At 35.7% G+C, this 72089-nt stretch overlaps 3 protein-coding genes and 1 non-coding gene across 4 annotated transcripts; 3 read left to right on the forward strand and 1 right to left on the reverse strand.

Annotated features, from left to right (window-relative positions):
- Positions 1-8418: 8418 nt before the first annotated feature.
- Positions 8419-8790, reverse strand: LOC116120207. Its single transcript, XM_031406157.1, has one exon. It carries the CDS (start codon positions 8788-8790, stop codon positions 8419-8421), a length of 372 nt encoding a protein of 123 aa, XP_031262017.1.
- Positions 8791-30777: 21987 nt separating this feature from the next.
- Positions 30778-30883, forward strand: LOC116120222. Its single transcript, XR_004126514.1, has one exon. It is a non-coding gene; the product is annotated as a small nucleolar RNA R71 (small nucleolar RNA).
- An 11064-nt stretch (positions 30884-41947) lies between these two features.
- On the forward strand, positions 41948-43149 carry LOC116120208. Its single transcript, XM_031406158.1, has 3 exons — positions 41948-42118; positions 42538-42705; positions 42913-43149. The coding sequence occupies exons 1-3, from the start codon at positions 41948-41950 to the stop codon at positions 43147-43149; spliced, it is 576 nt and encodes a 191-aa protein (XP_031262018.1).
- A 14028-nt stretch (positions 43150-57177) lies between these two features.
- LOC116120211 (zinc finger protein 6-like) lies at positions 57178-57837 on the forward strand. Its single transcript, XM_031406159.1, has one exon. The coding sequence runs from the start codon at positions 57178-57180 to the stop codon at positions 57835-57837; it is 660 nt and encodes a 219-aa protein (XP_031262019.1).
- Positions 57838-72089: the final 14252 nt, after the last annotated feature.

A 72089-nucleotide genomic window follows, 5' to 3' on the forward strand; every position in this document is an offset into this window, starting at 1 on the left:
CTGCTGCTTGTCGTCTAATGAGGAAGAGAATCACGGCCTCGAAGAAAAGGAAAACAATACCAACTAAAGAATCTGAATTTGAGTCAGAAGGCTTTGGAATATTTTCGGGTGGACTACAGCCCTACCAACCTCTCTCTTTATAGGTCGCCTCACAAGGCATCCTAGGAACTTCACAAGTGAGGGAAGGAACACTGCAAGAGGGAGAAAGTGTGGCTGCTCAAGGGGAAACTGGTGAAGATCGAGCTAAAGAGTCTTTCCCATAAGGAGGCACGACCAATTCGTATTAGGCCTTTTAGGGCAAATGCAGACCATCTAAGGCTGGTGGTCTTTACCATTTTAGAATGCCAATTGGCATTGACCTTTGAGAGGTATGTGGCCTCCTAACCTACCGACTTGGTGGCCAATGCACTTCAAATGCAAAGTCAGGTAGGACAACTCTTTCTCTTCGAGAACTCTTTTATAGAAGTCGTTTCCTTAGTTTTTTTTTTTTTTTTTTTTTTTTTTTTTTTTTTTTTTTTTTTTTTTTTTTTTTTTTTTTTTTTTTTTTTAAATTAACCCTTTATCCGTTCTTTGTAGTCTTTACTCACTTTGAACATTGCTCACAACAAAATGAAGATTAACTCCTCTAGAAAGCTTCATGAAATGAATGAGAAGGTTGGCAAGTTGAAGCAAGCTCTTTCAACTTCGAACGAAGCTACAAATACCGCTCAGGCTCAAACGAACATATACCTGACAGAAAGAAACTCTGCTCTATGAGCAATATAGTTTCAGAAGAACGAGCTTTAGAAAAAGGATGATAACACCAAAGAGCTTCAAATAAAAATAGCGAAGCTCACTAAAGAGCTAGGCCAAAGAGAAAAAGAACTGCAAGAAAGCATAAAGCGCGAGAAGGTACTAAAAAAGACCCAATCTAAGTTGTGGGAAAACTTAGAAAGAGATAGAAAGGCGAGAGAGACAGATCTCGAGATAGCTCATGGGCAGATCACCTCGCTGACAGAGCAGATGAAGCAATTGCATCTCGTGGTGGAAAGGAAAGCTGCTCATTCAGCGGTGTAAGCCATTCATAGCCTACGGTCAAACAACCAAAACTTAAACATTTCCAACCTCCCCGAGGAGTATCAAGTAACCCTTACTTCAATGCAATCTGCCGCAGAGCAAGAAGATCAAGAATCTACCCAAGAGGAAGATCAACAAGAAACTGAAGTCCTTAAAGATCAAGCAAATGACCCTGAGGTCATAGTGACCGAAATCAGGGATTTTGAGGTTCAAGACAAATGATTGGCCTCTTTTCTGTCTGTTTGCAAAGTCTTTTTTATCTTCGCTTTTCATTGTAGCTCTTGGTCGTTCGTTGTACATATTTTTGCAATACATAAATAAACTTTTGACCAATTGTGATAGCAATTTTATATTTTAAGTATTTCACAAAACAAATACAACTTTTCTGATCGTAAAACTTGTAAAACATTGTAAGCAATAAGACTATTAAAACTTGAGATTGTGACAAGTAATTCTTGAAGAAGAAATGAGATAATCTTATTTACAACATTTACAACTAGAAAAATTAAAAGTAAAACTGAACGTTTAAGCTATACAAGAGTTTGGAATTACTGATAATAAGGGCGTAGATGCTTAGCATTCCAAGCTTGCAGTACTTCAAAACCATTAAGCCTTTTGAGATGATATGTTCCAATTCGTATCACCTTAGCGACGTGATATGAGCATTCCCAGTCAGGTCCCAATACTCCCGCACTTGGTTCTCTTGTACTGAGAATGATTTCTTTTAGAACCAGGTTGCTAACCTGGAAGTCTCTTCTCTTGACTTTAGAGTTGAAGAACTTTTTTGTCCACTATTGGTAGAAACCAATCCTTAACCGAGCTTTATTATGGTGTTCTTCAACTAAATCCAGACTTGCACGCATAAGTGCTTCATTGTCTAATTCATTGTAGAATTCTCTCCGAAGTGAACTAGTTCCTACTTCCACTAAGATCATTGCCTCACAGCCATATGCTAACGAGAAAGGTGTTTCTGAAGTAGAGGTCCTCGGAGTTGTTTAATATGCCCATAGAACTTTAGGGAGGTTGTTGGCCTAATTGCCATTGGCTATGCCAAGCTTGGCCTTCAATGTGTGATTGATAGTCTTGTTGACAGCTTTAACTTGACCATTAGCTTGTAGTCTTGCTATTGAGGCAAATTTATTATGAATCCCTAGCTCTTCACAAAACTTCTTGAAATCCTCATTGTTGAACTGTTTTCGATTATCAAAGATGAGTGTATGAGGAATTCCATAACGGCACACTATATTCTTGAAGACGAAGTCTTTGAGCTTCTTAGTAGTGATCACAGTCAAAGATTTTGCTACGACCCATTTAGTGAAATAGTCTACTACGACCACAATATACTTGATGCCACCCTTATCGGTTGGCATAGGACCGATGAGATCAATTCCTTACATAGCGAATGACTAGGGGTTGGTCATCGTTGGTAACTAGTGAGAAGGAGCTTGCGGGATGTTCGCGAATCTTTGACACTTGTCACACTTCTTCACAAAGTTGTGGTTATCTTTATGAAGTAGAGGCCAATAATATCCCTGGCGAATAACTTTGTTGGCGAGAGATCGTGCAACAGTGTGATTACCACAGATCCTTTCATGTATCTCTCTTATAATGTAATCTGCTTCTTCATGTGTTACACATCGAATGAGGGGAGTGCTAAACCCTCGCTTATACAACTAATCTCTTATGAGGGTGTAACTAGCAACTCTAGTTTGTAGGAGTCTTGCCTCAATCTTGCTATTAGGAAGAACCTTATCTTTGAGATACTGAATAATTAGAGTCATCTAAGACATGGATTCAGTTGTAGCTACTACCTGGTCGGGTGAGTTGATGTTGGGAACTTTGATGTATTTAACTAGGATACTATCTGGTGTGTCAAAGTCCAGCAATGAGGCTACTTTGCCAAAACATCCATGATAGAATTACTATTTCTCATAATTTGCCTGATTGTATAATGCTTGAAAGGCTCGAGTGCAACCTTGCCTTTCTTTAAGTAACTGATCATATTCTCCTCTTTGGCTTGATACTCTCCTAAAATCTGATTGAATACCAGTTGAGAATTGCTATTGATGTTGATCATATCTTTCCCCATCTCTCTTACTTGTCGCAAATCAGCAAATAGCGTTTCACACTTGGCCTCATTATTTGTAACTTTGAATCCAAACCTAAATGCTCTATAAATGCGAGTTCCCTTAGGACTAATGAGCAGAAGACCAGCTCCATCTCTTCTTTGTTAGAAGACCCATCAACATAGAGACTCCAAGTTGACAAGTTTCAAACAGTTTCTTGGATGACTTCATTAGTTGGTCATTCGGCTCCTAATCTAATTGATAAGAGAACTCTGAAATAAAATCAGCAACAACTTGCCTTTTAATAGTTGTTTTCGATCTGTAATGCAAATCGAATTGATTCCATGGCCCACTTGAGCAATTTACCCGAGGCTTCTGGCTTTTGAAGGACCTGCCTGAGTGGATAATTTGTTAAAACATGAATGGGCATAGAAGTAAGGTCGCAGCTTCCTGGAAGCAATAAGCAAAACAAAAGCTAATCGTTCCATCTCTAAATACCTTGACTCAGCGTCCAGTAGTCGTTTGCTTGTGTAATACACTAGCAACTGAATTCTATCATTTTCCCGAATGAGAGCTACGCTGACCGCATACTGAGAGATGGATAGGTAGAGAAATAAAATTTCTTGGGGAAGAGGCTTGGACAGAAGAGGTGGTTTGCCAAGATGCTCTTTTATGCTTTGGAAGGCTTATTCACACTCTGGAGTCCATTCAAATCTCTTATTGGCTCTAAGCATATTGAAGAATGGTAAACAACGATATATTGCTCTTGATATGAAGCAATTGAGAGCTGCTATTCTCCTATTCACACTTTGGACTTGTTTGCAATTAACGAGATTTTCATATCTAAATGAGCTTGGATCTTCTCGAGGTTGACTTAAATTCCACGATGTTAACCATATACCCCATGAAACACTTAAGAGGATTAGGTTTCATTCTATACCCTTGGAGTATATCGAACATTTTCATAAGGTTACCTATGTGATCTAAAGCGACATGCAACTTGACTAGCATGTCATCCACATAGACCTCCATAGATTTTCTGATCTTCATGGAAAACATATGATTAACCAAACACTAGTAGGTTGCCCTAACATTTTTTAGACCAAATGGCATGGCTTTATTATAGTACAGTCCTCGCTCTGTGATAAACGAGGGATGTTTCTCGTCAGGCATGAACATCGAAATCTGATTATATCCCAAATAGGCATCCATGAAGCTTAACAGCTTGTGCCCGAAAGTAGCATCAATGAGCTGATCAATTCTTGGCAAAGGGAAACTATCCTTTGGGCAAGTTTTGCTAAGATCCGTAAAATCAACGCAAATTCGCCACTTACCATTTGATTTTTTCATCAAAATAAGATTGGCGACCCAACTAGGGTAATAAGCTTCCTAAATGAACCCCATTGAGAGGAGCTTATCCACCTTAACCTTAAAAGCATCATAACGCTCTGGGTCCATAGCTATTCTCTTCTAGCAAACAGGCTTGAATTCACTATTGATGTTGAGTGCATGACATATAACATCTGAGCTGATCCTGATCATGTTAGCATGAGTCCGTGCAAAAATATCTATATTCTGTCTGAGGATGCTTATTAAATCAGTTACGAGTTTAGGGTTGAGATTGCTTCCGATTCTCAACATATGAGTTGGCTCATTCTAGTCAACAAAAACCTCAGATAATGTCTCAACTGGTCCACTGTGGGTATACTCCTTCTAAACACTAGGATCAATACTGTCTTCCACTGGACCAAGCTGTGGTTCGATCCTGCTGATCGATATTGCTTACTCAGGAATGCCTATAGGCTTCCCTTTCCCTTTGCATGCTATTTGCAATGGTCTAACATAACAGTCGCAAGATTCACGCTAAGACCCCTTGACATCTCCACACCCTGTCGGAATGGGAAATTTTCATCTTTGGATGATAAATGGAGGTGACAGTGTCAAACCAGTGGTCACGGTCACAAAATCAATCCTAAATATCGTAGTTAATGGTAAGCAGGGTCAATTCGCAGGGAGCAAAGACTGACAACCTAATGTAAATTTGAGTAGCAAAAATGAAATTGGCAAATTGATTAATTAAACCTAACAAACTAAATGCAAATAATAAAAGCTTGAAATTAAAATTAATGAAGACTTTATAATAAAAATGTTTCCACTACAGTTTTGGTTTGACACAAGACCAACTCACACAATTCTCCTCCACACTCTACGATCCCCTAAACATACAAGGCAAGGCAAATCAATAAAATTGCTTTCCAACACTCTATGTATAGTCTATCCTGTCTCATCCAATTGCTTAAGTTCGATTTGGTTAAAGGCTATCTTTGACTACCGAAAAACTCCACAAGTCAACATGACTAGTTGGTACGTCATTAACCAATACAATTCATCAACACGTATCATCAAATCAACCAACTACACAATTAATGTAACATAAGTAGAAATGACATTAAATGAAAATATAACTCGATTCCAATCAATACGAAGTAATTTAGATCAATACTCAACATTTAATTATCTCAAACCAACATTTATCATGCAATAGGTTTTATATCAACAACTAATCTCAATGGACAACATCAATAATCACAAATCGCACATTAAACTACTTTAAAGTATCGTAATCAATCATGAAACGAAAAAAACATAGTCTGATACACAGTACTTAACCAAATGTCCAACAATCGGGCTTATCCAACTAGTCGAGAGCTGTCGAAGAGAGTCATGGGTGTTAATCTCGATCTCACCTACACCGTAACAGAGAACAGGGAGCTCAGCCACTCATAGTGGGGTCGACAAAGGCTGAAGCGGTGGAAACGAAGTTGGTCATGGCAAAGAAGAAGTGACCAACAGTTAGAAGATGCGATGAGGAGCTGAAAAAGACCAACGAAACTTCTGAAACACCAACAGTCGCAACTCGCCAGAATACATTAGTTTTCCGACAGGTTTTCCGAGAAATGGTGGTGGGAATGGGATCCAAAGGTACCGATGGAAAGCTTAGGTGATAGGGAGTTTGAATCATGTCCTGGGGAGATGAAAAGTTGCCAAAAAGTGAGCAAAAACTAGCGTGGAAGCTAAAAAGAGGCGGCGGCAGCGATGGTGGTTTTCAGCGATTTTGGCATTGACGGAGCTTAGAGGAAGGTGGAACTGAGTGTGAGGAAGGTAGATCGGCCACCAGGGAAGAGAAAGAGTCATCAGAGATCGTTGAAAAGTGGCCCAACGACGATTGGAAGATGAAACATCCATAGCAAACGCGAATCACGATGGTCAGTGTGGGATGATGATGATTGGTGCAAGGGGAAGCTGGAACGTCACCGAAAATGGGAGAGGAAGAGTCGCCGATGGTGGAACTATAGTTTGGGGTGAGTGGCACCTCTAGAATGCGACCCTTCACTTCCTTTTTATACAAAAAGTAGAAAATTTTATTTGGTGCCTACATAATTGAAAAGTGACAAAATCAACCCCCTAAAAATATGACAGTTTACCCCCTAAACAACATGAATGAGACAAAATCACCCTTAATCCATAAACGACAACCTAATATCAACTCATACCATTTCCAAAATCATTCCGAACATGTTAAATTCATAAGAAAACATTAGGATGCGATGTTTCGTGAATAAATTCATAAATTTCTTAATTGCCTCAATATGATTTCATTTTAATCGCACATAGGGTCTTTTTATCACCAAAATAGAGTCAATTTCATGACTCTAATACACTCCCTAACTTACTCTTTGCTCGTCCTCGAGTAAAGTAAAAGAAAAATTTTCAACATTTTCACAAGACTATACACAACCATATTAATCAACAACCAAAACATTCATCAAAAGGTAAAGTGAAGAATTTGAACATACCTAGTAAACAACACAATCCTAAATAAAGAACTAAAGTTTCTGTCAAGATTTTCCTATCTCTATCCAAGCTGCTCAAACACACATTTCATGTTCATATCACAATGTCAAAGTGTCATGTAAAACTCCCCAACTTATGTACATGCAACATAATACTCATTTTCCACACAATATTTTAACATATAATTTCTTTTTCATTCATCACTTGATTTTTTTTTTCTTGCCTTAACTTCGTAAGCTTTCTAGAAGGTCCGTGTAGTGGGCTTTAGGTCAATGACTCCCAAACCAAACGGCTATAGGGCACTAAGTGTAGAACACTCCTCGAACTTACTCACTCGAACCAACAAAGCTATAAGTCAAGACTTATACTATTTTATTTTTTTTCTAAAGCTCATGATCTATGTAATGACTTATTAAGCTTTCTAGAGTACCCGTGTAACGAGCTTTAGGCCAATCACTCTCAAGCTAGATAGCTTTAGGGGATTAGGTGTAGAGCACCCCTTGGGCATACTCACTCGAGTCAACTAGGCTACAAATCAAAACCAAATCATCAAGCAACATTTAAGCACTTTTAACATACGCAAGATAATAAATGAAAATTTGCTCCATGGACATGTAAAGTATGTGGGAGACTTACATAAACACTAAAACACATGACATTCACACAAAACGGTGTCTAACCACAATTATGGACTAGCCTAGCACATAACAAAAACAATAGTTCAATGTTTAAAACCATGTTGCAACAAACCATTTTCAAAAACCTCACAAGACCTTTCAACTAGCATCTCAATTGCTTCTAAAATGGTGATTATGCATGAATTCATGAAAAATTTTGAAAATAGCTCACTTTAGTTCCCTTTTTCCACTTTTGGACTTACAAGAGTAAGATTCAACATATTTTCAACAAAAACATAATCATGCCACCAAAAAAAAAAAAAAATAAATAAATTTAATCACAATCCATTTAATACACAATCTCCACAAAAGCACCATCAACAACACTCCACAATAACATACATACTCCACAAAAAAAAAAAAAAAATAAAATAAATAAATAAATAAATCAACACTCCCCAACTTAAAATGCCATTGTCCTCAATGACCCACAGCTACAAATATCCTCCCCAACTTAGCATCAAATGATCTCAAATGGAATAAAATCAATAACCATTAAAATAATGCAACCCATGAGAACATATTAAACAATATCAACATAAAAGTTGGAAAGATACAACCTGGGGGACAATGATAGAGTTGTCACAAGTGAGGTTTGTGGAGCATGCTTAAGCATACCCTTCGACTAGTTAATGAGTTTCCAAACATGACAACTCCTGCAAAGACAAAAACATAAAAGCAATAAAAACATATTTACAAAGGTGGGTTGCCTCCCACAAGTGCTAAGTTTAAAGTCTTTAGCCAGACTTAGTGCACTTGAATGGCTAATTTGGTTCTAACAAAGGACACTCCTCAATCACCTCTCCATCATTGATGCCATCGGCATAAGGTTTAAGTCTTTGGCCATTCAGCTTAAAAACTTGCCCCGCTTTTGGGTTTTGGATTTCAACAGCTCCATGAGGGAAAACATTAAGAACAATAAAAAGGTCATCCCATTGTGACCGAAGCTTGCCCGGAAAGAGACGAAGCTTGGAGTTAAAAAGCCACACTTTTTGATTAAGAGAGAATGACTTCCTAACAATGTGTTTATCATGAAAGGCCTTAGTCCTCTCTTTATAGATGCGAGAGTTCTCATAAGTTTCGTGTCTTAGCTCATCTAACTCCGAAAATTGGAGTTTGCTATGGTTAATGGCCATGGTCATATCAAAATTGAATTTCTTTGTGGCCCAATATGCTCTATGTTCAAGTTCTATAGGTAAGTGACATGCTTTCCCAAAAACTAACCGATAAGGGGACATGCCAATAGGAGTACGATATGCGGTTCGATAGGCCCAAAATGCATCATTCAGATGCATTGACCAATCCTTACGATCGGGCTGTACCATTTTCTCTAAGATAGTCTTAATTTCTCTATTAGCACGTTCCACTTGTCCACTAGTTTGAGGGTGATAAGGTGTGGAAACTCAATAGGTGATTGAGTACTTTTTCAATATTGAGCCAAAGTGCCTATTGGTGAAATGTGAACCACTATCACTAATGATGGCACGCGGGTGACCAAAACGACTAAATATGTGCAATTGAACAAAGTTGACGACCACCCTATGATCATTTAGACACATAATCCACTGCAAGCAAGATATATTCAAAGCCAAAAGATGAGGGAAATTGAACTATGAAATCAATGCCCCACACATCAAACATTTCCACAATCAAAATAGGATTAAGGGGCATCATATATTGTCTACCAATATTCCCTACTTTCTTACATAAAGTACGAGCACGACAATAAAAGAATGCATCACGAAAAAGAATGGGCCAATAAAAACCACTGGAGGACCTTTAAAGCGATCCTCTTGCCACTGTAATGACCATAACAAGCATAAGAATGGAAAAATCAAGTACACTACTAAACTCATGGTCGGGAACACATCTCCTAATAATCTGGTCTGCACAAACCTTGAAAAGGTCCGATCTTCCCAAAAATAATGCTTGATGGTTGCAAAGAAATGATCTTTTTGAGTTTTGGTCCACCCTAATGGTAATTGTCCTATGGCCAGGTAATTGACTATATGGGCATACCAAGGTGCTTTGGATTGCGATATTGCAAATAGTTGCTCATATAGGAAAGAGTCATTCAAACATTGACCAGGGACATACTCTGTAAAGAGTCTAGACGAGTGGTCGGTGACCACATTATCATTACCCATTTTATCTTTGATTTCTAGATCAAACTCTTGCAACAACAAAATCCATCGAATTAGTCTAGGCTTAGTGTCTTTCTTGTCTAACAAATATCTAACTGTAACATGGTCTGTAAAGACAACTATCCTAGACCCAAGAAGATAAGACCGAAACTTATCAAGGGAGAACACTACTGCAAGCAACTCCTTCTCGGTAGTGGTGTAATTGCATTAAGCATCAGAGAGGGTCTTGCTTGCGTAATAGATGACAACGAGCTTTTTATTCACCTGCTGGCCAAGGACTGTACCAATGACGTAGTCCGACGTATCACACATCACTTCAAAAGGTTAATTCCAATCAAGAGGTTGCATGATGGGTGCTATGGTCAATGCTTCTTTCAAAATGGTAAAGGCAATCATACAAGAATCATAAAAAAACAAATGACACATCTTTAGCAAGCAAATCACACAAAGGTTTAGAGATCTTGCTAAAATTCTGGATGAAACGCCTATAAAATCCTGCATGGCCTAGGAAAGATCTAATTTGTTTGACTGACGAAGGCAGTGGTAGTTGAGAAATCAACTCCACCTTTGCCTTATCCACTGCTATCCCCTTGTTGGAAACTACATGAACTAAGACCTTCTTGAACCATGAAATGGCTCATCTCCCAACTAAGAACAAGATTTGTCTCTTTACATCGTTTCAACACCAACTCAAGCTTTTCGAGACAATCATCAAAAGATGTACCAAACACAGAAAAATCATCCATGAAGACCTCAAGGAATTGACCCACCATGTTAGAAAATATCGACAACATGCACCTTTGAAATGTTGTCGGTGCATTGCATAACCCGAAAGGCATGCGACGAAAGGTAAACGTACCAAAAGGAAATGTGAATGTGGTCTTTTCCCGGTCTTCAGGGGCAACTGGTACTTGGTTATATCCGGAATAGCCAGACAGAAAGCATTAGAAAGCCTGCCCTACAAGATTTTTAGGATTTGGTCAATAAATAGGAGAGAGAAATGATCTTTCCTAGTGGCTAGGTTGAGCTTTCCATAATCAATGCAAACTCTCCATCCTGTGGAAGGACGGGTAGGAATTCGCTCACCTCTTTCATTTTCAACAACAGTGAGGCCACTCTTCTTAGGTTCAACATGGGTTAGACTCACCCATTGGCTGTCGGATATAGGGTAGATGATACCCGCATCAAGCCATTTGATCAACTCTTTCTTCACCACCTCCATGTTCGGGTTTAACCTTCTTTGAGATTCATGCACCGATTTAGCATTTTCTTCACAAAATATGCGATGCATGCACAAAGAAGGGCTAATTCCTTGCAAATCGGCTACCGACCAACCGACTGCTTCTTTATGTGCTGCAAGACCGCCACTAATCTCTCCTCTTGCTCACTATCTAAGTTGGTGACAATGATCACGTGTAAGGCCTTGTTGGGTCCTAGAAAAACATACTTGAGAGTATTAGGCAAGGCCATCAACTCTAAGACTAGTGGAGACTCAATTGACGTTGGTTGTGTTGTCTTAGACAAAGGTGGTAAGGGTTCATACTTGATGTTCCAAGGTCAATGCTCTAGAATGGGCGACATATCCATATACGGACCAACCTCCTAAATCTCAGACATGACACTCAAGCTACATATCTCCTCAACAGACAGATTCATAAGAGTGTAAATCACATCATCACATAACATCTGTGGGGCGTGAGCCTCCACTAGACCGTCAATGGCATCAACCATGAAACACTCATTATCGTCCTTACGCATAGGCCCTAAACCAGCATTAAACACATTAAGTCTTAGTTTCCTATTCCCAAAAGACACTTCCATCTCTCCTAATCTACAGTTAATATAAGCGTTTGCAATTGCTAGAAAAGGTCTCCCTAAAATAATGAGTGGCATACTTCCACAACATGTATACTCCATGTCTAAGACAAGAAAATCCATTAAAAAATATAGTTCCTCAACCTTAACTAACACGTTGTCAATTAGGCCCCTAGGTATTTTGATCAATCGATTAGCTAATTGCAGGATGACTTCAGTAAGCTTGAGCTCACCTAATTTAAACTGTTCATACATAGAAGTGGGTAATAAGTTCATGCTCGCCCCTAAGTCTAAGAGTGCTCTATCAATCGTGACATTACGTATCACATACGAAATAATAGGAGCTCCAGGATCCTTTAACTTTGGGGGAAGGCTGTTTAAGACAACCGCACTTACATTTTCTAGTAAATGTATAGTCTTGGGTGTGTGAGATTTCATTCGCCTTTTTTGCATGCACAAGTCTCTGAGGAATTTGGCATAACTAGTTACTTGCTTAATGGCATCTAAGAGTGGAATATTAATTTGTATTTGCTTAAACAACTCAACCATTTCCTCCATCCTAAAGCTTTTCCTAGTAGTGGGAACATTTAGGGGCTCTAAGCACTGAGGAAAGGGTGCTCTCGATATGTACGATGTAAGGGATGGTTCATTCTCCCCAACTTTCTCCTTATCCGATCTTTGAACACTTGACTCTACAAGTGGCTCGCTCTCACTCTCTTTAGCTTGGTCCCTACCTAAACTTTCCTCTTCTCTACCCTGGACTTCTACTTCCCTCTCAAGCCTAATTAGCTCTCAGACGCTCCAAAGAGTCATCATAGACTTAGCTTGTTTGGAAAACCCTCTCTGTTGAGATGAACCACTAGGGTTACCTATGACTTGACTAGGCAATTGGCCTTGTTCCCTCCTATTGACTCCTTTGACTATTTGTTCAATCTGGGTCTCTAGCTTACTAATGGATTGGGAATGAGAATGTAGAAGTTGGGTATTCTGCTCTAAATCTTGGAACCTAACATTCATGTCAGCTTTTTGTTCTTGCATGGTTTGGAGCATTTGAGTCATCATTGATTCCAGTGAACTATGCACTAGAATGGGCTGCTGAATAGGAGGTGGGATCCTAGGTTGGGAGGTTGGTTGGATTGAAGGTTGCTCCCCATAGTTGCCTTGCTGGTTGGAAGGTTGTTCCTGTATGGCATATTGTTAGGGGCATTCTGGGGTGGTTGTGGCTTCCATGAAAAATTAGGGTGGTTACGCTACCCAGGATTATACGTGTTCGAGTATGGATCGTTCCGTCTTTGAAAGCCTTGTGCAACTTACACTTCCTCCTCAAAAGGGTCGGGGGCAGGTTCAAAACTAAAGCTATCAATGCAACCTAATAGAAATTAATACTAAGAACAAAAATTAAATCCTAGGAATAAAACCAAATTATGGAAAATAAGGCAAAAGCTATTACTAATAAACTACCACACAACTATAACTATTAATCAAAAGGACTAAAAATAAAAAATAAAAAAAAGTCAACAGAATTTCACAATCGGGTTGCGCCAAATCTTTATTCCCAATTGCAATCTTCCTGCAAAACGAAAACGAACACAAACACAAATGAAACTATTCCAATGAAAATAAAATGAAAATGAAATAAAACAAAGTAAAATGAAATTATGCAAACAACCTAAAAAGAAAATAATTAACCAAAGATGTAAAGAGACAAACTAAAAGGAACACAAAAATTAAACACTTAACCAAACAAAACAATTCACCCAAACAAATAATCACTACAAAAAAAATAACACAAACAAAAACAACAACTAAGATAAACCTAGAGTAAAAACTAATGACTACCCAAACACACAAAGTCGAAAGCTCGTTGCTCCTCAGCAACAGTGCCAAAATTTTGTCAAACTGGTCGTCACGGTCACAAAATCAATCTTAAATACCGTAGTTAGCGGTAAGCTGGGTTAAATCCATAGGGAGCGAAGACTGACAACTAATGTAAATTTGAGTAGCGAAAATGAAATTACCTAACAAACTAAATGCAAATAATAAAAGCTTGAAATTAAAATTAATGAAGACTTTATAATAAAAATGTTGCTGCTATGGTTTTGGTTCGACACGAGACCAACTCACACAATTCTCCTCCACACTCTATGATCCCCTAAACCTACAAGGCAAGGTAAATAAATAAAATCGCTTTCCGGCACTCTAAGTATAGTCTACCCTATCTCACCTAATTGCTCAAGTTCGATTGGTTAAAGACTATCTTTGACTATCGAAAAACTCCACAAGTCAACACCACTAGTTGGTATGTCATTAACAAATGCAATTCATCAACACGTATCATCTAATCAACCAACTGCAGAATCAGTGTAACATAAGTAGAAATGGCATTAAATGCAAATATAACTAGATTGCAATCGATCGAAGTAATTTAGAGCAATACTTAACATTTAATTATCTCAAACCAACATTTATCATGCAATAGATTTTATATCAACAACTAATCTCAATGGACAACATCAATAATCACAAATCACACATCAAACTACATTAAAGTATCATAATCAATCATGAAACGAAAACAAAAATAGTCTGATACACAATACTTAACAAAATGTTGAAGAATCGAGCTCATCCAACTAGTCGAGAGCTATTGAGGAGAGTCATGGGTGTTAATCTTGATCTCACCTACACTGTAAAAGACAACCGGGAGCTCAGCCGCTCATGGTGGTGTCGACGAAGGCTGGAGTGGTAGAAACGAAGTTGGTCATGGCAAAGAGCAAGTGACCGGTAGCTAGAAGATGCGATGAGGAGGTGAAAAAGACCAACAAACTCTTGGAATACCAACAGTGGCAACTCGCTAGAATATGTTAGTTTTTCGACGGGTCTTTCAGGAAATGGTGGTAGAAATTGGATTCGAAGGTACCAATGGAAAGCTCAAGTGATGGGGAGTTTGAATCAGGTCCTGGGGAGATGAAAGGTCGTCGAAAAGTGAGTGAAAACTGGTATGGAAGCTGAAAAGACATGGCAGCAACGATGGTGGATTCTGACTATTTTGGCATTGACGGAGCTTAGAGGAAGGTGGAACTGAGTGTGGCGAAGGTAGATCGGCCACCAAGAAGTGAAAGAGTCGTCAGATATCTTTGAAAAGTGGCCCAACGATGGTTGGAAAATTAAAGATCGATTACAAACGGGCGAATCGTGGCGGTGAGTGCATGATGATTATGATCAGTGCAAGGGGAGGCTGGAAAGTCATCGAAAATAGGAGAGGAAGAGTTGCTAGTAGTGGAACTATAGTTTAGGGTGAGCGGCACCTTTGGAATGCGATCTTTCACTTCTTTTTTATACAAAAAGTGGAAAATTTTATTTGGTCCGCACACGATTGAAAAGTGACAAAATCAACCCCTTAAAAATATGATAGTTTACCCCCTAAACAACATGAATGAGACAAAATCACCCCTAATCCATAAACCACAACCTAATATCAAATCATACCATTTACAAAATTATGCCGAACATGTTAAATTCATAAGAAAACATTAGGATGCGATGTTTCGTGAATAAATTCATAAATTTCTTAATTGCCTCAATATGATTTCATTTTAATCGCACATAGGGTCTTTTTATCACCAAAATAGAGTCACTTTCATGAGTTTAACATACAACCTTAAAGTTCCACGTAGAGGTCGTCCTAAGGTGCCATTGAAAGCTGACAGATAGTCTACTACAAGAAATTCTGTCATCTTGGTCACTTCGTGGGTCTCACCCAAAGTTACTGGAAGTGCAATTGTTCCTCTGGGAATCAGATGATCCTAGTAAAGCCATAAAGAGGAATAGAGACAAGCTTCAAATCTATCTTTTCTAATTGCATTTCCTTGAATGTGTTAGAGTAGGTGCCCTAGAGCCAATCAACTATTGTAGAATTGACACTAGCCTAATGTAGTTCTATTTAGAGCTATCAATACAGTATTGATTGGTTGCATTGAAGAGTGTGTCAAGACTATAGTGGATTGAAAAAGGATTCATCACTCTCGGGTACAAGAGGAGCTATCTCACTACGCAATTCAGTAAATGACAATGACACTAAAGCTATAGCCATAATGGGATTGAGTTGTTGCCCAATCCAATTTATATTATTCTGGTCATTGGTGCAGTAACTGAATACAAACACATCGAAAGAAACTGAGGTTGACACTATTTATATACCTCAATCTCGATGAGATAATAGATGCTGAAAGGATTTGATTGCACGGTAACCATATCATTGATAGGTAACTGATTTGCTGAATCGAAATCTATCGGGTGGCCATGATGCCTTGCTAGGGGCCAATTTTGGTCTGTGTATAGTGAGATGATTGATTTGTGTCAATCGCGATACTACTCATTGCCGATATGATGAGGAGTCTACGGGTCACACACTTGGGAGACAATTTAAGGATGGTAAATTTTGGAAGGGCATATTTGTCTTTTAGACAAATGAACATATTGGTAATTTTGCTGTGTAATTAAATTTACCGAGGTTGTAGCCTATGTCCAATTTTATTATTGGAATATTTTAGCAAAATTATAAGTTTAATTATTAAGGTTACTATTAATATTTAACTAAATAATTAAATAGGGACCTATATGTGATTCCACCTAAGTTTGGGTTGTTGCTAAATTTTGGTGGTGGAATGGAAATTTGTTTCATTATTTAAAGAACACAAATTTAGGTTTATTCAACCTAAGTCATTTGAGCTGTGGGTGAGATACTTTGAAGAGAAAATTTCTCTCTTCCTTTCTCTTTATTCAATCTTCCAAAATTCATACTCCTTAAAGCCAAGAATTAACTCTAGCAAAGTTAATTATTGGTCTCTGACGTATTGTCTTTGTGTGGACGATGTGAGTTTGATTGTATTCTTGAATCGGTAGCGAAATCGCATTCAGAGATATTGACGGAGCCTTAAACGCTGGTATAATCTAATCCTTGCATAGATCTTTATTATTTCAATTTAAGCATGTAAACTATGTATATATTTGTGTGAACGACGTGAGTTTGATTGTATTCTCGAATCGGTAGCGAAATCGCATTCAGAGATATTGACGGAGCCTTTAACGCTGGTATAATCTAATCCTTGCATGGATCTTTATTATTTCAATTTAAGCATGTAAACTATATATATATATATATCACACCCTGATCTTGGCGAAATTAGAGTAATTGATGGGCAAAATATTTATTTTTCGCTGCCTCTGCTCATTGATTTACTTACAGAATGCTCACTGAAATAGAATATTCACGGCATTCTCATTATCTACCAACATTTTGTGGACTTCGCACCTCTCTATTTCAACTGCGATGACCAATGCATCCTTTTGAGGGTAATGTAATCATACCACATCTTTCTCAGGGAAGGTAATCTCCTATTCTCTACGCACCGTACTAGGTTGTGGTGCCATACTTAGGACACTCACGAGTTCATGCCGAGCCTCTTGAGAGCACTTCCCCTGAGCACCTCAAGAGTTCCCCATGATATGCGGTCCCCCAAAGATAGTCCCTACTAGATGGAGACCCTTGTGACCTCAGTACTCATTTCCATCATCCCCTTGATCCTTCTCCCGAGTGGGAGTTGGACCATTGACATACTCCTTGAACTGCACCTCTTCAATTGCTTCCTTAAGAGCTTGACATTCATAGGTATATTGCCCATTATCCTGATGATAACGGCAATACTTCTTATTGTTTCTTTTAGAAGCGGGCCTTTTCATGGGCTCTGGCTCTTGGACTAGATTAGCTTTTTTTTACTTGTCTAGAATAGTTTAAATCCATGGTTTGAGCGGAGGAAATAAATCCTGGTCAGTATCACAACGAGGAACCTGGGCATAAGATTTCTTGGGCTTAAACCGTTGTTTTTTTTTCGCTTTCTCTGATCGTCATCAGCCCACTTGTAATTAGATCTTCTACTACTCTCTCCCCTTTTTACTCCCTCCGTTTGGGAGCACTGGTTGAAGGCCCAGGGTCATGGCGATTTAAAGCTGCCACTGAATTCTCTATTCTTAGATATTTTTCTGTGAGGCTGTAGAAGCGAGTGAGAGAAATATCGTCCTCAGATTATAGTTTCTTCCACAGGTCGGTTTGTAGGCGAACTCTAACAATAATTAGAGTTCGAACTGAATCTTTGGGTGTATTAGCCACTTTATTCAGCTCCCTGTGAAACCTGTCAATGTAGGACTAGAGAGATTCATTCCTCCCCTGACGTATGTTGTTGCATTGAGAACATCCGATTGGCCTGGAAGTGTTTCAAGAATAACGAACTCATCTATTGCCACAAGTTGATAGACCCTCGTGGAAGCGATCTGAACCAATGTTTAGTGTGGGCAGTCAGAGTCACTACTAAGCAGCGACATTTTGCCAAGTTGGTAACTTGTTGAAGCTCCATGAGGTCGTTAAACTCATAGAGATGATCCTATGGATTAGAATTCCTATCAAATGCTTACATGTCGGGCATTCTAAATCTTGACGGGAGAGGAGCGGTCATAACTATTGGAGAAAAGGGAGACGCCTTTGTGACCTTCCCTTGCTCATTCTGTTGAGCTCTAAGTTGATCCAGAGCTCGCTGTAACTCCTTTCTTTGGGGAAGCGGAGCCATCTGAGGATCACTTTCCACAATTGCGATCAAGGAAAGACCGTAGGTTAGACTCTTCCCTACCTCGGTCGAAGCCTTCAATGTGCCTTGACACATGTTGGCTAGAGCCTTGTGAAGGCACTGAATGGATTGGGGAGTTCTCCGTACCTCTGCGGTGGTCAGAATCAACCCGCAGATGGTGGGTATTTACCTCGCGGTGATGATCGGAACCATCATCCCGGTGATGGTGCGAATCTCTCTACCGAACACTTTTGTGGGGGTGTGCTTGCAATGTGGCATGAGATGGCTCACGATGCAACATACTGCCAAGTTGCAAAGCTATAGGTATTCTCCCTGTCTCACGAACAATATTTGCTAGCCATTTAGAGCCTTTTGGCTCATGCTCAGCCTTTTGCTTTCCCTTATCTTTGCACATTGTAATATGCATGGTATGACCTTTTGCTTGTTTCCATGCTTTAGTGTGACCTACAGGCGTTTTTGGAGGTGGTACCGCCTTACTAGAATGGGGCGGCATAACTTGATCCGAATGATCTAACCTTTGGTTCACTGTTTGGAGAGTGTTGTTGAACCATTCCAGATAATCCATGATAACCAGCACTAGCTGAAAGGTTGAGGGGTTGCCTATTGCAGTACTTTGAGGAACTCGAGTTACTTCGGGAGGAGTAATCTCCTAAACTCGGGGGGTCTCCTCGTTGCTTGTGCTAGTACACTTGGTTTCAAGACCTCAAGCCATGAGTTCGCAAGTAGAATTGACTGATCAGTTGAAAATACAGGATAAAGAGCTGATGTGAAATCTTGCCCTCCTTTTAGCACCAAACTGTTGATGCTTGATTTTGACACCAACGACCTCGCACATGCAAAGTGCTAAGCAAACCTTAGAAATTACAAGTGATTAATTGATTTAAGAGCTAGGATAAAGTTACAACACGATTGAATGCAAAGACTTAATAATAAATGAGACAGTGAGAATTTTATAGTGGTTCGGATGCTTAAAGCGATTCCTACATCCACTGTTTCTTTTATATAATGTGTTGCGAGAGGTCGCATATAGCGAATAGCGAGTCGAGGTACAATGACTAAGTATTTAGAGAGAATATTTAGCCAGTCTTTTTCTTGTAGGTTGTCGTTGCTATTTATTGTTATGAAAATCAGAGATCCCTAATTTGAGAGGGGGAGTCCTTGATTTATAGCTATTGAATTCAAGGTAATGATTACAAGTCTGTAAATGGGTAGGTGTCGTGCAAATCCTTCCTTGCCTCTCATTGGCTGATAACTTAGGAAATATCTTTAAATTATCTAGGGCTTGGATAGGTGTGCAGTCCTCATTCACTTGTAGACAAAACCTGAATTTATTGGGTTGGTGACAACTTTATTTTCTCTGTCTTGGGATGACGTGGTAGATCTTGGATGGTGTAAAGCCTTCCTGAACTCTAATTGTTGCTCGCTGATGTAAGCTTACATCAGCCCTGATTTTTAGGCATAACAAAGTAGAACTGTGAAATTTAGACCACTCAAATTTAAGTTATAGGTTTTTAAAGTATTTATAGTCATCCCTTCAAAAGATATTCTCAAAAATTTATTATTATTATTTTTTTATTTATTTCACTAAGAATTTGCTTCTTGTTGATAAGTGATTAAATGGTTGAGGGTTGAAGAACAAAATGAGTTAAGGGCATTTCGTGGTCCTATAGTAAAGTGATCAATAGAACAAGCAACAATATTCAATAATAGAACAAGCGAAAGGCTTCTTTAAGAGTACAATTATAACTTGCTAGATTTCACACATCACAAGTCTCAAATACAAATTAGCTGCTGCACATTTTAAGAGTACAAACACAAATTAATACAGAAAACCACAGAATGAAAAATGGCAACGACACAAAAGAAAACTTGATTTAGTTAAGTTTCATTTTCCTAATTATTTCTTATTTGTTTACTTTTCTAGTTAGAGATATTTGTTTACTTATGAATTTTATTTACCTTCCTCTAGTAGTATTAGGAATATTTAAACTACGAAAAGAGTTGTTAAGTAATAAGTTATTCATAGTTTATTAATAAAAAAAATTGAGTTCCCTTCGGAGATTCTTTGTTGTGATTCAACATCCTTACAAAAGCTACGTGTTATGCGTTTTTTTTTTTTTTTTTTTGTATTTTCTCTTCATCATACACTATTTTTATGAAAAGATAAAGTAACACAATTTTCATCAAAAATTTCTATTTTTTATGGAATTAATATTTGTTTCAAAGACTTTCTTATAATATATAACCCTATATTATATATAAATAAATATTTGTTTCATATCTTTTAATAAGTCGATCTTTCTATATACTTATTTTTGACATGGTATATTTTTAAAAAAAAAAATTATATATCTCAAGTTTATATCTTTCAATATTATATATTTTAACCTACCTTAGGTTTTGTAAAATTACACCAACTTTTCAAATGTCTTGAAAACTAACAACGACCTACAAAAAACACTAATAATAATATGTAAGAACAAATTAAGAAGAGAAGGTTAAAATAGCCTTACAACATTTATTTATAGGAATGGGATAGTCTTTTAATATTTATTTTATAAATATACATTTTCTTTATGAAAACCCTAATTAGCCTCCCATATAAATCAAAACCTAAACACCCTTTAACTTTTAAAAAGAGAAAAACAAAAAATTAATAAATTGTGGCTAGTCGGTGGCTAGATCACATTGGCTTTGATGTGGCTCAATAAGGCATGATCACAGCAAGTTGTGATCTCCTTGAATATAGCGTAGCAGCCATTCAACCATGCCAAGCTAGATCCCCTATCATATATCAAATCCTATTGGAATGTTGACAAAAGTAAGGTCAATACCCCAGTTGCATTTGAGGGGAAATGTTGACCAAAGTTAAAAGGTCAAAATTGTAAATCTTACCCTTATCTTGTAGCGATGCCATTTTGTTTCTCTCTCATTTCATATAAAAAAGAGCAGACTTCTTCTTGTACATTTGGTTTTTAGTTAATCAAAATACTGAAATTTTTACTCAATTAGCTTTCTTCTTTTTCGTTTCCCTTCAAATCTCACATGATATTAGAGTTGAAGACATGCGTTTACAGCCAAGATTCTTGGTTCTTCGTTCAATCAAAGCACCATGGAGAAGACGACGGTTCTCAACTCAGCTCAATCTTCAATTTTTTTGTCAAGTCTGCAAGTAATTACTCCGAAGCTTACTAGAGACAATTACAAGGATAACTATAGATTCTGGCGATCTCAAGTTCTCTCGGCTGTCAGAGCTCATGAATTGGAGGAGCATCTAACTAGTTCAATTTCATGTCCAGAACCTTTAATTGTCTCTCATAGTGATAGTTCAACTCAATCGAGTGAAAACGTAACTAAGGAAAAAAATCAATCCAGCTTATAAAGCATGGAAGAAGACTGCTAAATTCCTTGTTACCTGGCTTTTAGCCTTTATCTTTGAGTGTATGTTTCGTCACATTTCTAAATAACAATTTGCCACTGAATTTTGGTACAATCTCGAGAATGAGTTCATTACTGACTCCAGAGCAAGACCTTTTCATCTAAAGAATCTACTTCAGACCACTCAAAAAGGAAGCATGAGCATTAGTGAGTTTGTCAAGAAAATGAAAGGTATTGCTAAGAATCTGTTGAGAAGTGGTCAGGTTATAAGTGATAAAGATCTACTTCAATATGTGCTAGATGGCCTAGGGCCATTATTTGATGTCACTGTAGTCAACCTAACATCTATAATTGAGTCTAAATTTGACTCAGTCTTTCTACAAGAAGCTCGATTTCTGCTTCAGAAATATGACATGAGACTTGAGAAATTCAATAGCATTGACTTTGCAAATAGCTTAGTGCATATGGCTTCTCTTAGCAATCCTAATTTACACCATTGCCTTATACTAGTCCAAGGGGATCTCTAAGCTCTAATGATGTTGCTAGAGGCCTCAATACATTTCACCATGTACCTGCTCTGATAAACACTTTGCCCCTCAGCACCAACTCATCCTGCATCAACTCACTCACCTTATCCACAAGCACCAACTTACTCTACCCTAACTTATCCAGCCTATTCTTTTCCTGTCACTCATAGTGACTCATATTTTCCTTCTGCACATGAGAATCACTTTGGAAGACTTGTTGGTGCTTCCTTTTCACCCTACAGAACACCTGGGTCTCATACTTTTGGCAGAGGCCGTGGTAAAGGTGCTGGTAGAGGCAAACCAGTGTGTCAAGTATGTAGCAAGGTTGGCCACACAATGGCACAATGTTATCATAGGTATAATTCAAACTATAACGGGGCTCCACCTACTCAATCTTAGTTTGGTGCTCCAGCAACTCAGTATGGTGTTTCTCATCTTTAGTTCACACATTATGGAGACCCTGGTTCTCGCCCAACTTCTGAACCTGCTGCTGGTACTTCTTTTGGAAACAATTTATCTCATGGAAATCATGGTGTCTCTTTCTCCACTCAAGAACAACCTTCATCATAGTTTAGCTTCCTTGTCCCTAGCCAACAATTAAACTTCCCTAATCCTAATCAAGCTTACTTTGCATCTCATTAAACTCCTTCTCCAGCTCCCAACTCTTTTGTACCTATGCCTATCTCCTCCACTACACCACCCAATCTAGCCTGGTACATGGACTCAAGAGCTACAGAACATGTTACCTCTGACCCTTATCACTTAGTAGCCAGCAAAAACTATGATGGGATTGATCAATTGCAAGTCGATAGTGTTGAGTCTCTAAACATCTCCCATATTGGTTTTTCTTTATTACCTAGTGCATTACATTCTAAATGTTTATATCTAAAAAATGTCCTTTGTGTGCCTAGTGTTATGACTATTTCATACGCTAGCAAGTGCACTAATCGACAAGTAATAAAGTGATGAAAAAAAAGTGTTGAATCCCACGAGGACTAAATGCTAAACAAACAAATAAATTGACTAATCTTAATTGTTATTTGAGATAACGAAATTGATGATGTGAATTTAAAATAAAAACAAGAATTGCTAGAAATTAAAGCAATTAAATAACAAAGACAAATATCACTATATTATAAAAATGCTAAGGGCTTCGATTCTTCTTAAACCAATGTTGGCAGACATGCTATAAAAATCAGATTCAAGAAATCTATTGATCTAAAGATGGCTAAATCCCTCAATTTAACACAATTGTGAAATTCATTAACAGTTAGGTTCTGCTCCCGCTTAAAACCTAAACTGGCCATATAAACCTCATAAGACTCTCCCGAGTATCCTACTCAATCTATGATCTATGCTATTTTAATGACCTAAAGTGATTTCACTGCCCGGTTTATCATCACATCAATAAAACAGTTGAACACAATGAAACCCTAATCAAAAGATTTCTAATCAAACTTCACCGCCTGGTTCATCATTCAATAAGAGCCCTAGATAATTAAAGAAACGTCATATCCAAAAGCATTAAGCAAATCACACAGATTCTGGTAGAACAATAAATTCATGAATGCTTTAATAAAATTGAAAATCAAGTCAACATGGTTTGGTAGAATCTACCCCTTAATAATAACAATCTACTCCATAATCAAAGTGATAACATCAACATCAGTTTTGAACTCATCATCATAACAATTCCAAACTGATGCATAAAAATAGAGTGAGAGAAAACAAAAACTGAAATCTTGAAGAATTCATCTCTAGAAAAGTATTGCGCCAACTTCTCCCGAATGAATGTGCTAGCCTCTTTCCTTTGATCTCCTCCTCCTCTTTGATGTCTTTTCTTTCAAAACCCTAGCCTCCCCTCCTCTTGCTAAGGACCTCTCTTTTTGGTATTAAAGTGGTGAGGGCATTATGGTAAAAAGCCACACTTAAATTAAAAATACATGATAACAAATCTACTTGTCTTTCATGCACTAACGTATCTTTTGGCTCAATTTGTAACCATTTTCTAGGCTGAACTGGATATCGACCAAAAACCAAAAGTTGTAGCTCTATGTCTTATCTTTCTAATCGTTTAAGAATTATCCCAATAGGAGATCTACAGCTCATGTTATGGCAAACATACCGATGCATGTTCAAAGACGTTTTTCTTCAGTTCGCAACGAGTTGTTCACAACTTCAAGCCAAGTTTTCACCGTCTTTCAGTCAGAATAAGGAATAAACCTAATCATGAAAGTTGTATATCTGCTTCTTAGCTTTTCATAGCTTCTAAATTCAGGTCATTCTGAGTTGAAAATCTCAAGCTATGTAATTTATGCTCAACACCATCATTTATCCTCAAAATCATCGTTTAGGCATACAAAGTAAAATTAATAGAGTTATGTAGCAATTATGGCCCAAACTATATGAGAAGTATCCTATATCCTATTGAAATTCAATACAAAATCACTATGAGACATAGGATTATCAAATACTCTTAAACTTAGATTTTGCTCGTCCTCGAGTAAAAGAAAAAATACTAAAGAATTTTAGTCAACACGCTCATACTTATGTTTGTAAAGCTGGAAATATGATAAAATCTAGAGGATGTTCCCAGGATAAATCAAGTCAGAGTCAACATTCAAAAGCTAATAAGATCTCTTCTTGAAATCTCAATGTGTGTGTGTGATTAGCCAATCAAAAATCTCATGCATGTCTCTCAGATTAATCTATGCACACTAAATAACAAAACAACGATTTCCAGAATAAAGAAATTGGAGCTTCATATGCCTGCTTTTCAAATCATCTCTCCACTAATGTAGACAAACACAAAAACTCAGATCGGAAGGTCTTTGAAAGCTTGTAACGTAAGGCTGAGGTATTGGCTATCAAGGAAAGGAAAATAATTTATCAAAAATAAGAGAATCGAATATTTTTCACAATAAGATTTTTCATTCTCTCTTTTTTTTTTTTTTTTTTTCATTCTTTCTCTTCTTTTTCATTTCACCCGCCACCTTTGAATTCTCTTTTTCTTCCAACCCCTAAATACAACAATTTTTTTTTTTTTGTTTTTTTTTTAGAACAATAAATATGAAAAAGATTCTCTTGGAAGGTATTTACTTGTTTTACAGGTTGTATGGGTTATGTCAAGTGACGAACAAAGAAAATTTTCATTCGACCTTAATATCAAATTTTCAGTTATTCATAGGCTCAATCGGGTGACTAAGGAAAATATTATTCGGGGTAGGCTTGAAAGGCTCAACCGATCCAAGAAATACCTAAATCATTTCTAAGCGTTTGTTCTGTCTACGATTTCGCCTCAAGAGATTATCAAACAGGTTTTGGAGCTCCTAGATGTGAAACCTTGTCATGCCAAATAATGCACATAAACTTTCTCTAGGTCACAAAGCAATTGACTAAGTCATGGCTACATGCTCAAAATGGTATTGAGATTCAAGAAAAAGAAAGAATTAACAAAAGAATAAATCATCTAACTAAATCATCACCCTTCCCTTCCTCCAAATCTATCCTATTTCAGTTATAACAGAACACAGTATGAATGCAGGAAACTAACATATTTGGGCTCAAAATTTTCAAATTTTCAGATTTTTCAGAGATTTTTTTTTCTTTTTTTTTTTTTTGGGAAACCATGAGAAATCCACCCCCAAACTTAGAATGAACAGTGTCCTCAATGTTCTAAAGAAAAAGAGAAAAATACAAAGGGTATAGAGACACTCCCCTAAGTTCTAGAAGATGTGACCAAGTTTCCCAAATTGTCACCTCCAAACTTGGATTCGAACTTGGACAGAGAAAGAAAACACAAAGAAAAATAAACAAACGAAAAGAAAAAAAAAAAAAGACTAAAATCAAAAAATACATAAACAAAAATCAAAAAGAAAATAAAGTAAAACATTTGGGTTGACTCCGAAGAAGCTCTTTAAGTTATAGTCTTTAGCTAGACTCTTCAGATCATGGATCGCGTAATGTGATGGTGGTAGTATTTCTATCAATACCACCCTCGAAATACGGCTTCAACCACTGACCATTCACTTTAAATGTCTCCTGAGAATTTTGTTTGCATTTCCACAGCACCAAACGAAGACACACTCACAACCCTGAAGGGTCCTGTCCAACGAGATTTCAATTTTCCTGGGAATAAGCGAAGTCGACTATTATAGAGCAGAACTTGTTGACCAGGATGAAACTCACGCCTTAGGATGTGCTTATCATGCCATTTCTTTGTTCTCTCCTTATAGATTTTTGCATTCTCATATGCTACATGACAAAATTCTTCTAACTCATTCACCTGCAATACTCTTTTCTCACCTACAACTTGCATGTCAAAATTCAAGAATTTAGTAGCCCAATATGCTTTATGCTCTAGTTCCACAGGTAGATGCCATGCTTTTCCAAATACTAGCTTATAAGGTGACATTCCTATTGGAGTCTTAAAAGCTATCTTGTATGCCCATAAAGCGTCATCTAATTTAAGGGACCAATCTTTCCTAGAGGCTTGAACAGTCTTCTCTAAAATTCTCTTTAATTCCCTATTCGAAACCTCTACCTGATCACTTGTCTGTGCGTTATAAGGGGTGCTTACCTTATAGGTAATCCCATATTTTCCTAACAAGGATTCAAATTGACGATTACAAAAATGTGTTCCCCCATCACTAATTATTGCCCTAAGAGTTCCAAAACGAGTGAAGATATTTTTCCTCAAAAATTTTACCACTATCCTAGCATCATTTGTGGGTGTTGCAATTACTTCTACCCATTTAGAGACATAATCTACGACAACTAGGATGTACTTATTAGAACAAGAGGAAGGTAATGGTCCCATAAAATCTATTCCCCAAACATCAAATAATTCACAAACAATAATATTAGTCAAGGGCATTTCATATTTTATTGAGATATTACCACTTCTTTGACACCTATCACAAGCAGCAACATAAGCATGTGGCTCTCTAAAAAGTGTTGGCCAATAAAAACCTGATTGTAGTACTTTAGCTGTCGTTCTATTTGCACCAAAATGTCCTCCTGCCTCTCTATCATGACAATGGTGCAATATGTTATTGAATTCCTCTTTTGGCACACATCTTCAAATAACTTGGTCTGCACAAATTTTGTATAGATGTGGATCTTCCCACAAGTAGTGCTTGACATCCGAGAAAAATTTCTTCTTTTGATGGTATGTGAAGTCATTAGGGATCCAATTTCCTATAAGAAAATTCGCAAAGTCAGCAAACCAAGGAGGTTCTACAGAGGAAGAAATAACAAAAATTTTCTCATTCGGGAATTCCTCATTGATATCCATGTCCTCATCCATAAATTGTTCAAGTCGTGAGAGATGGTCAGCCACTGGATTTTCTATTCCCTTTTTGTCTTTTATCTCCAAATCAAATTCTTGAAGGAGAAGAATACACCGCAACAATCTTGGCTTATCCTCTTTCTTTTCAAGCAAATACTTCAGAGCTACATGATCAGTAAAAACAACCATCTTAGTACCAATGAGATAAGAACAAAATTTATCAAAAGCAAAAACTATAGCTAAAAGTTCTTTCTCCGTTGTGGCATAATTCAATTGAGCTCCCGAAAGTGTGCGGCTAGCATAGTAAATTGTGGGAAAAACTTTGTCCTTTCGTTGGCCAAGCACAACCCCAACAGCGGTATCACTTGCATCGCACATCATCTCAAAAGGAATACTCCAATCTGGTGCTACAACAATAGGTGTAGTAATGAGCATTTCCTTTAAAGTATTAAATGCCTGCAGCCAGTCATTAGAAAAGTCAAATTTCACATCTTTCACAAGGAGATTAAAAAGAGCTTTTGCAATGTTACAGAAATATTTTATAAATCTCCTGTAAAATCCAGCGTGGCCAAGAAAACTCCTAACAGCTTTGACTGAGGTAGGTGGCGGTAAATTTGCAATAACATCCACCTTTGCTTTGTTGACTTCAATCCCTCTTGAGGAAATTTTATGACCTAGAACTATTCCTTCTTGAACCATAAACTGACATTTTTCCCAATTAGGCACAAGGTTCGTCTCCTCGCATCTCTGCAACACTAAAGACAAATGATAAAGGCAATCTTCAAAGGTTAGACCAAACAAAGTAAAGTCATCCATAAAAATTTCTAAAAATTTTTCAGTCATATCTGAAAAAATTGTCATCATGCAACATTGAAATGTGGCTGGTTCATTGCAAAGACCAAAGGGCATCCTTCTATATGCGAAAGTACCATAAGGGCAAGTAAAAGTCGTTTTGTCTTGGTCCTTTGGTGCAATTGGGATCTGGTTATATCCCAAGTATCCATTCAAAAAACAATAAAACCTATGACCTGCCAACCTCTCTAACATTTGGTTAATAAAAGGTAATGGGAAGTGGTCTTTCCTAGTGGCATCATTTAATTTCCTTTAGTCAATACATACATGCCACCCAGTCACAGTTCTAGTGGGAATTAATTCATTTTTTTCATTTTTCACTACTGTTACCCCACCTTTCTTTGGTACTACATGTACTGGACTAACCCAAGCACTATCAGAGATAGGGTAGATAATACCTACATCAAGTAATTTAATTACTTCTTTCTTTACCACTTCCCGCATCACAGGATTTAGACGTCTCTGCGGTTGAACTGTTGGCTTGAAATTCTCCTCCATGAGAATTTTATGCATGCAAATCGATGGACTGATTCCCTTGATGTCTGCTATTGTCCATCCTAACGCTCTCTTATGCTTCTGTAAAACCTCTAAAAGTTGTGTTCCCATCTCACCTGTTAAAGAAGAAGAAATTATAACAGGCAAAGAAGAATTTCCTTCTAGGAAAGCATATTTTAAATGAGAAGGCAGAGTTTTCAATTCAATTTTTGGAGACTTCTCCACAAAAGGTTTTGACTCTGGTTTTGTTTGGTTAAGCTCTTATGGTTGTTCATCTTCTTTACTCACGGCTAAACCTTCCTCCAATTGTTCTACACTCTCTTTTATGCATGGATCCTCATCGTCAATAGTCCTTGCTTGCATGATACATCTCTCTAACAGATCTGTTAATAAATCTTCCTGAAAATTTTCAACAATATCAACCTGAAAACATGTGAAATCATCAGAAGGATGTTGCATTGTTTTGTAAATACCAAAAACCACTTGCTCATCGTTAACTCTCAAAATTAACTTCTTTTGTTGAACGTCAATTAAAGTCTTCCCTGTGGCTAAGAATGGTATTCCTAAGATAAGGGGAACTTCTTGATCTTCTTTCATCCCTAGCACAATAAAATCCACGGAAAAGATGAATTTGTCCACCTTCATTAACACATCTTTAATTATTCCTCATCATCTCTTGATTGAACGATCTGCCAACTGTAAAGAGACAGCAGTTTCCTTTGCTTCTCCTAATCCTAGTTTCCTGAAAATAGAATATGGCATTAAATTCACACTTGCACCAAGGTCACATAACACTTTATCAAAGCAAAAATCATCAATAGTACAAGGTATAGTGAATCTCCCTAGATCTTTTAATTTCGGGGGTAGTTTATTCTGTAAGATTACACTGCACTCTTCAGTTAATCTAACTATCCCATGCTCTTCCATCTTCCTCTTATTCGACAAGATCTCCTTCAAAATTTTTTCATAACTAGGCATTTACGACAAAGCTTCTGCAAATGGAATGTTAATTTGCAATTTTTTAAAAATATCTAAAAATTTTGAAAACTACTTATCAAGCTTTTCTTTTTTCAGCTTTTGAGGATAAGGAAGAGGAGGAACATATTTTCTCTTTACATAAGTTTTACCAACTGAATTGCAAGCTTTATCAGGGCTGGTTGCATCACAAAATTTTGGCTCTTCTTTTTTCTCTGTCTTTTCAGCCTGCTCTTTTTTAAGTTCATTTAACCCTTCAACTCGCTTGGGTTCTTCTAATTGTTTTCCATGTCTCAACATGATAGCCTTTGCATGTTCTTTTGGGTTTTTCTCTGTGTTGCTTGGTAACGCACCTTGTGTCCTTTTTGAGACTAAATTGGCAAGTTGTCCCACTTGAACCTCCAAATTCCTAATGGAAGCTTCTTGGTTTTGAAACCTCGATTCAATAGTGCTCAGAAATTTGTCCATCATATCCTCCAGATTCGATTTTTTCTCTTGAGGTGGTTGGAACCCTAGTAGTGATGGTTTAGCAGCATTTTGGTTCCATGAGAAATTTGGGTGATTCCTCCATCCTGGGTTGTACGTGTTACTGTATGGGTTGTTTTGTTGCCTGTGAAAATTAGAAACAAAATTAGCTTGCTCAGAAGAGGGTGCAAAAGAATCACTTACCTGAAATTCATGATTTGGGTGGCCTCCCTCACAATAGTCACAAACAAGAGTCTGAATCTTCACTATAGAAACATGCATGTTATCTATCTTCTTACTCAAAGCCTCCATTTGCACTACTAGAGACGTAATAGCATCAACATTATGAATTCCTATAGGTCTCCTCACAGCTGATCTATCGGTAGCCCATTCACAACTACTAGAAGCCATTTCTTCAACCAATTCATATGCTTTTTCAGGAGTCTTCTTCATAACTGTGCCCTTTGCTACTGCATCTAACATGTTCCAAGTAGAGTTAGTTAAACCATTAATAAGTGTCTATACCTATAGCCATATTGGCAATCCATGATGTGGGCACTTGCGTAATAAATAATTGAACCGCTCCCACACCTCATATAGTGATTCTGTATCAGCCTGCAAAAACATTGTAATTTCGTTACGTAACTTAGCAGTTTTTACAGGAGGAAAATACTTACCAAGAAATTTTTGTGCCATAACATCCCATGTAGTGATGGATCCTGCAGGCAAAGAAAGTAACCAACTCTTCATCTTGTCCCTTAGAGAGAATGGGAAAAGTCGTAGGTGAATGGCGTCATCTGAAGCTCCATTGTGCTTGAAGGTATCGCAAATTTCCAGGAAATTGGCTATATAAGAGTTCGAATCCTCTCGTGTCAAACCACCAAACTGCACTGAATGCTGAATCATTTGAATTATCGCTGGTTTGATTTCAAAAGTATTGGCTTGAAGGGTTGGCCTTGTAATGCTTGATGTTGCTCCATTTAAAGATGGCATAGCATATTCTCTAAGTGGTCTCGCCACTTCTATGTCGGTTGCTACTACATTATTTCCTCCACCTTCATTGTTAATCTCTTCCATTGCCTTAACTTGTGTTCTTCTCGGTCTCCTCAATTGGTGTAACGTGCGCTCAATCTCAGAATCAAACTTTTCAAGTTCTTCTTTGCTAGAGCAGGTCATGCACCATGGGAGAAAAACTTGAAATACAAGAATAAACAAAAATTAAAATTCTCAAAGTAACAAGACAAGTCAACGTAAATGTATGTCAAATTTTTCAATCCCCGGCAACGGGGCCAAAAACTTGTTGTGACCATTTCGTACGCTAACAAGTGCACTATTCGACAAGTAATAAAGTGATGAACGAAAAGTGTCGAATCCCACGAGGACTAAATGCTAAACAAACAAATAAATTGACTAATCTTAATTGTTATTTGAGATAACAAAATTGATGATGTGAATTTAAAATAAAAACAAGAATTGCTAGAAATTAAAACAATTAAATAACAAAGACAAATATCACTATATGATAAAAATGTTAAGAGTTTAGATTCTGCCTAAACCAATGTTGACAGACATGCTATAAAAATCAGATTCAAGAAATTTATTGATCTAAAGATTGCTAAATCCCTTAATTTAACACAAATGTGAAATTCATTAACGGTTAGGTTCTGCTCCCGCTTAAAACCTAAACTGGCCATATAAACCTCATAAGACTCTCCCGAGTATCCTACTCAATATATGATATATGCTATTTTAATGACCTAAAGTGATTTCACTGCCCGGTTTATCATCACATAAAAAAAAAAAAAAAAAAAAAAAAAAAAAAAGCAGTTGAACACAATGAAACCCTAATCAAAAGATTTCTAATCAAACTTCACCGCCTGGTTCATCATTCAATAAAAGCCCTAAATAATTAAAGAAACATCATATCCAAAAGCATTAACCAAATGACACAGATTCTTGTAGAACAATAAATTCCTGAATGCTTTAATAAAATTGAAAATCAAGTCAACATGGTTTGGTAGAATCTACCCCTTAACAATAACAATCTACTCCATAATCAAAGTGATAACATCAACATCAGTTTTGAACTCATCATCATAACAATTCCAAACTGATGCATAAAAATAGAGTGAGAGAAAACAAAAACTGAAATCTTGAAGAATTCATCTCTAGAAAAGTATCGCGCCAACTTCTCCCGAATGAATGTGCTAGCCTCTTTCCTTTGATCTCCTCCTCCTCTTTGATGTCTTTTCTTTCAAAACCCTAGCCTCCCCTCCTCTTGGTAAGGACCTCTCTTTTTGGTATGAAAGTGGTGAAGGCATTATGGTAAAAAGCCACACTTAAATTCAAAATACATGATAACAAATCTACTTGTCTTTCATGCACTAACGTAACTTTTTGCTCAATTTGTAACCATTTTCTATGCTGAACTGGATCACGACCAAAACACAAAAATTGTAGCTCTATGTCTTATCTTTCTAATCATTTAAGAATTATCCCAATAGGAAGTCTACAGCTCATGTTATGGTACAAATACGGATGCATGTTCAAAGACATTTTTCTTCAGTTCGCAACTAGTTGTTCACAACTTCAAGCCAAGTCACCATCTTTCAATCAGAATAAGGAATAAACCCAAACATGAAAGTTGTTTCTCTACTTCTTAGCATTTCATAGCTTCTGAATTCAGGTCATTCCGAGTTGAAAATCTCAAGTTATGTAATTTATGCTCAGAATCATCGTTTAGGCCTACAAAGTAAAATTAATAGAGTTATGTAGCAATTATGGCCCAAATTATATGAGAAGTATCCTATATCCTATTGAAATTCAATACAAAATCACTATGAAAAATAGGATTGTCACCTAGAATAACTAAGAACCTTATTAGTATCTCAAAATGTACAAAAGACAATAATGTGATAGTAGAATTTAATTCTGATTGTTGTCTTGTTAAGGACAAAGACACCAGAATAGTGCTTCTACAGGGAGGTCTTAAAGCTGGCTTGTATTAGTTGCACATCCCTTCTAATTTGTCATCCTCTCCTACCCTTGTTCATAATTCACCTAGATGCATTGAGCAGATAGTTCCCAATAGTTTACCTCCTCAAGTTTTTCATTCTGTACTGGATAATAAAACTTTAGACTCTAGTATTACTCTTGAATGCAAGTTGCAAATTTCTGCTAATAAGTGTAAATTGGGTACTCTTGATTTCAGTCCACAAACACGTTGTATGGATAACATCTCTAGTTGTAATGATAATATCTCTAGTTGTAATTATGATTCAATGAATAAAAACTTTTTTGATCAGACTCATTGTACTTTAGTTGACAACTCTTATGACATTGTTGTCAATAATCATCATGATTGTCCTGTGTTATTGATGAACAATTTTAATCCTCGCAAGTATACGAATCACAACTGTAATATAGTGTGCACATGCAAGGTTCGATCCCACATAGATTTGTAAGCACTCAATTAATCCTAATAAACCGTGCCTTAATTAAAACAAATAAACTTAAATAAATCTAAAGAATTGATGAGGTAACCAACTTAGAGTAAAAATAACTAATACTAAACAAACTAACAGAGAACAAATACTAAACTAATTTAAGAACCAATGAACTAAAACCTAGGTATCTAATTTCACCATGATAATCTAGTTTTATGTTAACTATCAAACTATTGTTATTTCAATCCAATTTCTAGGGTTTGCACTCACATAATTAAGGTATTATTGTAAGGCGTTCAAGATTAACCTAGTATCTTTAAAACAAGACTAGCTAGCACGTATAGTCTAGCCTAATGATTAAAAACCCATTAAATACAAGAACACTCGAAATCATGAATAAAGGCACATCTGTCAGGGCGTATGCACAAATACTAATCATTCAAGAAATCATAAACCAATTCATATTCTGTCAAGGCGTATGCACAAAATACTAATCATTCATTCACATGAGCTAATTAAGATTAGCTAGGATGTGTAGTCTAACCTTGTCTCACATAATCAATTAATTAATATTAAAGGTGATCAAGCAATAACATCAATTAAAGATTGAATAAAGGATAATGAATAAATCTAGAATTGAAATGGATTGATAAAACAAATATAATTAATAAAGACATAAAACCTTCTTATTAGGCTATGTTGGATCCCTAGTAAAGTATTTAGTTACACGTGATCATGCGGAAATCAAACTCAAACCCTTCAAAAACATGAAGTACAAGAGAAAAAAATGAAACGCTAGGTAGATCTCTTCTCCTTGCCTCCAATTCTCTCCAAGTTGAAGTAAAAGTCCTGCCTAAAAATACCTAAAGACATCCTTTTATAGTGCTAGGGTTGTGGGAAATGATGGGGAAAAATCCTAGACAAAATAGGAGAATAAAATTCAATTCTAGACGAAATAGAATAAGAGAATCCGAATGAAATTAGGATCCTTCAAACAAGCTGCGCAAAGGTCTCCAAACTAGAACATGATAGCTTCTGAATCTGGAAATGTTGTGAACATATTAATTGTAGTTATTAAAATAAACTTTCCAACGCTTCAAGAATCATCCAAATATGAGATTTACAGCTCAAGTTATTGTAGAACCATTGAAGCATGTTCCAGAAACCACGTCTGCTTGTCTAACGTAACTTTTGGATCAATTTTTAAAACTATTCCAGGTCAAAATGGATCACAATAAAAAATCTAAAGTTGTATCTCCATCTCTTATCCTTACAACACCACCAAAATCAGGTCAATCGGAGTTGTATAGCTCAAGTTATGCTTATTTTAGTGTAGCACATTCTGGCAGAAAAACTCCCAAGCATAAAATTCACGAAGTGCTTCCTGGCATGATTTATTGGCGCTACGGCATGAAGTTTCTATCCATTTTTCAATTTTATGCTGCGGCGTGGGAATAGTTCTACTGCGGTGCATGAATAGTTCTACTGCGGTGAACAATATTCAAAAATCCATAACTTCTTCGTTTGAGCTCCAATTCTCAAACCATTTGTTCCTACACACTTATGATTCTTTCATCTTCAATGTCCATACTTGAAATCCTCATTTTTCAACACCTAAACACCTAAAAATTCACAAAACATACTAGTGATTCTAGAAAACAAAAGAGATATAGAAATTAAGTAAAATTAACCAATTAAACCTAATTCCCTCACAAAATACCCTTAAAATCACTAAGTATGAGTGCACTTCCAAGCACTCATTAGTTATCTTTTGATATTGTATTGTGTTATCTTCTGGTTTATTACATGCTCATACTAATGATAATCTTGATCATCTCATGTTGCCTAATGTATTATTTACCCTTCAAGCTAGTAGCACTACTGCTAATACATCCCATTGGCATAATCGATTAGGCCAACCTCATTTTGAGGCTCTTCAAAAAATTGTCTCAAATCCATGTAAAATTCATCGAGCCTGCCTCCTCATTGTCTTTTTGTGATGCTTGCAAGTTAGGTAATTATAAGTTACATAGGAATAGTTTTCCTGTCTCACAATCTAGAGCCACTCAACCCCTTAAACTCATTCATAGTGATGTTTGGGGGCCAGCTCTAATTGCCTTTTTTGAAGGGTTTAGGTATTAAATACATTTCATTGACGATTACAGTCGATTTACTTTGATTTTTTGCTTTACGAACAAAAGCTGAAGTCAATTCCACATTCCTTTGGTTTCATCATTTAGTTGAAAGACAATTTAATAAAAAAACTCAAGTGTTTGCAATCTGATCAAGGGGGAGAATATAGAGGCTTAATTTCATATCTCAGTAAGGCTGGTATTGCATTTAGGCACTCTTGTGCTTATGTACATCAACAAAACGGGAGGAGTGAGAGAAAACATAGACATATTGCTGAAACTGGTCTTACTAAGCATCCATACCATTGCATTTTTGGTGGTTTGCCTTTGAAACTGTTGTCGTTTTAATAAATAGAATGCATTCTTTAGTTTTGCATTTTATCTCACCTTACCAAGTTTTATTTGGGAAAATTCCTTTATATACTTCATTAAAAGTCTTTGGTTATGCATGTTTTCCCTATTTGAGAGACTTCAATAAACACAAATTGAGTTTTCACTCCTCTAAATGCATTTTTGTTGGTTATAGTCTCATCCATAAAGGGTATAAATGCCTTACTACTGAAGAGAAAATCATTATTACTCCTAGTGTTCAATTCCATGAAACACAATCTCCATTTGCCACTGGTTTTCCCATTGGTTTTTAGTCTTCTACACATAGAACCTCTAGCAATACATCTTCTCCTACATCACATACAATTTCCCTTTTGATTCTATAAACTGTGCAATTGATCCAAGCAACAAAGTTCCTTCAACAATGCCTTTCTCTTCACCTTGTTCTTCTGCAGTAGTTGGTGAGCAAATTCCTCACTCCACTACTCTTATTTCTAGGAATCTCCTTCTTCGTTACATACCTCTAACTTTAACCTTAATTCTCAGTCTTGCTCATCCTCTAAGTCACTCACCTCTGCCTCTACCTCACCCTTGTTGCCTACCTCTCAAACACAGTCTTCTAAGTCTATCTCACAATGTCCAACTAGTCCCCTTGTCATGGACCTCACTTGTTTTCCACATATACCTTCCAAACCTAAGACCTCAACCATTTCAACCCACACACAAGTTCCTCTTTGTCTGCAGAACACTGATTGCAGTCTTGTAGTTGATTTGTCCTCATCTCAGTTTCTAGCTTCCCAATCACCTTCCTTTTCAACAACTCATAACCTGCCCTCTACCACATCAATTGCACCAGCTACCTATCCTTCACCAGCCAATGTCCATCTTATGATAACCATAGCCAAATTTGTTGATCAAAACAGAATTGTTCTTGTAGCCTCCATACCTCCTTGTGTCCAACCTAAACCTACTTCAGTAAATGAAGTTCTTGCTTGTAATGAGTGGAGAAAGACTATGCATGATGAATTCACTACCCTTATGAAAAATGAAACCTGGACCCTTGTTCCCAGGACATTTCACATGAATATTGTTGGTAATAAGTAGGTTTTTCGAACCAAGTATCATGCTGATGGTTCATTACACAAGTATAAGGCTCAATTAGTGGCAAAGGGTTTTCAACGAACCCCTGGTTTAGACTATTTTGAGACCTTCAGCCTAGTTGTCAAACCTTTCTCCATTACAATCATCTTTACTCTTACTGTTTTCAATGGATGGGATATCCAACAAGTTGATGTGAATAATGCCTTTCTCAATGGCATCTTGAGTGAAACAGTTTACATGAGTCAGCTTGCTAGTTTTGAGCATCCTCAATTTTCTTCTCATGTATGTAAACTTAATAAGGCCTTGTATGGTCTCAAACAAGCATCAAAAGCTTGGTTTGACAAACTCAAGCAAGCCTTACTGAATAAAGGATTTCAGAATTTAATTTCAGATTCTAGCCTCTTTATTCTTAAGGAAACAACTTAAGTTCTTTACATTCTCATCTATGTAAATGATATACTCATTACTGGATCAGACAATGCCTTTATTTTACAGCTTGTAGCATATCTAAACAATGAATTTTCTTTAAAAACACTTGGATCTGTTAGTTACTTTCTTAGTTTAAAAGCCACTAGAAATGCAGAAGGTATACACTTGAAACAGACTAAGTGTATTGGTGATTTGTTGACTAAAACTAAAATGCAAGATGCTCATGCTTGTCCAACTCCCATGGCCACTGGTACTAAACTTTTCTCCTCTAATAATTAGTTGTTTAAGGATCCTAGTCTATATTGGAATACCATTAGGGCTCTGCAATACTTGACTTTGACAAGACCAGATATAAGCTTCACAGTAAACAAGCTTAGTCAATTTCTTCAAGCTCTAACTGAGCTTCAATGGCAAGCTGCAAAAGGGTATTGCAGTTTATTAAAAAAAACTCAGTTCCATGGGTTACAATTCAAACCAGCAGCTGCCTTCTGTGTTGAATGCTATATTGATGCAGATTGGGGAAGCAAGCTTGATAATAGGAGGTCTACAAGTGGGTATTGTATTTACTTAGGACCCAACCTCATTCAATGGAGTTCTCGCAAGCAAAAATTTGTTGCTTTGTCTTCTACAGACGTTGAGTACAGAGCCCTTGCACAAACAACGACTAAATTAGCTTGGTTAGACAACTTTTTTTCTAAGTTAGGGATTACATTGACTCCCACTCATGTGATTTTGTGTGATAACCTTAGTACAGGAGCTTTGGCAGCTAACCTTGTATTTCATGTTAGAACCAAGCACATTGAAATAGACACGCATTACATGCGAGATTAGGTTCTAGCCAATAAAGTCATAGTGCAATATGTTCCATCAAAATTGCAAATTGTTGATGTCCTAACAAAGTCTATCAGTAGCTCAATTTCAAGAGTTGAAGCAAAAACTTAATCTTTTTGAAGTAAAGATTTCAGATGGCAAAATGTATCATCAGTTTTTGATATGAGAACTGAGATATGTAGATAAAGCTTGTTCAAATTTCTCATTTAAGGTATGTTCAAATTTGTAGTTTAAGTCAATTGTATTACTGAGAAAACCTGAACTGAACTATGTTGCTGAAGTTCTGCAAGTCTGCTCTTTTATAGCCAAAGTATATTTTAAAGTATGAATTTGTGTGTTGCATTTGTGAGAGAACTGCAATATGAATTTGTGGGCAACTATGAGAAGTTTTAGCCTGTAGTATAATTTGAATTACTGCAGTCTGGATTTGTGGGCAATTGTGAGAAGTTTCTGCCTGCAATCTAAATTTGTGTATTGAATTTGTGAGAGAATTTGTGGTGTTTTGAATTTATGTGCAATTGTTAGAAATTTTTGCTTGCATTCTGGATTTGTGTATTGAATTTATGAAAGCATTTGTGGTGTTAGTCTAAAGTTGTGTGTCATGACTGGGGTTATCCTCTATCTTACCACCTTCAGGCTCAAGGGTACTCAAGTTACTTGGCTAAGGTATAAGTCTAAGATTCAAGTCATGAAGGAGGCGTTCGCAAGGTGGAAAGACCATGAAGCGAAACAAGGCTGTGAGGGTCTAAAGGAGGCATGGCCAGAGAGACCCATAGTGGACAATACCTTGGACATGTCTGGTGCGTAGGGAAAGCCCTTAAGCCCAAAGATGGCAAGATAGAGGATAACCTGGTTGTGACATTGTGTGCTAAATTTGTGAAAGAATTTGTGGTGTTCTAAATTTGTGGGCAGTTGTAAAGAAATTTCTACCTGCAGTCTGAATTTTTGTGTTGAATTTGTGAGGGACTTTGTGGTGTGCAAACAAAAATCTGTCTACAAGTTGAATCTATGAAGAAGTTGACTTTTCTGTATGAAGTTTCAGAATGAAGTCTGAGTTGAATTTGTGTAGCTTAGTAGCTGAAGTTTGAATGAGTAAATGAAGTTGAAAACAAAAGAAAGTCTGAAGGAAGTCTAAGACTTAATGCAGCGAGATATGAAGTGAAGCACAACTGTAGTTTGCTACAGTTTGTTGGTTTAGGTTGTTTGAGTATACTGATTTTTTAATACCCCAATTGCATTTAAGGGGAAATGTTGGAATGTTGATAGAAGTAAGGTCAATTCCCTACTTGCATTTGAGGGGAAATGTTGACCAAAGTTGAAAGGTCAAAACTGTAAATCTTACCCTTCTCATGTAACAGTGCCGTTTTGTCTCTCTCTCATTTCATATAAAATTGAGCAAACTTCTTCTTGTACATTTGGTTATCAGTTAATCAAAATACTGAAATTTTTACTCAATTAGCTTTCTTCTTTTTCATTTCTCTTCGAATCTCACAAATCCCAAGTCCAACTAAGTAGAAGTTGTTCACTTTGCTTTTGGGCTTCACGCAAGTGTCATTCACCCAAATTATGTCTACTTAGTTATAGGGACCTAAGCCTTATAAATTGAATCCTAGGTTTGTCTACTAGGGGATATGGGATGTGGCCAACTCCCACCTTATGGACCTCACGTCCTTGTGAGGTCAATGCATCCGCTTCATTAGGTAATGAGCTCACTCTAACACCAATTGTAAAGTCATGGATCAAACCAAGTAGAAATTGTTTGTTGTGGGCCCAAGCATGCACAGGTTTTCTTTTGGGCTTTACGTAAGCGTCATTCACCCAAAATGTGTCTACTTAGTTATAGGGGCCCAAGCCTTATAAATTGAATCACGGGCTCATTTGCCAGGTGATGTGGGATGTGATACCATGACTCGCCCTAAATTGGCCACTTCAGACAAAATCCTAGCTTACCGCTACATCTATTCCAACACTTGCAGTTGCCCATCATTTTGTTGTGAAGGTTAGTTTAGTTGGAGTGGTATGGACTTTGACTTGAGTTATTTGTATTCTATTGTTTTGGATTAGGGTTTGATTAGGATTTTGGATCATGACATTTTTCACTTATTTTGATTTTGACTTATGTTGTTTATACTTATACTTATAGTAGTAGTTGATAACGTTTTTTATATCTTAAAGATTAATATCAAATTATTGTTGGTAATGTTCTTTATATCCTAATGATTGCTAGATCAATTTAGGCTTGGATTTTGGGAATTTTGAGAGGGAGAAGTCAGCTAGGGTTATTAGGCTTGAATTAATTTTTCAAATTAATTTCTTACTCTTCTATCTCAACCCTAAAACATAAGTGTGTTTATATATGCAACACTTATAACCCTATTCCAAGTTGGAATAAGGATAATACTATTCCTATGGAATTGAATTAAATTAGGTATTTTATTATTTTAATATTACCTATTAATAAAGAAATAGGTATAGGCAACAACCTCAAAATTAAATATACTTTTACATTTATTTAATTACACAACAAAATTATTAAAATACCTTTTTGATCAAAATGACCAAAATGCCCTTATCCATGAAAAATTCAAAAACCACTATCTTGACTTGGTTTGTTAAACCAATCAAAGTTATCATTACAAATTCCTAGAATTATGCTACAACACAATTCTAGAATCCTGACAACTCACTTCACAAACCACTAAATACTTACACTTGGTATTCAAGCCTCTTATGTGTGTGATACCATTTGCATCAGCCCAGCCACTGCCAAGAAATTGTCTGCTTTGGAAACACAATCCATCATGGTTTTGCATTCGGGATTTGAAACCCGAAACACATCTTGATAGCTTAGGAACTCACAAGCTATTTGATCAATCTTCTCTTAACATTCTCAAGCGATGTGGGATGTCACAATTCACCCCCTTTGGAAGTAGTGTCCCCACTTGCATCCTAGGCTACTTAAGACCATCCACACACTTCCCTTTATGCCGTACGCTAATACCATCTGTAACAGCTCAAGCCATTGCCAAGAGATTGTTTGCTTTGGACACATAGTCCATCACGGTTTTGCAGTTGGGCTTTGCAACCCAAAGCACATCTTGACAACTTAGGAGTTCACAGGCTATTAAACCAATCTTCTCTTAACATTCTCAAGCGATATGAGATGTCAATTGTTTAATTACATCTTGTGATTCTATTGCACATAAATGTTTTTTCTGTCCAACATAGTTTATACGTGCTATACATGGTTGTTCATCATGGTTTGTATTCTCAAATTGCATTAAATGAGACTTTAAGAAAAAAAATTCTTAAATTTGCCTATATTGTTAAAAAGTGACCATAAGTGATTAAAAAGGCTAATTCACTTGCCTCTCTTAGGCCATTTCAATCCTTCAATTTGTATCAAAGCAATTTTGCTCATTAAATTTGATTTAATCGTACCATGAACCTAGATGGACCAAGAACTAATGGTGATGGACATGCTCTCTCTGGGTTGAAATTCTTTGATGGCTCAAACTACCACTGTTGGAAGAGTCGCATGCCTATCTTCCTCCAAAGTGATCATGATCTTTGGGATGAAATGCTAGATGGACCCTTTGTGCCAATGAAACAAGTAGATAGCAAGAAAGTGCCAAAAACTAGAGAAGTGATGGACTACCTAGAGAAAATAAATATTGTTAAAATGCTAAGTATTAGGCAAAAGAAATGTTAGGAAAAGCTAAGCATAGTAGTTTGGGTTAAAGTGTAAAGAATAGAAGTTGGTTGGGTTTCATTGTAAAAACATCAATATGGTGTGCTTTTGTATTAGCTCAATACGATGGCTTTTTTATATCATCTTCCTGATATAAAAGCATATCCTTCTCTGTTCTTTGCAGAAAATAAAATTTCAGTAGGTTCAATTGTGTTTCTCAAATTCTTTAATTTTTGGTTAATTTTTTTTTCAAATCTGGTCAAGAATCTTTATAGTATCAGAGTTATAGCCAGACGTCCATGGCTAATTTGAGTTCTAGATCCTTGAATTCTAACTCCTAGATAGTGAACGAGCTGCCTAACAATGCAAATGTGTTGAGTTCAGTTGCTCATTCCTCTCTTCCAACTCTATCAATCAAGCTAGGAGAGAGAAACTACAGTCACTGGAGGTCTCAAGTATTCCCTACGTTAACCTCTTATGAACTTGACGGCTTCATCACAGGTGTGCATGTATGTCCTTCCATGTTTTTAACTGAACAAATTCAAGATTCTGAATGAATAATCAAGAAACCTAACCCTAAGTACTTTGATTGGAAAAAGACGAATCAATTTCTGGTTAGCTGGTTAAATTCTTCCATTTCCGAGTCTATGTTTAGACATGTTTCTAAGTGCACTAGTGCATATGAATTTTGGAATACTTTAGAGTTGCATTTTCAGTCTTTCTCAAAGGCGAGAACACTTCATTTGAGAAATCTATTGCAAAACACTAAGAAGGAGTCTATGGGTGTTAATGAGTATATTTTGAGAATGAAAGAGTTAGGGGATGAACTAGTGGCCAATGGAGTTCAAATTAGAGATGAGCAACTATTATTATACATTCTGGATGGCTTAGGTCCGAAGTTTGATGCCATGGAAGCTAATTTGGTGGCTAATAGTAGCACTGCCACTCTCTAAGAAGCATAGATACTACTCTATAAACATGAGATGAGAATTGAGAAGCAGAATAGTGCATTGTCAAATTTTCATGGGATGTCATCTACACTACTAGCTACAAAACAAGTTTCAAATGACGTTGTAGGTGTGTCACAGTTCCAAATCCCTACTGCACCATAATTCCAAAATACCGGGTCTGGAGGAATTGCATCTCAAAGTCTTGGTTCTCCTTCTATTATTCAACCAGCTACATGGTAGAATCCTAACCCTCACCTGTGTTTTCACAAGGGGTGTTGAATTATCAATATCATGGAGGCTATCCTCAACAACCCCCTAATGTAGCCATGTATTCTGCCACCTTTCCTCACCCTGTTCCTACTCAGTATTTTGCTCCTAGTGTTGTTCAGTTTAACAATCTGTCAAGTATGTGGGAAGAATGGTCACTCAGCCTTATAATGCTATTTTTGATTATGTGTATCAGGGGTTTATAAACATAAATCATAGTAACTACAATCCTTCTCCAGCTCAGATAACTGCTCTCCCACCTCCAGTTAGTAATAATCAACCATATTCAGGAAGTTCACATGACTCTAATGCTCAAGCTCAAGCTCAAGCTCAAGCTCTCTTTGTAGCAAATACTCTACCACCCAAGCACTCTTCAAACTCTTATGAAGGGTTTCATGATCTCTCTACTGTTGGAATGTCTATAAGTCCTCAACCAAGTTACAACACTCCACAATTTCAACCATATCCATCTTATAACTACTCACCAGGCCATAATGCAAACATCCCTTCAAACAATACTTCCTCTACACCTGTGTTCACTAATGCCACTGCTCCAGCTACTGCTACACCACAAACACTCACAGATCAGTCCTGGTACATGGACTTTGGAGCCTCAAACCATATGACTGCCAATGCAAATAGCATGCTGATGAAGTCTGGTTATTAGGGAGAGTCCCAAGTACAAGTTAGTAATGGTCAGTCCATTCCTATTACCCATACAGGTACATTACTGTTACCTTCTGCTGATTCTAATAGAATTTTGCAACTCCACAACATTTTGTGTGTTCCAAGTATTGCTAAGATCTACTGTGCATATCTCAAATCACTAAAGATAACCATGTGATAGTTAAGTTTCATGCTGATCACTGTTTGATAAAGGATAAACAAAGCAAGGCTATTCTTCTTCAAGGGACAGTAAAAGATGGCCTCTATCAACTTACCTTGCTAACCATTGCTGCTCTTTCTATTGATTCTCAACTAAGGTCTACACTCTGTGATTCTAGCTCTGTTTCAACCTTCAATACTCATGTAGTTAGTGCATTCAAACCCAATAAAGAGTATTTTTTGGGTATTGATTTAGATCCTGATCTTACTTGTAATTCAGCTAATAAGGTCTTACTTAATGAGCCATCTAGTAGTGTTTTACTATGGAATGCTAGATTAGGCCACCCTAGTAGCAAGATTCTAAATAATGTACTTGCAAAGTTGAATGTAAGGAAATCAAGTACTGAAAATAAAGATTTCTTTTGTAAGGCATGTCAGTTTGGAAAACTACAGCAGTGCACATTTCCTAATTCTGCTTCCAAGGCTAAAAAAACCTTTAGAGATAGTTTACTCTGCCTTGTGGGGTCCTGCCCTTGTTTTGTCTACTGAAGGGTATATATATTATGCTATATTTGTGGATGATTTTAGTAGATACACATGGATCTATCCACTAAAACTAAAGTCTAAAGTCTTTAATGTTTTTACTCAATTCCATTGTTTTGTGGAGAAACAATTAGATGCAAAACTGAAATGCTTACAAACAGATTGGGGAGGGGAATTTCGACCGTTTACTAGTTATTTGGAGAAACATGGCATCTTGTTTAGGCACCCTTGTCCATATCTTCACCAGGAAAATGGTAGAGTAGAAGCAAACATAAGACTATTTCTGAGTTTGGGTTATCCCTTCTAGCTCATGCAACTATGCCCCTGAAATTCTGGTGGTCAGCCTTTAGTACAGCTGTGTATCTACTCAACAGACTTTCCTCAACAGCTATTGACTTTGTATCCCCTGTTGAAACCTTATTCCAACAAGCACCAGATTATATTGACCTGAAAGTGTTTGGTTGTTGCTGTTATCCATTTCTCAGACCTTATCAAAGGCACAAATTGTCTTTTCACACCGAAAAATGTGTGTTCTTGGGTTATAGTCTTGTTCATAAAGGCTATAGATGCATGAACTCTAATAGCAGATGTTATGTGGTTAAACAAGTTCGTTTTAATGAGACTGATTTTCCATTCAAGTTTGGCTTTCAACCTGACCTGTCTTTATCATTTTCACCCGAATTTTGTGAGGTTACTCAGTCTTAGGTCTTGCCATCACTCTCATCATCATCCAAACCTTCAGACTTGGCTTCTAAACCTACTACTCCTACAACGATTAGTCAAGAGAGTGCTTCTGAAAAATCCATTCAAAACTATAGAGTGTTTTCACCACAAGCTGATACCTCTAATACTACTTCGGGCAGTCATAGTTTTCTCTTATCCTCTCCTGAAAATATGTTTGTAGTGTCCACTTCAACACAAACAAATCCTGGAATTTAGCTTGAGGTTGTTCTTCCCATCCCAGCTAATAGCAAAACTGCAAATGTTTATTCGATGGTTACTTGATCCAAGGGTTGTGTTTCAACTAATATACCTTAGGCTCTTCTATCTACACATACAATACTACCTGAACCATCCTCAGTTACTGAAGCTTTACAAACTCTAGAATGGAAAACAGCCATGGAGCTGAATATCAAGTCCTGTTGAACAATCAAACCTGGAAATTAGTTCCCTATGTAGATGGCATGAATATAGTAGGCTGCAAGTGGGTGTTTAGAACCAATTTAAACTCAAATGGCTCTCTTTCTAAGTATAAAGCTCGATTAGTAGCCAATGGGTTTCAACAAACCCTTGGTCTTGACTACTTTGAGACCTTTTCTCCAGTAGTTAAGGTAGCAACTATCAGAATTAACTTGTCCTTAGCTGTGTATAATCAGTGGGAAATGCAACAACTAGATGTGAATAATGCACTTCTCAATGGAGAATTGATTAAACAGGTATTTATGATGCAACCAGAAGGTTTCTCTGATTTTTCTCAAACAAGGCAGGTTTGTCAGTTGCACAAAGCCCTATATGGGCTCAAACAAGCTCCAAGAGCTTGGTTTGAAAAGCGGAAACATGCTCTATTAAGTTGGGGATTCTAGAATTCAATATCTGATGTCAGTCTGTTCTTCTATAAAAAAGAGTCTGTTGTAGTCTATCTACTAGTGTATATAGATGACATTTTAGTTATAGGAAATAACTTTCAATTGGTTGATCAGATAGTGGCAGATTTGAATACCGAATTTGCTTTAAAAATCCTAGGTCCTGTAAGTTACTTTCTTGGATTTGAAGTTAAGAGAAATGTCAAAGAGTTATTGCTCACACAAAGTAAGTATGGTCAAGATCTGCTGTTAAGAGCTGGTATGAATGAATCTAAACCTTGTGTTACCCCTATGGCTACTGGCACTAGGTTGGGGAAAGAAGACAGTGATCAGTTTGATCAACCTTCACTGTATAGAAGCATTGTTGGAGGGTTGCAGTACCTGACATTGTACAAACCTGATCTTGCGTTTGCTGTGAACAAATTAAGCCAATTTCTTCAACAACCCACTGTCAATCATTGGACAGCATGCAAAAGGGTTCTTAGATATGTAAAGGGAACACTGAATCATGGGCTATTATTTACTAAAAATGAGCATTTTCTGCTAGAAGCTTATGCATATGTAGATTGGGCTAGTGATGTTAATGATAGGAGATCTACAAGTGGTTATGCTGTGTTTATTGGAGGAAATTTAGTTCAGTGGAGTTCAAAGAAACAAAAGGTAGTTTCTCTGTCATCTACTGAGGCAGAATACAGATCTTTAAGCCAAGCTTCTATAGAACTTGTATGGATCAGGAATCTATTTGAAGAAATTGGTCTTAGTTTGAATAGCTGCCCTGTACTATGGTGTGACAACATGAGTGCTAGAGCACTATCTTCAAACCCTGTGTTTCATGCTCGAACAAAGCACATCAAAATTGATGTGCATTATGTGAGAGACTTAGTTGCAAATAAAAGCTTAAGTGTGCAATATGTAGCTTCTGAGTACCAAGTGGTAGATATTCTAACCAAAGCTTTACCTGGAAATCAGTTTAATTACTTGAAAGACAAACTCACTGTTACAGATTCTTTATCTGATTAGATTGTCTTTTGTTCTCTTAAAGCAGTTAATTGAGAATGCAGGTGATGTGTTAATGCTTGGAGTCATGAGGATGAGTTGCTGGATTATTTGTTATTGATGTTTGTAAAATGAAACTACTGTGGAATGCTATGATATGTTTCTTTGAAATTGTGTGAGTTTGAGCTGTTGAAAGTATGTGTTGTCGATACCTGTAAAATGAAGTTGTTATGGAATGCTATTATATGCTTCTTTGCAATTGTGTGAGTTTGAGCTGTTGAAAGTATGTGTTACTGATACCTGTAAAATGAAGTTGTTATGGAATGCTATGATATGTTTCTCTGCAGTTGTGTGAGTTTGAGCTGTTGAAAGTATGTGTTGCTGATGCCTGCAGTTGTGCAAGTTTGAGCTGTTGAAAGTATGTGTTGTTGATGCCTATAGTTGTGTGAGTTTGAGCTACTGAAAGTATGTGTTGCTAATACCTGTAAAATGAAGTTGTTGTGGAATGATATGGTATGTTTCTCTGTTGTTGTGTGAGTGTGATCTGTTGAAGCTGCTATGGAATGTTATGTCTATAGCAAATGTAGTTGTGTGAGTATGATCTGTTGAGGATGCTATGGAACGTTATGTCTGTAGCAAAATGCAATGTTGTGCGTTACTATGGAAAGGATTACAATGGTGCTTATTTTTGGTGAAAGCCTACAAGAATGGCATTACTGTGTGTTAGTTATTGTATGTGAAGAAATTGTAGGGATGTTTTGTTTAAGGGGAAATATTAGGCAAAAGAAATGTTAGGAAAAACTAAGCATAGTAGTTTGGGTTAAAGTGTAAAGAATAGAAGTAGGTTGGGTTTCATTGTCAAAACATCAATACCGTGTGCTTTTGTATTAGCTCAATACGGTGGCGTTTTTATATCATCTTCCTGATATAAAAACGCAACCTTCTCTGTTCTTTGCAGAAAATAAAATTTCAGTATACTCATTTCAGTTGGTTCAACTATGTTTCTCAAATTCTTTAATTTTTTGTTAATTTCTTTTCAAATCCGGTCAAGAATCTTTACGAAGGCTATGGCTATTCTACATTATGCCCTTAACTTATCTCAATTCAACAAGGTGAAAGCATGCACCTCGGCCAAAGAGATTTGGGATCTCTTAGTGATATAAAAAGNCCTCCAAAGTGATCATGATCTTTGGGATGAAATGCTAGATGGACCCTTTGCGTCAATGAAACAAGTAGATAGAAAGAAAGTGCCAAAAACTAGAGAAGCAATGGACTACCTAGAGAAAAGAAATATTGTTTCAAATGCTAAGGCTATGAATATTCTACATTATGCCCTTAACTTATCTCAATTCAACAAGGTGAAAGCATGCACCTCGGCCAAAGAGATTTGGGATCTCTTAGTGATATAAAAAGAGGGGACCACTCAAGAAAAGTAGGATAAAGTTAGCATGCTCACACATACATAGGAACTTTCCAATTTATCACTATTGCTAATGAGTTAAAAATCTTGGTAAGGTTTACATGATAAAGATGAAGAAGATCCTTAGATGTTTACCTCCATCTTTGGATCCAAACATGATAAAGATCGAGGGGGCTAAAAATGTGAAGACCCTACCACTTGAAGAAAATTTAGGTCACTTATCACCTACGAGCTTAACTTGAAACAGAGAGAGGTTGATGAGGGGAAAAAAAGAAGAAGAAAAATGCATTCAAGTCCTCCACAAAGAGAAGGAATAAATTGAAAATGAGGGGGATTTGAATGAAGAAGAGTGTGACATTGCAATCTTGAGTAAGAAAATTGGAAAGCTATTTAGAAGTAGAGGATTAAAGAGGAATTACATCTTCAACTAAAAGACAGGTCTTAGAGGTGAAAGGCAAAAAAAGAACCAAATCATTTGCTATGAATGAAAGAAACCGCGGCATATGGATGCTCAGTTTTGAAGAATATCAAATTCAAGAAGAAAACCATGAAAGCACATGGGATGATAATGATGAAACTGAATCCGTAGTGGCTAACATGTGTTTCATGACAATGAGCAATGATGAGGTAACAAACTCTTAACTCACCTCATTCTTTTGATTCTCTTGAGGAAATGAACAAAAAATTGGGCTTTCGCACTTATAAAAATACAACTTTCAAAAGGAAAAACTTGAGTCTTGAAAATGAGATTGAAGAAAAAAAAATGTGGATGATCGTGGATGAGATTTATAGCTTATTTTTGAGGGTTTATCATGAATGTTGAAATCATGGTGGGATTGGGTGGTAGGGATGATTTTTGCGCACAGTTGGATAGTGTGTTGTGAGTTTTGAGGTGGGTGCAATATGGTGTAAGGCTGCTATTTGTTTACAGTAGCAGGAAAAATGGGTTAAGGTTGGGATAGTCGGTGGATTATGGTTGGGGATAGTTGTGAAGGATTAGTATTTTTAGAATTATTTTTTTATAATGAAGTCACTTCTTCTTATTGTAACATTTGTACATGCTTGAGGGAATTATTGACATTTCATTACCATTTAGATACTGTGTTTTTATAAAATTATTATAATCAAATAACAAGGGTAAAATATAAATTGAGTTCCTCTCCATATGTTAAATGCACTTTTCTGTAATGGACAACATACGAGAAAGGATTGAGAGCCATTTTTAATACCACGAGTTGTTTATATATATAAGGCAAACCTTAGGGGGATTAGAAAATTTGCCCCTTATTTAAGTGATTCTAAGTTTTTTTGCCATTTTTCCTTTCTGAGTAGTCACTTCTTGCCTAGTTGCTATTGTTAAAGTTCTGGTGGTGATTTCTTGTCTCATTGCCATTGTGGAAGGTGCACTTTCAATGGTCTCTTTTGTTTTATTTATAGCCATTACCTAAACACAAGCCCAATAATCAATTCTCACAAAAGCTTAATCTTCAATAACCTAGCTTAAAGACAAGCCCAATAAAGCCCGATCCAATCTTCTACCATTTAGTCTAGAAACCAACGCAATAAAGCCTAATGTTCTGCCAAGTCAATAAAAGTCCAATCGTTGACCGTAACCGTTGACTATGACGTCCATTTTTTTCCCTTTATTTTAGTCCAATCTTCTACATAATCAGCGAAAGTCCAATGGTGAGAACTGGTTCCACTGTTTCTCAACCAATTAGCATCATCCTTAAAGGGTCCAATTATAGTCATTGGGATCAAAGCAATGTCGAGTCAGACGAAAATTTAAAATATTCTAAGGAATTATTTTGTACATTTCACAAAGAGATTGACCATAATTGACAAATGTTTCAAACTTATTAAAAAGAAATCTGTTACGTCTATAGCGGCGACTATTGGAAAAACGCTACTGTATGAAAATTACATTTCACCGAAACAAAACACTGCAATTTTAGAGCCCAGGGCCACGATTGTGTAGTTCATGTTTTACCTATTATATTTCATTTAAATTCTTTCGAGTTCATTTTATAAATGTTGTTAGAGTTGGTTAACTTACTTTGATGATAGATTACTTATTTTTAAGTGCAACAAAATAAATTTACCAAGTAAATTAAGAGATTTCAGATTTGAACATTTTACCCACAAATGCTATGAACCTTTGAAGAAAAAAACATACTTTAGGAATTTTCAAAATGCAAAGAAATAAAAGATCAAAAGTTTAGATTCAAACACACAAGAAGAGATATTATATAGTATAAGGTTTTTCTTGCTCAACACATTTATGCCACGTCAGTCAACAAGGAGTTGACTCATGTTTGTCCAAATAAAAGAAGTATTCCTTCTTTTGGTTTGGACCACAAAACAATTCGGGAAAAACATCTTTATTCCCTAGGACTATGACACATGTAAAAGGTCCTAAAAAGGTAGCAACTAGAATAAACAAATATCTTGGCTACTTTATCATACATGTAACTCATGTTGGGTTGCAAATATGTAAAGCGAGTGTGTAAGAACAAACTGTTGTACACATACACTCGAAAAGAAATAAGCCAAGACACAAGTATGAAAACCAGTGTACACACAAAACTATTGTACACACACAAGACATAAGAAACAAGTCAAATCATAAGATTGACAACCAATGTGTACACTTAACTATTGTGTACACACAAGTCATAAGTTTAACAAATATAAATATTCTACAAATGTACTCATAACTTTTTTTTTTCACCAATTTTCATTTAAAGAGACGGATTGGTTTGATCGGGAACCAGTGCCCTCTTCAGTCTGATTTTCTCTAAAATCGGGAATGGCAGTCAAATCGGATTGACCTATGGCTAGACCATCGAAACAGTGCCGAATCGTGGTCCAATCACTAGTCAATCCCACTGGATTTCGGCATCGTTCGAGGGAGATAACACCACCATAAGACTCGTTGGCATCTCCATGACAAAACCCTTCCATTTTCAGTTGTCGTCCTCTTGCCATTTATCGATCGCCGTCCACCTATTGTTCGCGCAACTGACGGCCTTCCTTCTTGATTTTGATAGATTCCAACGTCATTCGAACACATTGACACCACCATAAAATTCACCGATATCTCTACATGAAAAGCCCCATCATTCCAAACTATGATTGGTCATCGATCGTCGTTGTCACCACCAGTCTCTTCGCGTGACTGCCTAGGTCCAACGTTCTTCCTTCTTGCTTCCAGCAGATTTCGGCATTGTTCGAACTCCTTAACACCACCATAATAGTCGTTGGCATCTCTACATCAAAAGCCCCATCATTCCAAACTACGATTGGCCATTGATCGCTACTACCGCCTCTAGTCTCTTCACGCAACTGCCTAGATCGTAAGGGTGTTTTGGATAGATTTCAAACCTTTAGGGACCCATGCGTAATTATTTAGGGATGTTTTTGATGAATTTCAAACATTCAAGGAATAAAGTGTAGTTTTACAGAACACGGTTCAACCAATCGGTCCGACCAATCAACCCGAGAACCGAACCCTTGACCGAGTCAAGGTCCAGTATGGTTTTTAGAACTTTGGTTACTTGAAAGTATTCAAATTTTCAAATTTTTTATTGAAAATTAAAGTAATTATTTTTAATTATGTAAAAAATAATTTAATATTTTAGATTAATTATTGAGGTATTTTAATAGTTGACACTTACATAAGCACTTTAAATTATTAAAAGCCATCATAACCTACTTTTAAAAAAAAAAAAAATTTAGAAAATTGATTGTGCTATAATTAGTTTTAGGCGTAATCATTTCTTAAATACGTTTATATAAGAAAGAGCAAACGCATGTTCTAACCCAAGGTTTAGCCAAATCCCAAGTTCATACCCCTAGTTCAATTTATTCTATATTCTCACCCTTAACTAACATTGCAATGTAATTTTAAATTTTGACTTGTGTTATTACTATCCTACCCTTCACTTTTTATTTCACCCACCCAGCCACCATTACCCTCACCATCTAGCCACCACCACCACCCATCAAACCCACTTGACCACTGTTCCGACCTAATTTGGCCTGATTCCGGCACCGATCGACCAACCCAACACCACCATCAGGATCCTTTCATCTCCCTCTTCAAAACCCCTCTCATCTCCAACTGTTTGCTGTCGTCGTTCGTCGACCACTATGATTTTTTTGTTTGCACGCTTCAAGCAACATTCTGGTTGCTCTCGGCACCAGAAATCAACGCCATTACCACCGATAGCTTCACCGGCATCCTACCTCAAAATAATTATATGTTACTTTAATTAATTATGTTATTATTATTTAAATTCCACTTTTAATATTATGAAAACAATTTATTGTGGAAAATGTTTAATCCAATGTATTTTTAATTTATTATGTTGATATTGAACTTTTTAAATAGTTGTCGATGAATTTTTCACATTTAATTTAATATGTAATTCTATAATTGCGTCCCTAATGTATCAGACTTTTAATTTTATTTTTTGCGCTGCATTTTTTTTTTATTATTATTATTTCAATAAAATGATCCTATATTTTAGAAAATTGCTTAAAATCAACTTTCTTTCTATGAAACAATTCCTTTTATATGCTTTATTTAACAACTACACCATTAGTATATTTCTATTGTTTACAATAGCACTATCATTGGATACACATTAGACTGTTTCCTTTAAAGAAAAAAATATCAATGCATAAACTTTCTCCTTTAAGAAATAAATATGAATGCCGAATTCATAATAAAAATGATAAAAAGATGGTAAATATAGTTGTTTATGTCTTGTATAAGATTATTCAAAGCTTAAATATTATTCTATAAGTAAAAGAAGAATGATAATTGAAAGTTTTAATTTCTTTACTAAGTGAATTAAGCCTAACCGGAATGGGTTGCTAAGTTGATTGTGAATTCGTTTAGCATAAACATAAAGCAATTAAAATGAACCAAAGTAAAGAACACCAGGTTTTTACATAGTTCGGCAAAGGGCTTACATCTATAGGACCAAGTCCAGAATGACGCTAATCCACTAAGGTATACTTTTCAGTTTAATTAAAAAGCCAAAGATTAAGCCTCAATTACAAGAACACTCCCTGTTTTGTAATGCTTCAATCTCTACCGTTTGGTCAAATCTCGTACTATCATAGCTAACTCCATGAACCCGAAACACTGGATCAGCCTTGAGCTCCTCTCAAGGTGAACAAACGAAGATTCTCTTCGGTTGAATAAGCTCAACAAGCTTCAGCTCTTAGCCACGTACCTAAACGTACAAAGAAGAACATTTTTAAGGAACTTTGGTGAAGGGTATTTGTAAGCTTACCTAAGCATAGAAACCTAATAAAAACAAAATAAAACTTTAAAAATATCCAGAGCACTTTCAAGGAAATAATTAGGCTTAAAACCAATTGCATTGGAGAGGAGTTTGTATAAAGAAAACTGGCCAATGCAAATGGATAGGCGGCTAACAAGAAAACTTTTTGGATTTAACTTTATGAAAAGTTTATTCCATTTCTCTTGAGACCATCGATCAAAGAGAATAAACTTTCCAGCTCATTGTGTAATAATTTGACAAGTGTCATGAACCATAACAATATCTCATAAAAGGAATAATGACAACTCATGAGAATATTGAAATACAAAACGCATTTTAACAAAATATTTGTCAGATGCATTGTGATTACTCTGACTTAGAGGTACTCACCCGATATTGCAGATAAACAACTTAATAGAAGGTGACCACTTTAATAGAATGCAGTCACACTGGAAATATATACAAAATAATTGTGCTAAAACAATGTGAGGTGATCATACCATGACTTAGAGTTGCCACTCTAGATTCATAAGTTGACAAAAATTAACTTACAATAATGACTTCCCACTCCCAATATCTTATTCTAGGCCATGCTCGTTCAGTATATGATCAGATGTGTAATTGCAATCCACGTGCTCATCCCCAACCTTAAGGATGAAATGAAATTTGTGTAATGCATGTAATTATATTTAATCTTTTTAATATATTTATTCTTGTAGATTGACATATTTACAAGAAGATAAATAAATAATTACGTTTATTTTTTATTTTTTTTGTTATTTTTATAATAACATAACATTAGCGCAATATGCACACAAAATATTCACTACAACCTTATCCCCAACTAATTCCCATCCACGTGCAGTTGTAGGTGATTTTAAACACACAGCCACGTGCAGTTATATGTTTTTAACAACATAAAAAATTTGTAAGTGGTGAAAATTAATTCCCAACCACGTGCGGTTGTAAGTGAATAGTTTCGCACGCAAAAGTATTTCACACAAAATTTGAAAACGATATATATTTTTTTCATAATTTTTAGTAGAATTGCTATTTTTATTGTATTTCACATTTTATTAAGTAAAAATCAGTTTGACTTTCTTCTGTATTGGGACTATCAAATAGGTGTAAAAATAAAACATTTGGCTTTAATAGTTATATGGATGTATAGTTAAAAAATAAGGCTTCGTTTGTTTCGCTTTTGAGAATACTATTATTAGTATTCTAAAAAAAGTTAAACAATAAAATGTCATTATTCTCAAAATATTATTCTATATTTTTTAATTTATTTTAAACCTCTTAAATTTGTTAATTTAACTAAACACCCCTAAATATTTTTTTTAGAAATTGCAAAAACACTCTGACCACTCTTTGGCGGTGGTGGCCGGCTGTCCGTATTTAATGGGTAGGTTAGGGATATTTTTGTTAACTTTTAATATTTTATTATAGGGGTGTTTAGTAAATAAACGAACATATGAGATTTTTTTGTTAATTTTCAAATCTTACATTGTAATACCCGCCTAATTTAACTTTTTTCAAAATATTATTCTAAGAACTATCAAAATAATGAACCAAACGAACCCTGAGTGTTTGAAAATAGTTTTTGGTATCTTAAAAATAAATTAAATTATATCCATTTATTAAATTATCAATGCACAATTATAAAATGCCAACTAATGCATCAAATCAATGTTTATGGACAAGATTTAACACGTATATATTATTTGATCTCAATTGAATTACTTCTTACTTTTTAGGAAGTTATTCTACTAATTATATATTTTATGTTCATACATACAAATTTTAAGAGGCTTGTTATGAAAGTATTTAAATTGGTTAAAGATTCAAATTATGATTAAACTTAATCTTAGGAATTAATTAAATATATCTATTGAATATATTGCCAATGCAAAATTTAAAAATATATATTTTTATTTTGGTAATTTTGTTTGTTAGTTTACGCTGCATTTTCCTTTCAGAAGATATGGAATATCAAGAATTTTTATGCTTTACATGGTAGCCAGAAAGTTTTCAATGTGTTGGTTCAAAACATTATTGTGTAATTTATATAAATATATTATTATTTAAATTCCAATGTCAATATTACTAAAACAAGATCACTGGAAAAATGTGTAACGTTAATTCATTATATAGATTTCAAAGTTTTAAAGATAATTGTTAATAAATTATTCACCTGTAATTTGACATAAGTTCTTTAGATTGCCTCCTTAATAATTGTTTTTTTTTTTTTTTTTTTTTTTTTTTTGGTGATGCATTTTTTTTTCAATAAAAAAATCCTTATATCATTTTAATGCTAATCATATAACAACTCTAGGCACCAAGTTTAGAAAGTGGCTTCAAATTAACCTTCTATCTATAAAACAATTACTTTTATATGCTTTATTTAACAATTACACCATCACTAATTTCTATTATTCACAATAACACTATCATCATCGGATGCACATAAGACTTTCTCTTTTATAGAAACAAATATCAATGTATAAACAATGCATCGGATACACTAAAGACTTTCTCCCTTTATGAAAAAAGATCAATGTAAGTTCATAATAAACAATGATAGATAATAAATGATAAATTTGGCAGTTGTTTATGTCTTGTATTAGGTTATTAGAAGCGTAAATATTATTCTACAAGTGAAAGATAGTAACTCAATATGTCTCATATATACATATTAATGTCATATAATTAAATAATCAAACATGCATCCATTTATGAAATCAAGGAAATTGACAGCCAATAATCGTATATTCTTTATACATATAAGTAATTATTAACATGTTCACATTGTACTTTGAATAATACATTTTTACAATAATTATAGGGCAAGCCTTATCATATAAAAAAATTCTAAAACAAGTGCAAAAGATTACCTTCTATAAGTGCAAAAGATTTCTAAAACAAGTCAGCATCACTTCAATCCTAGCCAAAATTGATGCACACAATAACTACAACATGAGATTTCTTTCTACAAGTGCAAAAGATTTTATAATCAATAGTATATAAAATGAACATGCATCTCCCAAAATTATATTGTCCCAAAACACAAACTACGGTTAATCTAATTAAGGAGATGAACATGAAAGAGGGTCATCAACTTGTTAATGCTTCATCAAGTTCTAGTAGTACTGTTTTGCTAGACTTGAATCTTTCAAATCATGAGACTGATAATAAACAAGAAAATGAGCAATTAGAAACTAGGACTTTCTCATGCAACTTTTGCAAAAGAGAGTTCTCAACATCACAAGCCTTAGGAGGGCATCAGAATGCGCACAAGCAAGAGCGAGCGTTGGCAAAGAAACAACAAGAAATCAATGACGATCATCATCATCATATGGGTACTTTTGGATCTCCAAAATTATTATCTTATCCATATTATCCAACTACTTCTCCACATCCATTTTATGGTTCATTGATCAATAGATCATCATCACTTATTGATAACAAACCTTCATTTCCATGGTCCTCATCGAGCTATAATCGGTTTGGCCTTCACATGACCAACACAAATAATACACAATCCTCCATTGAAAGGTTAAGGATGATGAATAGTAATAATGGTGGATTAGATGGTATTAATTTTAGGCCACCATTTCCAAGATTTAGTGGTGGTTCAACAAATATTGAAGGTTTAAATTGGTCTAAAAATGGTGATTATCATCAACAAGATGATCCTTCAACATCAAAGAGTGGTGATCATGAGGATTCATCAGGACTTGATTTGTCCCTGAAGCTTTAATTTATTATTGTTGCCTTTTAAGAATTCATGCCAGACACATACAGTACATTAAATTAATAGTGTTGATTTTCTTTGATGAGGTAGACTTGATTAGTCCCTCATGAATTAATTAAATGCTTGATCTTAGATTTAAATTGCATTCTCATGGTTGTTTATATGAGGTTGATTTTATATATAAATGTCAAAAGAGAACTATAAAAAAAAAAAGAACGCAAAAAGAGTGAAATTGAGTTATTTGGTGCGCTTTGATTTTCTTTTCATGGTTGATTTTTAATCACAATATACCATTAAATATATCACAATCTAATTTTTAGAAGCATTTTTATTTTTTCTCAAGAAGAGTAATCTATTGTTTATTTATTTATTTAAAGTGAAGATAAGACAAGATTTGGTTGTTTCTTCAAATTTTTGATTAATCATGGTAATAATAGATTATGATGCAAATGGCATAACCTGTTTTCTTCAAAGTTTAGAAAATTTGTGCGTAAATAAATTTAAAAATCAAGGTATTAAATTGGATGTTTTCATGGAAAATACCTTCTCAATTTAATTTTAACAAAGCATAAATCCTCAACTTTAATCATCTTCAAATGATAGTTCATAATCTTAAAACTGTATGGGCAAGAAACCGTGCTGGACCTTGTCAAGCCCAAATAACGAAATAAACACTATATAAGGCCTAGGACTTTAGCTCAAATCCGGTTGGGCCCACACTTTGATCCATGTTGTAGATTGACCATCAAATAGGATGATTCATCTTGTAAGAAGATCCGTCTTATGAGCCAGCCCATTATAAGAGTTGGACCACACCATGAGTCAACTCTCTCCATGAGCTAGGCTACTTTACTAGTTAGACCACTCCACACTCAAGGCCCCCTATGAATTGGGCCAATTTACGCTTTGGGCCATTCCACAGGTTGGGCCAACTTAAGCTAAATTGGGTTTTAGCCCATTAGCCCATATTTGTTCCACAATAGGACTTAGAGTCCCTCCCACTTCCTGATTCATCCATGATTCCCAATCTTATATGAATAAATACTCCTAATACTACTTGAACAAGTAATACAAATTTCCTATTTACTAGAACTCCTAAACTAGTAGAGCTCTGAGTTCTACTAGGATTCGAGCCTCCTAGGCTCACTATATAAACAGAAGTCAACCCTCTCATTATTCATTCACATACAACCCATAGCTCTTAGTTCTCAAAGTTCTTTCTCTCAAGAACTATTATCTTTCCCCGCCGTTATGCTTAGTTCTAACTAACTTTACTTCTCGTAGTCGTCATGCTCCAGCCACTTTGCGCTGATGATGTTGCCAGCCAAACACTTCCGGTAAACCATTTCTCATTCTCAGCCTCACTTATATATTCCCTTCAACTGTGCTGACTTGAGCGTTGGAGTGCCTAACTTATATATTCTTGCTCTCATAAATTACAAATTACAAATTACAATTGATATAGGCCAAACTTTGTCTTTACAAATAAGGAACGACAATTGAAAGTTTACATTACAAAATTTACAGGACCTAGTTGACTTTAACATAAGAAGGCTCATACTGCTACTTGTCATGATTTTGGTGGTCTTCATGAGTTTGTGTTTTGTCCACGAACTCTTTCAAGTGACCTCTTTTGATGAGATCTTCTATTGTATCCTTCAAGGTTCAACATTCGTTTGTGTTATGGCCGACATCCCTGTGATACCTACAATATTTTTTGGGTCTTTCTACTCCGTTACCCTCTCAACTTCTCTGATCGAGGAAATTGCTTTGCCTCGCTTGATACTATGAAGATTTCTTCAGGAGGGGAAACCAAGAGAGTATAATCGTTCAATCGAAGAAGTGGCTCACAATCTCTTCTCGATTTTGTTCACTGTTTCTTTGAGAAACGATGTCTATCCCCATTTCCTCACTCTTTATCATCTCTTCTATTCTTTCCTACCCTATCAACATCTTGAGCAGGGGTGCTGGTTAAGGTTCCAACATTTTATGTGGCCATCGAGCTTTCCACTCGTTGATATTTTGTCGCCATCTAGTAAAAACGAGCTAGAATTACATGATCTTTGCCTTGCAAATCTTTCTGTAGATCGATCTTTGGTCTCACTCCAGTAATGAGGAGTGCCCAAATTGATTCCTCTAGTGCATCCGCTACTTTATGTTGCTCAGTTTGAAACCTCATTAAATATGAAGTTAGAGTCTTTCCCTTTTCCTGCCAGATATTGTTGAGGTAGCTTAAGGGAATTGTAAACTGTATCCTTGCCTAAAACTGCTGTCAAGAATGAACTCAGCCCGCTGGAAGCCTTTTGTGCCACCTTTATGCATCTTCGATCAATGTGACTGTGAAGCAACAACACTTTGAGAGATCAAAGACCTGATATAATTCCATCAGATCGTTGAAGGCATCAAGATGATCTCGGAGATCACCTTTACCATTTAACTTGATGTCAGACGAGTTAGAGCCTAGTGGTAAGGGTGTTTGGTGCACTTTTTCTGAAAATGGAGAGTTGACAGTCCAGCAACCTGGTCGTCTTGACGAGCTCTAAGGTTGTTAAGTATTCTCTACACTTGATCTAGTTGGTTGTTCACCTAGGGATTTCTCATTGGGCCCAGGTTGGACCTCTATGCATTGAGATGGATCCTTAGATTGGTTGTTCTTTGCAAATTCAGATAAGTGCGGGGATATGATACTTATCCTTTTTGTCTGTTTTTACTAGGCACGTTGGCATGCAAGGATGAACTATAATTACTTGGTTAATTGTTATTATTCAAGGTTTCTTGATGTGGGTACAAACCGAAACATCGGTTTTGGACGCCTAATTGACGCAAGGTGCGCCTAAGGAGTGGGTTCACACCGGCACGTTAGGCTTGATCATTTGCTCGCTTAGAATAGGCAACTTCCTAGTGCTCTTCTCTCTCACCCACTGGTTATTTCCTTCGGCGCTTGCCTAAGTTGTTTTGATCCTGAGCCTCGTGTCTTTGCACTCCACCACTCTTTGTCGCCAATGGCAACGCTTACTAGATGAACTAGAGTCATTGCTGGTGATTCCAAGCTCCCAGTTTGGCATTCTTGTGGTGACGTTTTGTTAGCTATGAGCCTAGTTTCCTTGCTGGACTTCTTTTATTCCACCCACCTCTTGTTGTAGGGTTTGGAACATACTGGTGAACAACCTCAACATGTCTATCATCTAGGCATTCTCTGGGTTGAACTTTCCTACCCCCTACTGGACTATCGATGGAACGATTGGTGGGTGAGTCTGCATAGCCCCCTAATTAATCTTTTGGTGGCTAAATTCATCATCCCTGGTTTGATAAGCTCTAGTTTCACTTTTGGATGCTCTTATATGTGCCATGGCTATTATGTGTGATTAACAAATAAGATTGACAAGGGGAAGACCCTACTTCTAGCACTAGAATGTTGTTACGAAAACTCATAACAACTAGAGATATCTTATTGGCCTTGATGAAATCGGATAAGATGGTCATGTGATTACGAATATTTAGCAAATGAAAATAAGATTAATGAGATTAAATGCAAAAGGAACTTTTAAAGTAGTTAGCTAAGCTAAATGTCAAGCCTACATCCACTTTATTTCTTATTAATGTCTTTGATTACAAGAATAAGCTCTCACTCTCAAACTGCTAACCCCTTCACAATGAGTTTGAGGGGGGTTTATGGACTGCTAAGTTGATAACGGTTATAAGACTGATATTCGAGATAATTGCTTGATTTTCAGAAGATAATCCCATGATCCTTGGTTTAATTAATTATCATGTCGAGATTATAGGAAATCAATGTCGTGGTCTTCTCCTTTATTTTAGGGGATAACGCATGTTTGAGGAGATAAAACTTATTCACAGTTTGGAGGATAACTTCCAGGTAGCCCACTTACTTTTGCCCACAGCTCGCTTCCATATGATTGTTGTCTCAAAAATTATTCCGAGCTACAACCTGCTCCAAGCTATTGCTTGCTCTGAGCTGTTTGCACATTCTCTCACAACATAAGGTATTTTGATAGTTGACACTTACATAAGCACTTTAATTTATTAGAAGCCATCCGAACTTTCTTTTAAAAAAAATTTAGAAAATTGATTATGCTACAATTATTTTTAGGCGTTATCATTTCTTAAATACAGTTACCAATCAGCTTTTGTTCGTTAGCATAAGAAATAATTGCAACATAGTATTTAAAAAACCTTTCTTCTTTTTTGACGAATTAAAATATGACCGTTTTTTAAATGATTTAGTGAATATAACCTTTTATCTACTTTTGTTCCATTTTTCTTCTCCACAACTTTCATATCTTCACTCTAACAACTCTAGTGTTAGAGTGGCCTCACTCAAGACTAGAATGTTTTTTCATTATTCTCCAAATTAGCATTAGAAATTATATATTAAAATTTCTTTAAACTCACAAATAAATTTACTAATTATATTTAATAGGAAAAAGAACTAAAATATCATGNAACACTACCGTTTTGATGTTATGACTTGTTGTATAAAACAAGTCAGTTTACTTTGTACTGGTTTGTTAGAAAACGAAAGAGTAAAGTAATCAGTTTTCCAGAATTTTTCTTCTCTCCTTATTTTTCTCTTTTCTCTTTTCCTTCTTGATTCTTGGTTATTGATTCAAAATCGTTCATGTGATTAAGAATATTTAGCAAACGAAAATAAGATTAATGAAATTAAATGCAAAAGGAACTTTTAAAGTAGTTTGCCAAGCTAAATGTCAAGCCTACATCCACTTTATTTCTTATTAATGTCTTTGATTACAAGAATAAGCTTTGACTCTCAAACTACTGACCCCTTCACAATGAGTTTGAGGGGGTTTATGTACTGCTAAGTTGATAACAGTTATAAGAGTGATATTCGAGGTAATTGCTTGATTTTCGAAAGATAATCCCATGATCCTTGGTTTAATTATCATGCCGAGATTGTAGGAAATCAATGTTGTGATCTTCTCCTTTATTTTAGGGGATAACGCATGTTTGAGGAGATAAAACTCATTCACGGTTTGGAGGATAACTTCCAGGTAGCTCACTTACTTTTGCCCACAGCTCGCTTCCATCTGATTGTCGTCTCAAAAATTATTCCGAGCTACAGCCTGCTCCAAGCTATTGCTTGCTCTAAGTTGTCATGCTCTCACAACATAAGGTATTTTGATAGTTGACACTTACATAAGCACTTTAATTTATTAGAAGCCATCCTAACTTACTTCTAAAAAAAGTTCAGAAAATTGATTATGCTACATTTATTTTTAGGCATTATCATTTCTTAAATACATTTGCCAATCAGCTTTTGTTCGTTAGCATAAGAAATAACTGCAACATAGTATTTAAAAAACCTTTTTTTCTTTTTTGACAAATTAAAATATGACTGTTTTTTAAATGATTTAGTGAATAAAACCTTTTATCTACTTTTGTTCCATTTTTCTTCTCCACAACTTTCATATCTTCACTCTAACAACTCTAGTGTTAGAGTGGCCTCACTCAAGCACTAGAATTTTTTTTTTTCATTATTCTCCAAATTAGCATTAGAAATTATATATTAAAATTTCTTTAAACTCACAAATAAATTTACTAATTATATTTAATAGGAAAAAGAACTAAAATATCATGTGTGTAAAAAACATAGTAAATGTATGTAAGAATTATTTTAACATTTATAAAATAAGAGATGAATTAAAAAAATTAATAAATCTTTTACTCTAGCGATAGATTCGACTAGACTCTAGCTCTAGAGTGAAGTCACTCGAGTGCTAAGTGAAGGTACTTGAGCACTAAAGTTGCTTTCTCTAGCTGCTAGAGTGAAGATCTAATTTATTAAGCCAATTAAGATGAGGTCAGATTTCAATTTTACTATTAAATAAAAGGTTTTTTAAGTAACTAGCTGCTAGAGTGAAGATCTAATTATTAAGCCAATTAAGAAGAGGTCAGATTTCAATTTTACTATTAAATAAAAGGTTTTTTAAGTAATTATTTATATTTCTGAGGAGCTATTAAAGTTAATGCATGTGTGCTCATTAGTTATAACATTTAATAATATATACATTCACATTTGTTGACTAATATTGACTTTCCCGTATGTTGACTTTGTCACATAAGAACTAAACTGTGTCGTTTTGTTTAAGTTCATAAGTTTCCTTTTACTTCCCCTTCTTCATCACTCACCACTTTGTATACCAAGTGTTTTGAGTTCCAAATGTAATTCAGTTAATGAAATACTAAGTAAAGAATGCTCTCAAGTTTTTTTTTTTTTTTTTTTTTTCCAAAATTCGATTCTCTATCTCAGTTTCACATGGTATCAGATCTGGAGACTAGCATCAATGACCAAAAATTTTGAGTCCAATTCATCTGCAAATAATATGGACAAAGTCGTTAATAATCTCTCTAGCTTGTCTAATTCGTTCACCTCAGTGTTTCCTTCTAGTCTTCAAGTAGTGAATCCGAAGTTAACAAGGGATAACTATTGAAAAAATTACAGATTTTGGTGATCACAAGTAGTGGTGGGTGGGTCCAGGTACCCACCCAAAATCAAAGAAAATTTGGAACAGGAACTTGTGTTATAGGTTTCGGTTCCGGTTCTGGGTACCCAAGAAAATATCAATTACCCCCTATTTTAAAAAAAATGACAAATAAACCCTTCTAAAATTACAATTACACCCCTAACAGTTTTCTGAAATGCTGTCAAATTGATCAATCAATTGAGAAATGAGTGTTCCAAATAATGAGTGTACCAAATAATGATGAATTGGAATATTAATAATTGATGGCTATTTAAGAATTTTACTCTGAAGTTCTGATCTTCTAGGTTATAAACAATTATATTGAATATTCATCTCATTGTCTGTTGAATTATTTTTATACCCAATAACTAAAAGTTAAAGGACTAGAGGTTAAATAACTATCAATTAATTGTGATCCCAATTTGCTGTCTATCCCATTTTCATAAAATTGAAAGTTGAATTAAATACAATAGAAATATCATCCATGACAACACAAACCACTTTAATTAGCAGAGTATAAAGAAACTTCAATATCTATGGATATTTTGTATATAAAAAGTTACAAAATATCAATACTTTAAGTTATTCCACAAATTCCTTTTGATTACTTTACAAGCACAACAGTTCAAACTTTCAAAGAATCAAATGAGGTGAAGAAGTAGTTAATTGCAGCAAGCCATTAAGCATCAAATTATGATAGGAAGCTGTACTCTAGTTCTTCTGAAAATAAATTAAATGAATAAATAAGAACACTTCAAAGAATTTTTTTTTTTTTTTTTTTCGTAAGCATGGTTTCAGTTTATGCTTCAAAATGAATTGAAGAAGATCTGGTTTCCGTAAATTAAGTAGAATTGTCAAGTATTGTTGAGGGAAGAGGACATTGACTCAGAAAGAGAATAATAAATGAGAAGACCATCAACTTCAACCACAATATCTAGGCAACTTAATTATTCAAGCAAAGATAACCTGCAAATTAAAAATATAGGACTAATATCATAGAGGATGATGACATACTTTTGTCCATGCACATAGACATAGGAAATACTAAAAGCAAAACCCCAAAAATAAACCCCAATGTATCCTTAAAGTGATAGCTGAATACATACAAAATAAACAAGCAAAAACTAATGAAATGAATATATCTAGTGCAATTAGTGAGCTAGAGATAGGGGAAATAAAAAATTAAACTTAAACGGAGAATTCATAAGATCAAAGTTTAGATTAAACATACATTATCTAGAAAGTCTAGAAATATCCTCACAAATCCATAGACAGACATTATACACATAACATAACAGTAACCGTTATTCTTAAATAATAGAGGAACAAATTAAGGAGAACTAAATTGTTTCATGATATCTGCAAATCTCCTTTCGAAAGTGCTGTCTTTGAATTAAAAAAACAACAAATCAATACAATCCCATCCAATTCTAGTATTTTCAGAAGAACTATGATCCAATACAATCGTACATAACAAAACCCAAGCCAATTTATTAAACGAAAACAATTTTTTATTTTTTTTTTTGGGTTTTTGCTTTGAGATCAAGTCTCATGTTTCTTTGTCTCTTGAGCAACTACAAGCAAAACCCAAACCTCAAATTTATTAAACGAAACTATAATATCAGATGCTCTGAAAAAGTACCTTTGCCAGATACAATTGATCGGAGAACTATGCAAATGGAAGAAAATTGAGAGACAGCCGATTTGAAGTCAGATTCAACCGAAGAATTGAGAGGCACAATTTTTTGTTCTTCTTTATCCCTAATCCCTAAATCGAGATATCGAATGCTGTTGCTCCCAGTCGCATTTTTTTCTCTTTTATTTGAATCGTAAAATATCAGGAAAGTCCTCATATTATCCAAAAAATATTTGAAGTCCCAGTTCCGGTTCTCGGTTCCACCCTTTTAGGAACCAGAACCGGAATCAGAACCACAGTATTGGTTCCAATTTTTGGGAATCGGAACTAATGCTATGACTTTCGATATTGGATAGGAACCAAAATTGACACCTGAATACCCGTTGGTTCTGGTTCTACCCTATTTTTTTACCTACCCCTAATCACAAGTTTTGTTCACAATTAGAGCTCATGAGTTTGAGGATAACTTGACAAGTTTTATTCCTTGTCCTCCTCCTCTAATTGCTTCTATGATTGACATATCATCTAATTTTGAAGAAGCTAGGTCAAAAGACAAAATTAATATTGCTTATGTTGCATGGAAACAAATTGACAAGTTTCTAGTAACCTGGCTGTTAGCTTCAATCTCAAAGTGTATGTTTGCTCATGTGTCAAAATGTCAATTTTCTACTAAAATATGGTTTGCACTTGAATATAAGTTTGTGAATGATTCTAAAGCTAGAGCTCTCCAATTAAAGAATTTGCTTCAGTGTACTCAGAAAGGAAGTCTAAGTGTGTAATAGCTTCTTTTTGACTAGTATACTTAAAAAATATATTAAGAAAACACACATATTTATTATATGAAAAGTATATAGGCCCAAATTTTTCTTTACTAAACATATAATTCTTTACATAATACAAAAATAACATAAACAAAAGCTTTTACAACGGTGGACAGTAGTGCCATTTCTCTTCGCTTTTCGACGAACTGCTTCTCACCTATTTCCTGCAAAACATGGAAAAAAATAACGGGGTGAGCACAAAATGGTTAGTAAGTAAATTATCTACTCTTCCATCACTATGACTTTCTCTTTGGTTCTTTCCTTACTCTATTCTTTCTCTTCTTCATTCTCTCTTTGTTCTTTCTCTTTTCTTTCTCTGTCTCTAGTTCTCATTGTTCTTTCCTTTCTTTCTAATTCTCTTTGTTCTTTCTTTCTTTTTGTTCTTTCTCTCTGTTCTTTCTTTCTTTCTATTCTTTCTTATTCTCACTAACCATGTTTCATGGAAATCATGGTAACATGCATGGATGAGATGCACATGCACTAATGCAAAGAATTGCATTTTCTTTCTTCTTTTCTATTTCTTATTCTGTTTCTCTTCTTTTCTTTCTCTTCTTTTCTTTCTTTCTTTTTCTTTTCTTGCTTGCTCAAGCTCTCCTTTTCTTTTCTTATTCTTTGCCGATCAGACTTGGTTGATGGCATGGATTTGGAACCTTGGCCGTGTGAGTGAGTACAATCCTCATATACATGCACTCTTGCGGACTGTACAAATTCTTTCTTCTTCTTAGGCCACTCAATTAAGGTAGCATGCATGTAGGAAAATCTTCTTGGTACAACCCTAATCCACATACCCTCTTACGGGCCGTACAAATTCTTCTTCTTCTTAGGCCGCTCACTTAAGACGACGTGTATGTGGGAATCTTCTTCTTATCACCCATGGGTTCCCCATCGCAATAACCTTTTCTTCTTTTTATCTTTTTACACTTTTTTAAATAAAATTCAGATTTGGAACTTTTTAATATTCTCATTTCTTTCTATTTAATCTTTAACATTCTTTAGTGCTTTTTCATGTTCTTATGAATATGTATATATGTAGATGGCTTTATGCTTATAATTCTTTCTAAATTCACATGTTTAAATGCAATTATGCAATGTGGAATGCAAACATGTCATTCTTCACCATCCACAAACTCATCTCAATACAACACATAATCATACTCATATAAACACTTTTCTTTGACATTTCATCAAACAACTTATGTGCACAAAGTAACCCTAATTTGACTACATTTCTATCTCTTTTCTAAGCCACCAAAAATTGGTAATCAAACCCTCCATATTCAATGCCAAATCTTCCCAAAATATATACTTCAAAATTTCCACTCCAATTCTTCCAACTCTCATCCAAACATTCATCAAACATCCAATACACCAACACAACTATAAATGAGAAGACCATCAACTTCAACCACAATATCTAGGCAACTTAATTATTCAAGCAAAGATAACCTGCAAATTAAAAATATAGGACTAATATCATAGAGGATGATGACATACTTTTGTCCATGCACATAGACATAGGAAATACTAAAAGCAAAACCCCAAAAATAAACCCCAATGTATCCTTAAAGTGATAGCTGAATACATACAAAATAAACAAGCAAAAACTAATGAAATGAATATATCTAGTGCAATTAGTGAGCTAGAGATAGGGGAAATAAAAAATTAAACTTAAACGGAGAATTCATAAGATCAAAGTTTAGATTAAACATACATTATCTAGAAAGTCTAGAAATATCCTCACAAATCCATAGACAGACATTATACACATAACATAACAGTAACCGTTATTCTTAAATAATAGAGGAACAAATTAAGGAGAACTAAATTGTTTCATGATATCTGCAAATCTCCTTTCGAAAGTGCTGTCTTTGAATTAAAAAAACAACAAATCAATACAATCCCATCCAATTCTAGTATTTTCAGAAGAACTATGATCCAATACAATCGTACATAACAAAACCCAAGCCAATTTATTAAACGAAAACAATTTTTTATTTTTTTTTTTGGGTTTTTGCTTTGAGATCAAGTCTCATGTTTCTTTGTCTCTTGAGCAACTACAAGCAAAACCCAAACCTCAAATTTATTAAACGAAACTATAATATCAGATGCTCTGAAAAAGTACCTTTGCCAGATACAATTGATCGGAGAACTATGCAAATGGAAGAAAATTGAGAGACAGCCGATTTGAAGTCAGATTCAACCGAAGAATTGAGAGGCACAATTTTTTGTTCTTCTTTATCCCTAATCCCTAAATCGAGATATCGAATGCTGTTGCTCCCAGTCGCATTTTTTTCTCTTTTATTTGAATCGTAAAATATCAGGAAAGTCCTCATATTATCCAAAAAATATTTGAAGTCCCAGTTCCGGTTCTCGGTTCCACCCTTTTAGGAACCAGAACCGGAATCAGAACCACAGTATTGGTTCCAATTTTTGGGAATCGGAACTAATGCTATGACTTTCGATATTGGATAGGAACCAAAATTGACACCTGAATACCCGTTGGTTCTGGTTCTACCCTATTTTTTTACCTACCCCTAATCACAAGTTTTGTTCACAATTAGAGCTCATGAGTTTGAGGATAACTTGACAAGTTTTATTCCTTGTCCTCCTCCTCTAATTGCTTCTATGATTGACATATAATCTAATTTTGAAGAAGCTAGGTCAAAAGAAAAAATTAATACTGCTTATGTTGCATGGAAACGAACTGACAAGTTTCTAGTAACCTGGCTGTTAGCTTCAATCTCAAAGTATATGTTTGCTCATGTGTCAAAATGTCAATTTTCTACTAAAATATGGTTTACACTTGAACATGAGTTTGTGAATGATTCTAAAGCTAGAGCTCTCCATTTAAAGAATTTGCTTCAGTGTACTAAAAAAGGAAGTCTAAGTGTGAGTGATTATGTTAAGAAAATGAAAGGCATAGTTGAAAGTCTATAAGCTAGTGCTCAAGAAATTATTGATAAAGACTTACTTCAGTATGTTCTGGATGGACTTAATCCTAAATTTGATGCAGCTCTAGTAAATTTGACCTCTAAGATAGAATCCAAGTTTGATTCCGTTGTATTGCAAGAAACACAGTTCTTACTTCAAAAATATGAGATGAGGCTTGAAAAGTTTAATTCTCTTGATTTTCAAGGACGATTAGTTCATGTAGCCTCAGTTAATAACAATTCCAGACTGTAGTTGTCACATTTTGTTAATTCTCCTACTGATATTGGAGCCACAAGCTTTCCTAACCCTGTCTAGAACACTGCTCCTTCTTTGAACACCATTTCTTCTTCTCCTTTGAATATCAATTCTAGTACTTCTTTTTATCCACACATGTCCTGGAATACAACTTTACCAATAGCTCATGCTTATCAATTTACTCTTGCCTCTCACATGAGTCAATTTGGTACTCCTTTCACCAACTATAGACCTCTAGTTTTTAATAGTTTTGGAAGAGGTAGAGGAAGGGGAAATGGAAATTAAAAGCCAATATGTTAAGTATGTAGCAAAATTGGCCATACTACAGCACAATGCTATCATAGATATAATTCCACCTAGCTACAATGGAATTCCTCCTTCATTTGGAACATTTGGACAAATTGGACATGGACCTTCATTTGGACAATTTGGTTCTCCTGGATAATTTAGTAACACTGGTTTTCTTGGACAGTTTAGTAATGCTGGTTTCTCCTCTCCTCATAATTAGCAAGGTCCTTCTCCATATAGCAATGGTTCACACTTTCGCTGTTTTAGTAATCCTTCTATTATTAGAAATCCATCTCAAACTTCCTTTCCTGGAAATTTTAATTCTAAAGAAAATCAGCAGCAAATCATAATGGTACCTACCAAAAACAAAATCAATTTGTTCCAACATCCTTTATGAATATTGTCCCTAGTAAGCAAATGCATGCAGTGAATCAAGCTCACTTTGCTACTCATCAAGGTGCTTCAGGTCATGATAACTCTATGGCATCCATGACTACCCGCTCCTCTTCATCACCAGATCCTGATGCTATTGGTCATGCTGCCTCTAATCTGAATCAGTTGAATGGTAGCAGGAACTATGATGGATCTGAGAAATTGCATGTTGGTAGTGGTGAGTTTCTGAACATATCTCATACTGATTTCACCTTATTACCTAGTTTCCAGCAAGTTAAATGTTTACATTTTAAAAATGTCCTGTGTGTTCCAAAAATAACTAAGAATCTACTTAGCATTTCCAAGTTCACTAAAGATAATAATGTGGTTATTGAGTTTACCTCTGATTACTGTGTTGTTAAGGACAAGGTTACAAGAATGGTGTTGCTACAAGGAGATCTTAAAGCTAGACTTTATCAACTAAATCCGCCCTCTAATTTATCAACACAACCCTTTGTTCCTAAGCAACATGTTGCTTCTTTGTCTAGTTGCAAGTCATCACCATGTGTGTCTTCAACAGAGTGTAGGTCTTCTCTAGTATTGATGTCAAATTGTTTGTTTGTTCCTGTTAGTTTTATCTCACATTATAATGAATCAAGTTCACTCAATTGCAATAATAGTTAAATGAATAAAATTGCAAACTGTTCTTTTGAATTTTTTTTTATTCTCAAAATCACATGCTTGATCATACATTATCACTATATAATAATATGGTAAAAACTGATAGCTACAAAACTAGTGTTGTACCTCTTGAGCAGCCTGAAAATTTATCTAGTTACATTTCTCCTTTAGTGTTCCATGCTAAAACCAATAGTACCAATGAAAGTCTCACTTGGCATCATAGATTAGGTCATCCTTACTATAAGGTTTTTCATAAAATCATGACTCAAATGGTTAACACCACCTCCACTTCGAAGCAAAAAAATTTACCAATTTCTTTTTGTGATGCATGCCAACTTGGTAAACTCCACTGAAACAGTTTTCCCATTTCATCATCTAGAGCAATTGAACCTTTTGCCCTTGTCCACAGTGATGTTTGGGGGCTTGCACTCTTTATTTCACTTGAAGGCTATAGGTATTATGTTTAGTTTATATATGACTTTTGTATGTTTGCATGGTTGTTTCCCCTAAGAACAAAAGTTGAGGTTAGGTAAGTTTTTATAAGGTTTCATCATTTAGTAGAAAGGTAGTTCAATTATAAACTCAAGTGCCTACAATTTGATCAAGGAGGTGAGTATAAAGGATTGATTGCCTACAATTTGATCAAGGAGGTGAGTATAAAGGATTGATTCCTTATCTCACCAATGCTGGTATCCTATATAGACATTCTTGCGCCTATGTGCACCAAAACAATGGGAGAAGTGAAAGAAAACATAGATATATTGTAGAGAC

This window comes from Pistacia vera, unplaced genomic scaffold (assembly GCF_008641045.1).
Source record: "Pistacia vera cultivar Batoury unplaced genomic scaffold, PisVer_v2 Contig929, whole genome shotgun sequence".
Lineage (NCBI taxonomy): Eukaryota > Viridiplantae > Streptophyta > Magnoliopsida > Sapindales > Anacardiaceae > Pistacia > Pistacia vera.

Coding starts and splice junctions, on each gene's coding strand:
- LOC116120208 (XM_031406158.1), top strand. CDS start 41,948: ATGAACCTAGATGGACCAAGAACTAATGGTGATGGACATGCTCTCTCT. Junction 42,119..42,537: donor CCTTTGTGCCAATGAAACAA/GTAGATAGCAAG, acceptor TCTAACTCCTAG/ATAGTGAACGAGCTGCCTAA. Junction 42,706..42,912: donor GCTTCATCACAGGTGTGCAT/GTATGTCCTTCC, acceptor TTGCATTTTCAG/TCTTTCTCAAAGGCGAGAAC.
- LOC116120207 (XM_031406157.1), bottom strand. CDS start 8,790: ATGGCCATTAACCATAGCAAACTCCAATTTTCGGAGTTAGATGAGCTA.
- LOC116120211 (XM_031406159.1), top strand. CDS start 57,178: ATGAAAGAGGGTCATCAACTTGTTAATGCTTCATCAAGTTCTAGTAGT.